Consider the following 72,089-nt stretch of genomic DNA (forward strand, 5'->3'; position numbering starts at 1 on the left):
GTGCTGCAAATCTTACTGGTTTCAGACACATCAAGCAACACCAACAGCATCATCTACAAGTGGAATATAGCCCTAGATTTAGGGGCTATTGATGCTCATTCAGCATACTTGTTTATTGGTACAGTAAAATTCAATTATTGTATGTATTTTCTTGTATGTTACTGGTCTTGGCAGAATTACAACCGCAGAGAACTGTACTTTTTACAACAGTTTTGTACTGTATCTGTTGGTACAACTCATTTATCAAACAGCCTTTCTGGTTTCCTTTCACGTTTGATATGTAGGAGGTCTCCATTTTGTCTACTGGCTCTTTGTCAGGATACTGATTGAAACATTTTAAATAAGCTTTCAGATATGATGGTAATTTGCATGAGGTTTGCATAAACGTTCGTAGTCTTCATTAGTCAGTGCCTGAAACTCAAATATTTATCGATATGATAGCACTCCTGCCTTTACCTTTGCACCCCTTTCCAGCCTGGCTTTCAGAGGTCAGTTTAGGCGCGCAGAAGCTGCGTGGGCAGCCATTAAGCGAAACTACCGTTAAACAAACTTGCTGTTCCCACAGGGTTGCTCTTATTAAAGGAGTCTGCAAATGCTGAGGAGCGATGTTGAGAGAAAGAGGGTACATGGTGACTTTGTTTTGCTGTGCCTCGTTGACCGCAGCAAGAGATGGCCAACAAAACAAGATGCCCTCTCTTGTAAGAGGAGTTTGCACTTCTCCGTGGCTCTGTTCAGACAAGGTGGTCAGAAGAGGAACTGCTCAAGCCCAGATTTTAGCGCTGCTAAACCATTTACAGCTGGCAAATGGGGGTGTGGTGGTTCTCCTGGTTACTCTTCCCAGGGAACAGGCTATCTGAAAACGTGTGTAAGGCTTATGTGTGACTAATTCCCAAGTTTCTATTGATGATTCCTTGCAGTAGCAGCAGGTTAAGCTAGACTGATCTCTGGTTTAGAGGAGGCTGTTGGGCAGCCAAATAGCAGTTGCAAAGTCTGCATAAGGCTGGACCAGGCAGGAGTTCGGGACCAGTGAGAAGCCATTAGCAGAGAGGTCTGTCGGCCGTGGTGTGGATGGCAGCAGCGGCTTGAGCAGGCTCTGGTCTGAGGACCAGCTTTGTAAGTCGATTAACAGAGGCTCCAGTCAGTGCACAATCCTGGCGTCTCTCCTGGAGAGGCGAGGGGACGGCAGGATAGTACAGCTTCCGGCGGGAAAGCAGAAGCGAACCAAACAAAACTCACCAGCCACCCCCTGCACCTCCGGGGAACGAAGGGACCAAACGAGGGCGGTGGTGGCGGCGGCGGGGCCGGGCGGGCGGGCGGGCGGAGCTGCCCCTGGGCCGCCGGGGGGCGCCATGGTCCCACCGCCCCGCCCGGCTCCGGCTATGCGGCTGCCGCGCACGGCGGCCCGACTGCTGCCGCTGCCCCTCGGCGCCGGGGCCGCCCTCCTGCCGCGCCGAGCGGCGGCCCAGGCCCCCGAGCAGGTGAGGCGGGGGCCGGGGTTGCGGCACGGTTTGGGCTCGGCAGCCGGAAGCGGGGCGGAGGGGCGCTGGGCCCCTTCCTGCGCGTCCCGGAGCGGGCGCCCTTCCGCTGGCTCGGGCCCGTACACTCGCACGGGGATAGTCCGCTCTGCCGCCGCTGGGCCCTGCCTGCGAGAGCGGCCGTAGGGCCTAGCCTCTCCTCTCCTCTGCCCGAGAGGGGCCGGCTGTTGAGAGCGAAGCTTTCGAGTTTGAAACGGCGGTTTGGGGTGTTTTAACGCTTCTGGGTGCGTTCGTAGCTGCAGAAGGCGCCCCGGCACCAGGTCGTGACCCATGCGGGGGCCCCGCTGGGCAGCGGTCAAACCCCGCTTATATCCCTTTGTCCCTTCTGTAAACAGGCGCGTGTATCCCTGGTTTCGGTGCTCCGTGCTGAACGCTCCCCGCGGCCAGCTGTGCCTTCAGCCGTGCCCCTTGGGCTGCGGTAGCTGCCTCCGTGAGGCGGGGCAGCCCTCTGACGCGGGAATCGCTTCCTCTTAGATACACAAACATGGGGCCCGCAAACGCACTGTGGTGTTTTATTAAGAAATTAAGAGACAGGAGAAGTAACTCGGAGCTTAGCACTTCTTCAGGTTCCACCTTCTGCCAAGTGTTTCTGTGCGGAGGGGACCGGTGTTTGGCAGGAAAGGGAAGCAGGAGGAAGGGTGGTTGGAGGGGAGGGCTGCTGCATCTCCTTAGAGAGGGAAACCCAGCCAAATGTAGCGTTTTCCTTCTGAATAGTACAGCTTTGCTTAGAACCCAAAAGTTCTTTCCCTCCTCCTAAATACAAAATTTTTATAGTTAGAAAAAAAAAACCCAACCCCAAACAACAAAAAAAAAAAACCACAAAAAAAAGCATAGCCGAATTTCTTTTTTTACTTACTCCTGGAATCAGGTATTGCAATGCCTTGTGGCTCAACTCAAGCTGACTTCTACAGTGATTCAAATTAATTTTTTTCTTTCACTTAAGCACATGAGTGGATCTTGGCAGAGGTGATCGTAGTGCACGATCATAATTGTGCCTTGTGTATTTTGTTCCTGGTATATTAGAGTCCCAGGAACCACTGCATTATTAGCATAGTGGATATGGAGAAAGGAGTATTATCAGCAAGCTGTGAATAATCTCTTCACAGGTAGGGAAGGAGAGAGTACACTAGGTTAACTTGTTTGTTCTTTGAAATTCTGTTATGTCTTGATCACATGTGTGATGTGACCTTGATATTTGAGCATCCTAATAGCACTAAGTTCATTTAAATTGGTAAAATGTTCTTTTAATAATTCTAGTGAGAACTGGGGAGGGTTTCATTTGTTTATTTTTACTATTATTATTTTTTCCTCCTTTCTCTGAAGGTGGAAAACAGAACAAAAGGGAAACTTCAAAAGCAGATTTGCCAAGTTGTTCTGGATCATTTTGAGAAGCAGTACACTGCAGAATTGGGAGATGCATGGACCAGTGTCAGGTCTGTTGTTTTGGGGAGATGCAGGAGGGAGGGGAGAGGTTCCGTTATTTTTTTTTAAGTGCTTCATAAAATAGTTTTGAAAAGGGTCATGTACTGTAACCATTGTTTCAGTTTATTTTCAGTTTAGAACTAGTGTAAAAGTGTGAAATAACAGAAGAATAAAATTTGGAAAATTTTAAGTTTTTCCTTGACATGATTCTTTTGGACATGATGAAGTTTCTGTTCTCTTGTATGCATATGCACAGCAAAGAGAGAGTACCGTCTTATGTGTTTGTTGACTGTTCTGTAAAAACGTGGTCCAAAAAGCATCCCATTATACCTAACAGCTGCTCTTAGGGTTTTTTCCTACAGCTATATAGTATCTTGAGAGACTGGGACAAAGATGTTAGGAGAGGAGTACTTCCCCTGATTTCTTTCATTAGAAGAAGTTGAATGTTAATGACATGTACAGAAAAGGTTATCACTTAATTTGGACCTTGATCACACAGCTGCTAAAGCACTGGCTGTTGTATTGAGAGAAGACATCTTCCCTGCTAGCTGGTGGTTGTCGCTCGCAGGGAGGCCAGCAGAAGAGCCCTTCCACAGAAGTTCACTGCTTAACTTACATACTTTTCAATAGGAATTTGAACGAAGGCAGTTGAGTTTGACCTGAAGTGTGTGAAGAGTACTCCTGTGATTGGTGCCATGCTACTTTGAAGGGAAAAGCATTTCATGTGATCAGAGTCTTAAAAAATGTGTTTCCTCTGAGTGCCCTCTGGTTTAGCCTGTTTGGATTGAAAAGTAGTTTAAAGTAAGTGTCTGCATTGTTTAAAAAACCAACCAACCAAAAAGATCAACATAGGTATACAGCATTAGTTTAGGTGAATCAACTTAAAAACTCTTTCAGGTTGGATCAATGTATTTTTCTCTTTTAGGCAGTGAATATTCCTGAGGAGTATTTTTTGAGGCTAAATGAAAAGACACTGAGAGGAATTCAAATAGAAAATGGGGGAAATACATGGAAGAAAGTGAAAAAGTAAAACTGAAATACTAACAAACATGTTCCTACCATATAAGCTCTGCTTTTTTACTGTCTTCCGGGAATATCTATTAGTTTAAGTTTTTCTGGCCCAGTGTTTGCAGAACAAAAAAGGAAATTTGGAAAAGAACACTTGGGAAAACTGGATTTTACAGTATTGGCTGGAACAACCATTGTGAAGCCAATGTGATTCCTTTTGTCGTGATATTTACAACTAATATTACAGTTGTTCTTTGCCCCTAGGGAAGTACTTTATAGTCAAGAAGAGTATTATGCTTCATAATTTATACCTAATACAGTCATTTGTTAAAGATTTAGGAAAAATAGAGAACATCTTGTATCAGAAGAAGTTAGTGTTTTACGTGCAATAATTAGAGAAAACAGTGGCTTGATTTCCTATTTAAAATTATTTTCCTGAATAATGTTCTTAATTGTATCTAATCAAAATGATTCCTTTTTGATTATACCAGAATCATCTAACAGTGAGATGTAAGAAAAGGCTTCCTACACTACAGTAAGCTCATTTTATTTGCCAAGTTATTAAATAGCTTTTCATTTTTTCAATCTAGAGCTGTACTCACAAACCCACTGTGCTGGCAGTACGCCGTCCTGCTTAACAAGTTCAGCCAGCCTGCTGAACTGGAGAACGCCTTGCATGTGAAGGGATATCATCCTGCCTTTCAAGGACCTTTGCCCTGTCTTCCGGCATCGTTGAAGTGTTACATCAGGAGAAATCCCGGGAGATTTCCTGCACAAAAACACCAGGCTGGTAAACTGAAAGAGTATTACCTGCTGAATGCTGCTTCGCTGTTGCCAGTGTTGGCGTTAGAAGTGAAAGATGGGGAAGATGTTTTGGACCTCTGTGCTGCACCAGGGGGTAAATCAGTAGCTATGCTGCAGTGTGCTTATCCAGGTAACGTATCCAGGTGCCGTTAGGAGCTGATCCCTGGCTCCGGGCCTGGGCTATTTCAGTCATGCCTGTTTTCTGTACAAGGTGTGGATTAGGAGGAAAATAACAAACAACGATTCATATTCCAAGTAGTTCCATACTGTTTAGTAAGATTTTTATGAAGTCTGTTTACCTAAAAGAGGATGAAAATGCAGCGGTTATTTAAATGCAGGTTACTGCTGATTGACAGACAAAAGTGGAGTAACCCTGGCTTTCTTCCTCCACTGGTTCCCTTACTGTTACTTCTCACGAAGTTACTTAAAATCATGTAGATTTGTTGGCACAGGAAGGTAAGTAATCTGCAGTCTTAGAATACTTGTACTTCTTTTTTTTCCTTTGCTACCTCTCTGACCAATGCTACGCAAATAGCATAAGTAAATTTAAGTGTACTTATGTAAAACAGAGCATAACAAATTAACCGTGCAAGATCTAGGCAGAGGGAGAAAACTTATGATGAGGAATGGGTCTATATCAGTTTTTAATAAGCTCTGTGTCTCCATTCACCTAGATGTTGCAGAAGGGCACTAAGATAATGACTGTTTAGAAGGCAACAGCAAGCAGTAGCTCAGTTCTTCCAGGCCAGGGAGTTAAACCAAGCTGTGATTGCTGTTTCCAAGTTTATGTGTTAGCTCCAGTGGTAACTGTCTCAAAATGTTCATGGCACCTTATGTTCTCACTGATGAGACCATTACTGTAACCACCTGCACCTGTTGATTACAGCTGGTTCTCCCTCCCTCTTCTAGAGGAATGAGGTGATGCCAGTGAGGTAAATTAAATGTGGATTGCCCTTTCAAAAGGTTTGGAAAAACACACCACTTTCATCCCGTGGCTGCTTCTGAAGGTACCAAGTTGTTGTTGAGAACATAAGATGTAAGGAAGTTGATTCTTCATGTATCTCAGCGAATACTAAGATGTACCATATTGTGTGTAGCAAACATGGTGTAGGACAACCTGTAGAGACATGAAAATAGAAATTTTATTAAATTAGAAAACAGGACTAAGAGGAAAAAATATGCTCTTTCTGGTCTGGGTACAAGCAACAGCAGCATTTCTTCTGAAGGGGTAACTACTCTGGCTACTTGTTAAAAGTGCAACCACAAGGCTTTTGTTAAAACACTTCTACCTTAAATTTCGAATAATAAAGGGTTGGACTGCTTGGCTTAGGATACATAAAACTCATGTTTTATTTATTAAAAGGCAATTAATTAGTAAGGGGGCATGTACTTCATTTAGACAATGGCTCAAGGAGCCCAGAAGGCACTCACTTAGCACTGGTCTTTGGATATGGATCATGTTTAAAGTTTGTTTTACTGTGGAAGTCTATTGCTACAGAAAGTATTTGCTAGTAAATATCTACGGGTTGATCTGTAGGAGCATGTTGAAATTTGCTCAGGTTTATAAAAATTTAGCGGAGTTACAAAATATGCAATAATATAAGCACATAAGGTGTAAACTGTATGGCAGTTGTGGCAAAACAGTAGAACTTCTGAAATCTGTGTAAGTCCTTATATTTGTAAAGAAACAAAACAGAAAAGACATAAAGACTTCTTTTAGGGTGTTTACTTCATTTTTTTAATTTTCTAAGGTCAGTTTCACTGTAACGAATATGATGATTTGAGGTTAAGATGGTTGAAAGAGACAATAGAATCCTTCATCCCGGATCCTTTGATTAACTTAATAACAGTCTCTAAACTGGATGGTAGACAGATTGGAGACCTTAAGCCTGAATTATATGACAAGGTAATGTTATTACTTACTAGCAAGTGGTATTTCTGTATGCTGCTTCTTTTTCTTCCTATGCTGCTTTTTTAAATTCTGTTTTTTGTCTGGCCCCCACAAAAACATCTGACCTATCAAGGGGAACCAAGGTCATGTACAGGATTTGCAGAGCCTCGGGAATCACTTTATGAAGCCTGTTGGGCATTTATTCATGTGTTAGATGATGTTACCCATTTTAGCCTTGGTAGGGGGGGAATAAGTGAGAGCTATTCGGGTAGAGGGTACTTTCGGAGCAGTAATTTCTTCTCTCCCCACCCCAGATAACTCCATAAAAACATCTCAAAATAGTAATTAGATAATTAATGCTCCTAAAATGGAAAATAAAAAGGGTGTTCTAAGTGTCTGCAAAAGTAAGTTGAGTAGATTTTTGGCACGCAGTGTTCAGAAAGTGAATATCTTTATTGTGAATTTTCTTATTTGCTCTTATTTATTGTATAGGTACTGATTGATGCTCCTTGTTCAAATGACAGAAGTTGGCTATTCTCTTCTGATGTTCAGCAAGCTGTGCTTAGGCTAATACAAAGGAAGGAGTTCCCGTGTCTACAAGTCCAGCTGCTAAGGTGAGAAGTGCAGAGGAGAGCTATTAAAGGAGCTTTTTGTAATTAATAAAAGTGACATGGCGGCAAGATTTGTCCTATTTAATAACCAAAACCAGGTTTCATCATGTGAAAAGAATATGAAGAATATCTTGATGCAATGCTCTTTAGAATAAACAATTGATCTAGGTTAATGTGAATGTGGAAATTTGTATGGGGTAATATAAGCAGTGAGGCGTAGGTCCTCTACCGTGCTGCTCTACAGTCTGTTATTCACATATATGTCCATTTTCAGATGACTCAGAACAGTCTGGTACTATAACAAAATATTTTTAGTGGACACAGCTAAAATGGTTTCAGATGTATTCCTCAGCTGAAGCAAAAGCACACATGTAATTTTTAATAATGGTTTGGTTTTTTTTTTTAACTATCTGTGAAAGTAGTCTATAGACCTGCCAAACTGGGCATTCTTCTCCAGACTCCTTTTGTTGTTGTTCTTTCACAGAATTAGCCTTTACGGTTCTTTATTACAGTCTTTTTGATACTCTAAGTCAGGACTTGTTACCAACCATCACTTAGGTCATTAGTTAATGCTGCCTCAGAATTTGCTTTCTGGGCTCTTTATATCAAGAGATTGAGTCCACTATTGTACACTCTTACATGCTACTTGAATTTAATACCCATCTGACTATTTGTAGCACAGAAGGATTACTGATCATAATTAATAGGGTAAAAAAGTAAAAAAAAATGTGGGATTTGGTGGGGGAGAGAGGATTGTTTGTTTATTTTTCAATAACATCCACCCAATAATCCAAATCAGGGTTACACTTGTTAATGATACCAGCCACAGACCAGCGTTTGTGAAGCATTTCAAACTCTACAGTTTTTCTCGTTGGGCAAAAAACCCCAATGACTTCCTAATAATACCGTCTAGGCTTGAGTGGGGTTTTTTTGCAAAGTAACAGTCATGCCTGAAGTCCATCTTTCAAAGCAAATTGAGGGAAAAATAACATATTATAAAAAACAAAAAGTTTTTATGGAAAGTTCCCATTGCAGCAGTTTAAGATAGTTTTGCATGACTTCCAGTTGAAAAAGGCCTGGCAGAAGCCTATGATTTATAACAGAAATATGAGTATCTTATTGCAGTAATGCATCATGTCACCCATTTCCTTTGAAGAAATCAATCACATTTAAAACACTGACCTGTTTCAGTTTTCCCTTTTCAATATTTGACATACAAAATCCAATTTGTGAACCCCTACCAAAAGAAAGCATATATCATGCAGAGAAAATTTGAGTATTTGCATAAATCACTCCAGATTGTAATCCTGAAGTGGAGAACTCATGACAGTAGGAACCTTTTTTTTTTTTTTAAAAAAAAAGGAGACACTCCTGTCAGTCCAAATCAGATTAATTGAATTATTCCTAAATCAAGATGAGAACTTTACTTCTGTTGAAAGTGTACTTTACGATAGCAACAGCAATAAGAATTGGATTTGTAAGGACAAAATACTTTTGATATGTAAGTTAAAGTAAAAGAATGGTAATTTCTATTTCATTTCTTAACATAGGTCTGAGCAATTCTGTAGATTGACCAATCTATTGTTTAGTGCATTGGATTTTTATTTTTTTTTTGTCTTTTAAAAGATTTTTGAGCATATGAAATACATGGTTAGGTTCAAGAGTTAGAAATTACAAGCATTACTGGGTAAAATATTTGACATATACTTAGTAAATGGTATAGCTGTTCACTGTATTTTTATTGTTCCTTTTATCTGATCACTTTAGAATGAATTTCCACTACTAAAGACATCTCAGATCCCATGTGAAAGGGAAAAAGGAAATGATTAAATGAGTCGGGGAAAGGCTAAATGATTCATGCAAGTGCATTAAAAGTTTGGCAAAACTAAAATTGTGAAATGCTACCCTATTCAAGCCTGTGTTTTATGGCTAGAGTGCATAATTATAAATAAAAAAAATGAGTTTGAATCCCATCTCTGATACTTCCAGTAATATTCAGAAAGGCTGAACCTACATTAATGTAGCTGTGCTGCATTTTACGTGAGCCAGCTCATGCAGAGCTACTTCTGGCTTGTCCACATTACCTGGTGCTTTATGTTCCTGGGAGATTCTCACCTTGGTTCCTGTATCTGTAAAACAAAAATAAGTATAAAGCTGGATATCAACAATTTTGTTGAGCGTAGTGTAAGAAGTATTGTGTGATTTGAAGATGAAGCTTAAAGTATAAGGGCCAAGCATTATTTCAGTTTAGCAGTAATGTTAAGTATAAGGATAACACACAAATGAGAAGAATGAAATGGAAAGGAGAGTTCTAGCTTCATTTCTGTCAAGTGACACTCAGCCCAAAATTTGGGATTCCCTCTTTCTTAATCAAGGAAACGCTTCACTTGTTCATCTTGTAAACTGGTTTTTCTGGGTTTGGTCATCTTGTGCTTTTTTGTTGTTGTTTGTTTGGGTTTTATGTGTTTTTGGTGGTTTTTTGGTTGGGGTTCTTTGAGGGGGGTTGGAGGTTTTTTTAGCAGATCAACATGGGGGAGAAGCTGGGGACATCAGAGAGGAAGTGAAGGAAGGGAAAGTATTTTTTGCAATACAGTGTAATTTATTAAGTACATAGAGGCTTCAAAGAATAAAGCTCTGAAAGAAGTGTTGAAACTGATGCAATGATCTTCCTGCTCCAGTCTGAATAAAATCTGAAATGTAAATAAGTGGCCTAAATGCTGAACAGCAAGTTTTAAAAGCAGTAAGGGCATCACTGATTTGAAAGAAATTGAGATTGTAATGATTGTTAATACCAAAAACCAAAGCATCCCTGCTGAGTGCTATAATCCAAGAACACACTGCAAATCTTGTTATTATTTGGAGTGTTCATGCAGAAAACAAATTGCAAAGTAAGGAAGGAATGTTCATTTCCTGATACTGAATGCTAGCACAAAATGCAGTGATTCCCGTAAATGAATTTACCAATGTTATCAGTTCTCAGATAGAAATTAAATTTTGAGTTAAGCTCGAGTGCATAATAATTTAGTGGTGAAACAGTTACGGATGTTGTAATTATTCCTAGACCAGTTACTGCAGCAGAAAGGAAGCGTGTTAGGGTGCAGCTGAAAATAAATCCAACAGGAAACAATTTAGAAAATGCAGTGAAGGCATTCAGACTAGTGTAACTCTTCTATACACTACATCTCTCAGTAATTAAACAGCTCTAATTGGTGTTTAATAGAGTTCTGGTCCACAGGAGCTCAGACCAACTTCAAAAGATACATATTGGCTGACTTTTTCACCTCTTTTTCTCCCTAGCAGTTAGCTACTGGGGAGGTTGTTTTGAATGCCTAAGACATGCACACACAAAGCTAAGAGATTTAGGGGAGTTCAGGGTGCATGACAAATTTGAAGGACTTTGAATACTCTGTGCTTTGGATTACTGGTGACAAAATAAGCCATACAAAATGCTCATTTTCCTAGTTGATCTCTTTCGAGTTGTATGTATTCTCATTTTTCAAAACTCAGGATGAAGTATTAAACTTGGATGGACAAATACAGAAAACTTTATTCTTCCTAGTTAATGGAATGTTTCAATCCCTCTTTTGCTTATAAGTATTTTTTAAGGAACTATGTCTGTTCTGTATAACATACATATCTCCTCTTACAAACCCTGTGCAAGTGGAGTGCAATACCAAGATAAAATGAATGTTTCCCTCTGTACAAAGAACTTTTTTCCTTTGAATATCAATCATAACATGGTATTTGATATAGCTGATCTTTTTCAAGAAAAGGTTACTGCAAGTTTTGGGGGGTTTGGGTTTTTTTTTTCTTACTGAATCGTTTGGGAGGTAGGAGAGTTGTGGACATGCCTTTACTTGAAAGATAAATAAAAAAACCTCAACCCAAATATTCTGAACCTGTTTTTCTAAATTAAAGGCTACTTGAACCATTAGTTAATGTCATATGTAAGTAACCAGGTGTTGTACAAGCGGCTTCATAAAGCTTTTGATCTGTTTGTCTTGCTGCTTTAGTCCCGGGCTTCACCAAAGCAGAGACTGCTGATCACGCAGCCCCTTGGTACGGTGGTTTACCAATCCGCACACGTGGGAAGTGAAATGAGATTGACGTTTTCCCTTAAGTCATCAGGTAGAGTTGGCAACCTAAGTCTCCAAAGGCTAATCTACGTGCCACAGGACACGCTTTATTTTCTCTAGTCCAGACCTTTGCAAATATATCTTTCTTAGAATAAATGTTAGAACTTTTGATGAAAGCATAGGACATAAATATAACAATTCTTAAGTTACAAGCTGCTCTGTTTTCTCTGGTATGTGAGAATTAGTGGCATGATTTCACAGAATACGTATATTCATAGATTTATTTGTTGAAGAAGAGTCTTTTTCACATAGTAAGTAGTAGATACTAGGATTTACTGGATTTGCTGGACTCCTGTGCAGGAGCTCCCTGGGTGATGTTCAGAGACATTTCGGAGTGACTTGAGGAAATTCTGAACTGCAGTACTGCAGGGGAGAGAGAGGTGAGCTGAGGAAGTGAAGTGGATGCCATTTTTTGTGGAGAAGGGAAAGAAGGCATATAGGAAAGTCAGGAAAACTGCACTGAGGGTTGCTTCTCCGCAGTGTTTTTCATCTCTTTCCCTGGAATTTTTCCTCTTGCTCCTCTGTAGCTGACCATTTTATCCACTCGTTGTCCATAATCATCTAGTCAATTAGCTCCACTGGGAATTTGTTAGAATTGCAACTCTTGAACCAACAAATCTGTGGGTTGTGTGGATGATTCCTTCTTTAACCGTTTTCATCTCAGAAGAGCTGAATAGGTTATGTGGAGCCCCAGGCTCCAAACTGGGCATGTTGTTCAGGGTGCCTTGCTGTGCAAACCATGTTCCCTTTCTGTGCATCCTTGCCCCTTGGGATGAAAACAGATAGCTGCTGACTGGACAGGGAGCCTTCATTTTTTTAATTCTAATTTCTTACGCTTAAATTTGTCATGTTTGTGCTATGCCATTCCTCAAAAACACTGTTGGTTATATTGCTGGAGGTATGAGTCATTTTACTGAGCTTTTTAGTCTCGTGGTTGGTTTGAATTTCTTCTCAAAGAGTGAGTGCCGTGGCCATTGCTGTGGCTCCACGTTATCCTCCATCAGAGATGTTAGAATAAATAGCTTCTGTTTTGAAGTACTGCCTGGTTCCTTAAGCCTTTGGTGGTGCCCTGTGAGTAAATTACGGATCATGTCCCTTATGATGCATTGCAAAACAAATTTTATTGAATTAATAAATAACTGCATGAATAAACAAATAAGCTACCCAGCAGCCAGGCAGTTGTTTTGGGATCACAGATTTAAATTCAGACACAAATTTTGCTTTAATTCCCCCTTCAGTTCTTTATATGTATATGTGTGTTTCATAACCTGTAAGGAAAAACACTAAAGCTGTGTGACAAAGTCTGTAGTGAGCTTCAAAGGCCTTTCATTATCCCTTCCCTAGCTGAGAAGGTTCTGCTTGGGCTATACATGTGTTTCTTCTTGTAAATAATAAGTTTAAGTTGGGAAGAGGGATGGATGGACCTCTGTGACTGTATAAGGTAAGAAGGTAATTCTGGGATAACTAAAATGACAGAAGGATTGAAGGTTTGTCACAGCAGGAGAAGTGGATTACCTCTGGCTGCTGCAGGCTGGCCAGCTAGAAACAGCCTTGCTGTTGGTGATACTGAGCGTGCGGAAACCCAGCGTGCGAGTGTGCAAGGCAGCTGCAACGCTGGGAGTGGAAGCAAAATTCTTGGGCATTGCATTGGCACTTGTGGCTCTTAAATCTGAGAATGGGAAATAAACCAATTAATAATAAATAAACCAAATAAAACAATCTGTTACCATTACTCTGCAGTTCTGGTATTGCGAAGGGTATCTCATACCCTGTCTTAACAGGATGAGTATTTCAGAAGTCACCGTGCAGTAGAGGAGAAAGCTCAGTAATGTTAAACTGAAGGTTCAGTCCTTGCTTTAGAAGAATTTAAAATTGTTTGCTATAGAAATGTTATTTATCAGAATTTTCAGGACAAATTTTAGCTAGAGCAGAGCAGGCTAGGTATTCTGGGTTTGTGCTGTTTGGTTGTTGATTTGGCGTTTTGTTGTGGGGGGTTTTTTTTTGGTTGCTGTGTCTACTTTAATTTATAGTTCAATCTAATGCTGAAAAAAAGCAGTTCATGTTTCTTCTGTTGCTGCTATGTTGAGCTGCAGTGTCTCTCCACAGTAGCAGAGCTTACGTAGAGAGGAGCAGAGGGAGCACATGCTTGGGTATGGTATGGAGAGAATACTTGAACTGGTGTCTCTGTCTCTTGTGCGCCTCTGTCACCTCCTGTCATCAAGTATTAAAAAAATCAGTATTTTGACGCAGGAGGAATTTCCTTATCATTTTGACTAGGTATGCAGAAAAGGGAAAAAAAAAAAAAAAAAAGACCTTTAACATGCAGGCCATATTACCATGATTTGTCTGGGCTCTTGTAAGAGGAAGAAAGAAATGTGTGATATCTTTAGTCAATAAAAACAATAAGGTTGAGGATAAAAGCAAGTGCATCTTGAGATGCTTTGTTTCTTGAATAGCTCATAAAAGGGGTGGCAGTTTTTATTTTCATCGAGCATTATTTTGCACATGGAGCAGAAATACATCCCAGTTGCCAAAAGATGGCACTGTTGAAGTGTTATATTATTTTAAAATTGCCCTAAAGTATATATAATCTTTTTACTTTAATACTGAAAATGGTTGAATGATTAACATAATTAATGCTGACCCTTCCAATGGCATGCAACATAAACCCAACCACAGGAGGAGCAGGCTAGACATGCAGGTGCTACCTATAGTATGAAATATATATTTATTGTCTACCTATTTTTAAAAGGATGTTTGAGACACCAAGACTTTTAGAATGAACAAAATGTCAGCCTATCATGTTTAATTTTCTCTAAGTGTGAAAAATCCGCTTTTGGGGTTCTGTTTAACTACATTTTAGTTGCATGTAAGAGTTTTTGGGGTTTAGAGTTGTTGTGTGGCTCTAGAATAGTCTTTTTTCCCTGAGATATTAAATAATAATACTGCTCTGTTTTCCCTAATTTATTGTTAGCATCTTCTCCATTGTTAGATTTAAAGTAAATCTTGAGAAATAAACTAAATAAAACTACTTTAAAATAGTGTATTTCTTTAAAGAAGATTCTTATCCAGTAGTCCTGTAATACAAGGGGTTAGGATAGATTACTCTAATGCATCTTCTGTACTTCTGACTTCCATAATACAATACATGCCATTAAACCTGTATCCAAAGACACACTCTGCAAAAATATAAAGTATTGCTAATACTTTTTATTTTTTGGTAAAACCTCATTTAGAATGAGGAGGGGAGCAATCTGCATGTGTTAAATTGTTTTAGAGTACTTCCTGAATGGGATGGACATCAACCACCCTTTTGTTTGGATTACAGGTGTGTCTTACACTTACGTGCTGGAAAGATTTAAGTGTGGATTTGTTGGCTATAAAGTGATACTGTCAGTAGTTTAAAGCAGGTGTGGAGGAGCATCAGGCAAGTTTCTACAGAATGATGTGCCAGTGAATCTCACTCTGTCCTGCAGTTTTCCAGCTATTGCAATTTCAAGCTATTGATGATTTGAAAATATCATTAAAATTTTGGACTATTTGTTATCACTACAGTTTCCTAAATTGTGATATGCTGATATGTACTACAGTTGTGTTCAGAACCCCAGAAGAGTGCTGACTATTTTCTTTTTTTTTTTAAGTTTAGCATGTATGTTGTCTTCTAACAAACATGCAATAATACTTGCAGTTCTTTTGCATACTGTTTTATATCATCTTCTGGAAGAACTAACCTTTGAGATCTTGTGTACAGGCCTTTCATGGCAAATAGGGTATGCTAATGGATTGTCGTGCATTTCACCAATTTTAGTCTTTTCTGCTATGCCTTGACTATCTTATAGCTAGTGTTCCTGCCCATGGCAGGGGGATTGGAACTTGATGATCTTTAAGGTCCCTTCCAACCCAAACCATTCTATGATTTTATGGAGCTAAACCAATAACTGCATACTTCTGCAGTGATGTAGTATGATAACAGGCAACATAAAAGCTGTAGTTACACGTCAGCCGCCAACAGTGGTGCTGCTGCTTTAGGGTCTTGATTGCAAGTACTAAGGGGTTGTCATGTTACTAAACCCAAAATGGTTGTAGGGAAAGGTGAACAAGTCATGAGGCTCCAGGAAAAACTTCCTGTGCTTTTAATGTGTATTCTTATCTTTCTCCATATGAAGCTTGAAACTTTGCAGTATTAGTGCCTGTAACATGTAAAATTCATTATTGTAAATGTATATACCTGAATTTAAAATTATGAAATTAAGTATAACTAGATCTATATTTCAATTGAAAGTTTTAGTTGTTTAATAAACATGAAGGTCATCTGTACCACTGAGAGAAAAATAACTGCAGATTAATTACCATTAGTCAATGTATTCTATTTTTAAACAATGTATTATAATAAGATGAAGTTGAAAAAATATTTGAGGGTCTTCTGCCCTAGCATCCTTTTTAATCATTCTAGATTTGGAGCCTATTTTTGGAAGTTACAAAGTACCTTATAACAGGCACCAAATTCCTTCAGCTAAGAGTCGAGCTTTAAGTAAGGATTTGGGGGATAATCAAGATGCCTAATATAAGAGGACTCTTACATTCTTAGATGGTGGAGTTGTAGTAGCTGTGGTGGCTTCTGTCAGATATCTGTAAGTTAGGCTCCATCTCTGACCTATCACTTGCATAAGCTTGTTTCCTGCCATTGATTATAGAGGAAGACTAATTTCTTAAATTTATTTGAACAGATTCTCTTGTGAATGAATTCTCTGTCATGGTGATGACGAGGGGCCCAGACTCCCTGAATCTGCTTAGCCTGGCACAGTATCACCCTGTGACTTTGAGCCCAGCGCTTCTTCACTTTGAATTTTGCAGCTCAGTGCAGGTTTATCAAAAGCTAAGCACGGCTTAATCAGGGATGGCGGCCGGTTGACTTTGAACACAGCCACTGAAACAACTGTTGCTGAACTTGACAAGATGGATAGATACATTGATTAACCTTGCAGCATAAAGTAATCCTCCTTAGATATTTTAATTCATGACTTAGGTTCAGAATAAAGATAACTGCACTGAGCAGCCTGACCTTTTTGGGTCATGGGCCAGTGAAGATTCCCAAGCCAAAGGAGGCTTAGAGTTAGGGGATTTTTGATGTGAGATTTTCAGGATTTCGCTCAGAAGCCTGTGCTGCTCTTTCCTCTGAATCACTGCCCCAGTTACTCCATTATAGGAGCGTGGTGCCTTTGAAAGTGTTGTTTTGAATGGTTGTTACTTTATATATGGTAAGAAAAGGTCACTTAGCAAGTGTCCAGGCTTTTAACCCTGTAAGCTGTAGCTTATTTACTTTTTTGGTATTTACCCTTTTCCACCTTTACATGGTAAAAATACTTTCTCACTTGTTTAAATGTTCATGTAGCATCCATCTTTTAGGTAGGAAAGCAGTTGCTGTTATCTGCTTCTATGAGTAAAGTTATCAGGTATGCTAAAAGTACATCTTGATTGTCATGCAAAAACACTTTCACGTTTCCAAGCTGCCCTCTTATGGCTTGGCACTCCAGTAAGCATGGAAAGGTGTAGCTGGAGGGGGAAATTCTATGAAAATGAGTAAAGTAGGTGGTTTCTAATAGTACTGTGAAGATCACCTCACCTTTGGGTGCCCGTTTAGACTTCAGCCCTGTTCTCTTTGAGTTCTAACGTGAAAGCTAGAAAGCAAGCAACTGTTACACGAGGTGGGGGGGGAGGAATACTCTTATGTTTTCCAGAACTGGTGTGAGGCCAAGGAGACAGCGGATCAGTGTGCGATTCTCTTGCTGGCTTGTTCATGAGAAGGGAAGGTTGTACGTTCCTGCTCCGCTTTACCATAGTTACCTTCCATACATCTGGGTGCGCTGTGGTTGCTCAAACAGGCCAGAGAGCAGCAGCATAAGCCCTGCCCTTTTAAATGCACAGCTGCAGCCACAGCAGGACGGCTGGAAACAAGGAAGGTAGCTGGAGAGGTAGTGGAGCAGCTTAGGGCCTCGGGTCCGGTACTGGTGTTTTTGTAGAGTATATCTGCGTTGGGATGCAGAGGGGTAGAAGGATGAATATCTGGAGCTGGGCAATTCAAATGCATGCTGGTAACAGCAACGTTTTAGAAAATAAGATCTGGAAGGGACATTAGGATGACACCTGCTCTGTTTTACTGTCTCAAGGTGGCGTTGTAAATGTTGCCCCGTATCAACCTGTCTCTAAAACATTCTTAAATATTTTTGCAGACTCTCAAAAGCTACTTGGAGGTCTGAGATAAGCTTGCAGTTTTGTGATAGCTTTAGCTAATTTTGGAAGTATCCTAGAATGAGTCCATTAGGCCCTGTTAAATTAAAAGTATTCAGACTACCTAAGTACTCTGTAACCTGTTCTTTACCTATAACAGGCTGAACTTGAACTGCTCACTCACTTAGGCTAAATGTGCTAGCCATCTGCTCGCTCTCCAGCTTTTTACTGAAGACCGATACAACAAAGACATTAAACACTGATTTTTCTTTGAGCATCATCAGTTGAGAGAGCTCTGTTCTTTCACGCTAACTAAAATTGGAGTAGTATAGACTCCAGTAAAATATGTACTTGGCTTCTCATTAACATAACCGAGACTCATAGAAGAGATGAGCAAGGTAATGTGTACACTCCCCAGAGAAAGAGAGTGGGTATAATTTGCAGGAATTTTCACCTGGGAAGGTGAACAGAGTTGTATTATCTATGTCTGAAACTGTCATTTGTCCTCGTGTTTCCTTATTATTTCGGAGAGGACTTTCGGAGTAGCTTTGATCTGTGATCTGCTTTGATCCTTCTTGTGATGAGGCTTTTCTTTATTGATTCTTTTCCTGAAAAGACCCAGTCTGTTAAAAAGGACTTGTCTTTTTCCCCTTGTATTTTCTTCTTTCCTTTCTCAACTGTTTTTGTTCAGGTATCGCCCTTAGCAAGTCCTCAGCTTCTGTGTTTCAATGGAATTGTCTTTGTTTATCTGGGCTTGGAATCAGGCTCACAGCATGTGGGGGCTGCTCATCTCGTCTGGTTTGAGGATATAGGGGTTTTCTTGGGGTTTTTTTGGTCATCTTTGTATTTTTACCTGTAGATTTTTTTGGAGGTGTCAATGCAGTATTGTCAGTAATATCTACCAATCTAAGATTATTCAGTGTCTTTCCATACAGCGTGACTGCACGAGTCATTATGCTCCACAACTCCATGCTTCCGGTGTCTGACCTGCCCTTGTGTACCTGCTAAATTCCCAGTGACATGCTTGGAGCCCCCTGAGCGCCTGCCTGGGTGTCTCTCTGATATTCACAAGCTGAGTAACAGCATTCATCCGTTCAGATTCTCTTGTTTTTAAAAAAAATAAGTTTTGTTTAGGGAACAATTGTATTTTAATCTGGTATTTGCTTCAGCCCAGTCCTGTCCGTTTTCCAGAAGCAGTGAGGTGATCTGTTTGAATACTAGCTTACAACTCAGTCTTTGAGCCATTATGTCCTTGAAGGCTCCAAAGTGTGTGATTAAAAGGGATTACCTTAAGAAAGCATTTTAATAGCAAATGAGCTTTTAGTATAGCTTCCTCTTTCAGTAATGTGGTGGCACCAGGTTTGAAGAATGCTCTTCTGTGGTGTGAGATTTGGGGGTTTTCTCCTTACTCTTTTAATTTGCAATAGGTGAATATAGATTGCATATCTCATTTCTATACTCTCATAGGTTATATTTTATCTGTCTGAAAAAGGACTTTGCAGATCTGCTTTAATGGAAAGCAAACGGTCTGTTTAAACTCAGTTTCAGTGGGGAAGTGAAAAAAACCTCTGTTCTGTCCATCCACCAGAAGTCATGAAGCTTTCAGGATACTTGAAATCTTAAACCACTGTTTTGCCTTTGTTTAGTCAAAATTTGTCAACAGGTTAATAGGTGAAGGACACATAAACACACCATATGATCCGATAAGTCGTATTTCCTTAGGAAATATGATTGAAAAGTAGCGGCTCAGTGAAACCCCGGAGTCCTCTTACCCGCTAAATAACTTGCAGAATTTGTAGAAATGTTTGTAAAATTACAGCCCAGTGATTAGTTGAGGCTATTACTGCAACTGTACATTCTGATATTTGTTCACGCAAGCAGCTAGGTAAGTATCTGGCTATCACTTTTGATGTGGTGTAACCCATTTTGTATGCATGGTTGCAGCATTTTCATAGTTATGCTTCACATATATATGTTTGAAGTATGTTCTGCAACTCTGGATGCTGCTTTCTACTTGCCACTGTTGTATAAAAAATACCTTCACTTAACTGAGAATGCATTAATAAATGAGAAAGTAAAAACATGTTGCAGGTAGTTTCCTGAACTGTCAATTATATACTGTTATGACATTTTCATGATATTATTTTTCTTGTATGTATGTATACCTATTTATGACTCTAGTTTTATAAGTCTTCACGTTTCCCCACCCCCAGTATGTCCCTTATGTTGAATTTTTTTTTTTTTTTTGTTATTTGCAGGTCTGGTATTAAAGCATTGCGTCCTGGTGGGTCGTTGGTCTATTCTACATGCACTCTCTCAAAGGCAGAAAACAGCGATGTAATAAATCTCATTCTAAACTCCTGCAGTAACGTTATGCCTGTAGACATAAGTGAAATGGCCAAAGCTGTTTCTCAGGAATTCACTTTTCTCAGTGGTACGCAACACCATGAACTTCTGGTTCTCCCAGAGAAAGGGAGGGCATGGGGTCCAATGTATGTAGCTAAATTAAAGAAAATGTAGTCCATGCCAGTTAGGTTTTTTTTATAAGGGATATGTGATAAATTAAATATTAATTTCTCATATAGTATGTGGACGTGAACATGTCCAAGGCAACTGAATTTAGAGCATTGCAGTTTTGTATCAGCTGCTGCCTAATAAAGAGGAAGCCAGACACCTAACTTCGTTCCGCTTAAAATACAGAATGTGTCTTCTGATGTGGACTTGTGGGCCTCCGCGAAGTCCTTGTGAAGTCAAGGGAGCTTCGTATTATTTTCAAGGTGATGATCTTAACTGGATTTGTATCCTAGTATGGTGGCATTTTGCACTGTTTGGGGTTTTTTGTTTGTTTGGGTTTTTTAATTACTAATTTGGTTTTAAATCAGTATATTTTAAAATAAATGGTTTCAGTGGTCTGAAGTCATGGAAGTCCTGCATTCTCTCTCTAACGCGTCTAGAAATCTGTTTTCCTGTAAGAACTGATTTGTATGCAGAGTCTGTCATCTTAAGTGCTGACTATTCCAAGCACTGGCGAAACAGGTTTCATATTTGTGAAGTTGTTTACTGGTTAAGAACTGTCTTTTGCTTACAGTCGCAAAGGTCAGCAGCTACATCAACATCAGCTTTTTCTTTTTTCATATTTTTGAGCTTATAAAAATATAAATCGAAAGAGTAAATTACATTGAAATGTCCTTAAAACAGCAGATTTAGATGTGTTTAGCTTTGGTACTCCGTGGCATAATGCAGTATATCCAGCAGGCTCTAGAGCACATATTTTGAACAGAAGCAGAATGATTAATAACTGCAATAATGGCACAGTGTTCAGAGAGTTTTGTTCCATAATTACAGTCATGACGAGCAAAACAGACAATCTGGAGAAGTGGCTTATCCACCGAGCTAAGAAATGTTACGTGAATTTGTGATGTCCTGTTTGTGGTGTGTAAGGAAAGAGAGTCCCAGTGAGAAACATGTACCGATGTTGGGTTTGGGTTCCCTCAATTCTGCTACACAATGCTATGGGTGAACGTATAGACATACGTGCACGTGTTCATGCGTATGCACATGCAAACTGTGTCTCCCTATGTAGTGCCTGTGGGTTAGGGGTAAAAACTGCTGATCCAGCAGTGCTTGAATTGTGCTTATGAGTGGATCATGTAACAGTGTATGTATTCAGTCGAATGCTTGTCCTGAACATGTCCCTTTCATCCCTCTCTGAGCAAAGAGGAGTCTTTCCCTGATTGAGGCTTATAATAATTGTTATTAACGAATGGTGTTTTAAAGAACAGAGGGGTTTTTTTTTCTGGTAGATGAGTTGTTCATGTGGACATGTGCGTGTGTGAGACTGTGCATTTATGTACATATTTCATATGTTGTGCATGTGCATCTCTGTGTATATATGTAATTTTAAGTTTTTTGCAATCACAAACATGGCTTCTTAATGCAGATTTGATTTTTTTTTCCCTGAATACAAAAGAATATCAACTTTTAAATACTGGAAAAACTACCAAATTGGTGATTCTGCACCTTGTTAACAAAGGCAGGAATAAAGTTGATTGCCTGAGGCCTTTTGTAAGGAGCTCCATGTAACCACGCTGGAAATTCAGTAGTTTTACATGAGATTCTTCAGCGATTCTGTTGCTGTGAGCTCAGAAATACTTGTTACAACTGTGACTGAACTGGTTTTTGTCTCTGAAAAATTCAGTTGACTTTTCACTACCTTTATTCTCTGCTCACCTTGTTCTCTGATGAGCCCTGACTCCGCTTTCATACCAGTTCTCCGTCAGTACACCCCCAGTCATGAGGCACTCAACGTTTGTCCTCGCTCCGAGTGCTGTGGCTGCTGGCAAGGTCCTGTCTGTAGTATCCAGAGCAGTGAGAGGACAGTGTTCCGAACCACAGCACCTGAGCTGAAGAAAATCCTGGTTGCCTAAAAGCAGATGCTGATCGTGAGCAGTAGCTTTGGTTCTTCAGGCTTCTGTGACTATGAGGAGGATGAGCTAGGCAGTGTGACCTCGGAACAGTGTCTCGCTGCTACGCCTGTTGCTGAAGGAAATAAATGCGTAAGGTTCTTCTGCCCCTTTGGTGCATGAGCCTCCACAGTTATCCTTTCGCCTGCTTTTGTGATGAAAAATGTTTGAGGTGCCCCTGTAGTATTAAATTGTCAGCAGTGTCTCTGAAAACTTAAGAGGATATAAAGCATATGCAACTTGAGGCACAGAAGTTACTAATGTATGCAGATGATACTGTGTTCCTATGAAAAGACCTAACAGCATCTGTCCTAGAAACATTAAATGTAATATCCAGATTTGGAGTCATCTCAGGCTACTGGATGAAATAACAATACCCTTGTCAAAATGCTTTCCATCAGTTTTATTTGCCCTGTGGAAATTGAAATGGAAAGCCAAGAATGTAATTTACTCAGGGATGGAATTAAAATCTGTGGTTAAACTGAATGGTGGGGGAGAACGTGGGCTAGGTAATCACAGAAAGAACAAAGGGATCCTTGAAAACTGAACTTCGCTCAATCTCAGCATATGGGCAAGTCCCCGCGAACTGCATTGCATTAGACCCAAATTATGCAGCAGAACCTCCTGATGTATGTAAAAGCTGCACTGAGTTCTGCATAACCCTTTGCTAATCTCCTGGAGTTTCTTTGCAACTAGTCCAAAAATGCACCAAAAAGGGAGGAAAAACCGAGGCTAATTAATAAGTGATATGTATTTTGCTTTGTAGCAGATGAATGCTAGTCCAGAGTGCTGCGGAGCTTTTTTTTTTGTGTTCTGTTCTAATCAGTTGTGGCTGGTGACAGGGATTTGGTGAGTACGTGTGGAGGGAGAGGCGGTGAGAAGGGAAAAGCAGAAAGGATGTGAGACACACCTGTAGAGGTAAGGGGCAGGGATGCACGTGTGGGGAAGCAGCTTCCACTCAGGGGTACTTTTTGAAAAGGCTTCATGTCCATTCAGGTATCCCTCAGATACTTCCAGTGTCCTAAGATGACTTGTGCTCACCTTCAGGACAAGGCTTCAATATTTTCCCTTTTTACACCTTTTTCCCAGGGAGTTGCAATTTAATTCCTCTGCTATGTCTGGCTCCTTCTTTCCCGAGCAGCACTGGTAGAAATGGGGTAGTAAACAAATCAGCCTCTCTAACTTAGAGGAAATTGCAGCCCCAGGAAAAAGACAGGTGAGCAAGATGAGGGCAAGAAAATGACCATTTTTTTTGTATTGTGGAGTAGCTAGAGAAATCTGGATGATCTCTAATGAAGGCAATTAAGAGTGTACTCGTGCAACTATCACAATCATACCGTGCATAGGACACCTTGGTGCCAATATACCCCAAAGGCAGCAGAGAGAACTGGAGTTCAAATACTATCGTGCTTTTCTGCCATTCCCTTTTCAAACATACAAAAAGTAATTTCCCTGTGAGTTTCAGGGGGGGTGGCACAATAAGAAATGAAGGCCTCATATAAAGGCAACTTCAATGTTTGCCAAATTTTATCCTTTATTCAGTGACATCTGACACAATTCAATTACGGCTTGTCAAAAGCATTCTCCACTGTGGAATAGAGTGGAAAAAGAGATTACACACAAATGGCTGTGGACTGTTTCACTCAACTAACGAACTCTTGGCTTTCTTACTAAGGTGGGCAAAGAGAAGGTGACGCACACTGAAGGAGGGGTAAAATGAAAAGATCAAGACTACACCAGTGGAAGAAAAATGTGAAATACTGGAGGAGAGATGCCATGGCTTTTAGCATGGGAGAGCAGCAATGCTGCACCCTGTACAGGATAAGGTCCGTGAGTGCCTGGGCAGTGGGGAGAGGAGAGTTTCTTTGTGGGGAGAGCCACAGTTACCTGTGCTGGGGCAGGAGGATCCCCTTAGTTTGTTTGGCTGTCTTAGGAGAAAAATGTCTTTTGAGGACAGCAGTCATGAAAACTGCAGGGGACTTGCTTTAAATTTGCAGAATATTTAAATTAGCTATAAACATTGAAGTAGAGCATGGCTACCTGTTTCCTGCAAAATGAATGGCTGTATCGGTTCAGTGTTTCTATCAGAAAAATTGATTTCGTGGGAGTAGATTTTGACAATCTGATCTGTTCTGTCATAGAATATGGCCTGCTGGTAAGCCGATTTGACTTTATGCAATATTGGCTATAAATGAGACTCTTTCTTTTAGGGGAAACTTGAACAGCACATATTGGTGTAGTCTCTTAACTTCCAGGTAAAAAACTCAGGTAAAAGTGAAACTTCCAAGTTCTCAGTTATCAGTTTGTCAAACTTAGATCAGAGAGCACAGGGCATACGCAGTCACTAGTCTTAGCTTTTAGATGGTGCTGCTGTGTCCCCACCACATGATTTTTGACTAAAGATAGGTTTTTATAAGACAGATCATAGAAATCATGAAACGTTCGTCAGAAAATGCTTTCATTGGCGGATCTGCCTGGCTGCCTCCTAACATTTGAGGACAAGGTCTAATGGCCTTGGAAGGTTTTATTTTCTTAGTAGTGGTACGTAGTTTTCAACAAGGGCAAGCATCATAGAGCTCCCATGGCTCCATTTAAAAAATGTGTTTCAGGTGGTACCGAAATAAAATGCCCTGATCAGAAAGTCACAACAACTCTTGAGAGGAAGGAATGGAACATAAACCTGGGTTTCGTGCCAGTCTTTGTATTTCACTGAAGAATTTCCACTGCTTACAGCTGTGTTTAAAGTTTCCTTGCTGTTTCACGTTGAGATGGTCCTATGGATGTGGCAGTACCGTGGTCACTTACCAATGTGTCATGGTGTGTTAACTCTTCATGGTCACAGAGGAAAAGGAAACGGGTTTGCTACCCTAAAACTGCAGGTGATAATCAATTCTCAATAAGAATTGCTCCAAAAATTGTTGCAGAACTAGGTCTTTTATTAAAGAATATAGAAGCACTAGAAGGCAGCGCAGCTACCCAAACTGGAATGGGGCTAGCGCTTCAGTTGATTAGTGACATTCTTGCCGTGTTCTTTCCAAAATGATGCTTCCCTGATGTATGGCTTTCATCTTTAATGACCATAAACATTTGGCCTGATCTGACAAGGCTAATCAAATCAGGCAGTCAAAATAGGCAAGAGGCTCGTTTACATGCAGTGTCAGAGTAGGTCTCACTGGTCCAAAAGAGACTTGGGTTAACCGTTGCTGCGTCTGGGTCACCCGTGCTCTTCTGGCGTAATACTTGTAAGGCAGCACCTGTGTGTGGAGATGGACCTTGACAACTCCTCCTGGTTCTCCCTTTGTCTCCAGTAACTTCCTTTGCTGCGAGGGACATGACTTGCTTCCGTGGGGCTCTGTGAACGAATGGCTTTCAAATCCTCTTTGGATGTACTTCGGTATGGCACAGGTTAACAAGGCAAAACTTTGGTCCCTCAATAGGTGTTCTTGTAGCATCTTAACCTGCTCAAGGTGCCTTGATTTGAAGGCACATAACACCATAGTGCACGTTTTCCCTTTTTTTAATGTACTCAGTGCTTATTAAACATCCTACCCTAAGAGAGGAAGGAGGCTGGTGCTCTCTGCCCTAACTGAAACGGGGTAAAGCCCAGAAGTGTGATAAGGCAGCAGGGAGTGGATGGGCAACGAGCAACATGAAAGTAAACAGAATGATAGCTTCACTTTTTTAATAATTTCAGCCTTACTGAGAACTGTAAGACAAGCATGTGTGTGTATTACTGAGAGTTAAATGGTGGTTTCTAGACTGAACATTTCATTAAAAATAACTGTGACCCCAAACTCCTTATTCTGTCTGGGTGACAAAATAAGGACTGCCTGTATCGAGGGGTTTGGCGTTGTGTGGGCCTTATGGAAAAGGGTGTCCCATGTCACCAGTTCTAGTTCCCTGCTTTGGTAAGTCTTCAGTGTGCCTGCCGTAAACTACTAAAATTTTATCTCAAAGATTTCAGGTTTCTTGTCTTCTCCACTGGAACACAGTTCTGGAATGACATTACTCAAAATTGAGAGAACTAAATGATCAGTTCACCTTCCTGCCTGCTTGTGGTGTTCACCATCACACCAGTAACAAATGGGCAGCTACTGCTGCCTGCATTTGGATGTGGTGGGCTATGAAAAGCAGGGAAATATGTAACTGCTAGAGTTCTTAGAAAGTATTTTTCTAATTGTCCCAAAGTGAAATAAGATAAGGGGAGATTCAGAGCGATATATCATGTTTTTTTTGCTTTGTTGATTTATTTTCTAGGAAAAATCTAGCTTGACTGAGTGCGTGATTAAGTAGCTGATGGAATAATTCTTTACAGGGAGGAGAAGATGCCAGAACACTTGAGTGGTGTAAAACTAGACTGCATAGAGGATTAGAAAAGGTACAGGGAGGAATAATTTTGTGTTGGCAGGAAGTAGACTTAATAGTACTTTTTTATCTGTAATTTTTATGATTCTATGGCTAACCAGGGAAATGTTTAATGTTCCTGATACAGCAACTGAAGGTAGAAGGAGGAAGATTGACATACCCAGCACTGTTATAATTCATTTCATTACTTCACACAGGGCTTTTATATTGTCACGCCCATAAAGCGCCAGTGTGTGCGCTTATAGCCAATTCATCTTTATATACTGCTGCTGATCCCATTGAAGTGAATGGCAAAACTCCCATCAATTTTAATGGCAGTGGGATATGGCCCATTTTGTAGATATACAATGTATATTTCCTGCACACACTACTTTTGTGTATAACGTGTCTCAGCTGAGGTTTGGAGAATGTTTTATAAAGCGGCTAAGTCACAACCATTGATGTCATCAGTCTCTAGCTAATGAGATAACGTGATCTGTCTTCAGAACAAGATTTAAAGGTTGACGCTTACCTATTTTAGGTGCAGTATGCATGTAGAAGGTCTCCATGTGTAAAGTACTGTCTTTGGAAATTTTGCCCAAATAAATTGCAAGAGGTAACTATGTTAGAAATAGATGTTACACTTGCAAGGTTAACATTATGCTTCAGCATTTGAAAAATAGGAAGCATCAAAGAAAATTGAAGGCAGCATGGATCAGTGGGTTAGTACGTTACACAGCAGTCTGCAGCACCAGAGGCTAAGAAAGGTCCCTTTTGGAAAGCATCTGTTTGGTAGCGACTCACTCAATTAGCAAAGCACAAACAAACGAAAAAAATTAATTATTGATTCTTTGGATGTTTTAGCTAGTGTTCTTATTGGGAAACATTTTAAACAGTGGTAAGGTGTCTGTTCCCTCCAGAACCCATCATCCTTGACCCTATTTAAAGAAAACGTACAATGCATGAGCCATGTTTTAGTAGCTGTAAACCCTGCTGCTTATGCATTGAAAGATCTGGATTCCTAGCAGCATTCAGCATGTGCGTACTGGAAATGGAATTGCTTGACAGACTGATGTCTTCACTTGAGAAGTTTCCTTTCTTCACAATAATGTATGCTGGAGAGCAGTCACATTCCCAGCTTAATGAGAGAACAGGGTTTGTAGAGGACTCAGACAGGAAGATTGCAGTTTAAAACTCTTGAAGTGTAGTTGTGAGTTATGTACCAGTAAAGACTAAATAATTCACCAGACTGTGCTGCAGGTGACAGATCACTGTGCCTTACTGCCTTGCTGTACAATACAGTCTTCCACTGAGTGCTTGCTGCAGTCACGGGTCCTGGAATTGGATTATGCAAAGACTTATGAACTCTTTCGTTGGCGGGATGTATACAAGAATATATCCAGCTTGTTGAAGTACACTTGCCTTTAGTGTTAGCGCCGTGACATTGAAGAGTATCTCTTTATGAACGTGTTGATTGAAGTAGCTGTGCTGTGTTGGGGTGATACAGTAACTGAACAGACACCACCGTTCTGAAAGACATTAGCATCATCTAAATGTACAAGCAGTCCACTTGCATCCAGTCCCTTGCAGCCACTCTTGGAAAACAGTAGTTACCTAAGACACATGTGAATTAACTGGTTCTGGTTGGCTGGTTTTCACCATCTTGGTATTTTCAGAGGTTTGTTTGGGTTTGTTTTGTTATTAATATGTAAGTGGTCTTTTGTTTTTTTTAATTACAGATACAAAGTTGACTTGAACTGTTAGACTGGGATTTATATTCCTATGTGGTTCTCAAGAGAACGCAGACCTTGAATTCAAGTGCTGAAAACAGTTTCATGTAGAGCTGTCTCTCGAGTGCTGAACTGTGCACCGTAACACCGTTCATTGGAAAGCACCTATAAACCCCTGCTCTGGCTTTGTGGAGAGAATGGCGTTGTGGCTGTAGCACTAGACTGAAGTTCAGGAGGTCAGAGTTCAGTTCCTAGTTTTTCTGTTGATTTCCTTTGGGCAATTTGCTTCTGATGTGATTTCTAGAAGCCCTTAGTGTAGCTCTAACTTGGCTATCAAAATCAAAAATGCCTATTCTCTGAAAACAGAGGTAAGACTTATTGAAGCACATTTGCTGTTTTGTCCTCAAAGTCTCCAGGTCTCATTTTTCCATCTGTCTACTGAGAACTGTGTGTTTTAGTCACAGAAATGATGTGAGGATAAATTCATGGACACATGCGAGCCATGCAGGTCTTAGAGCAACAAAAACCAAGCTTGACCCAGTAGCATTTGTTTACTTTGTAAAGGTCTGACTGACTCCACTGATTTCCAGAAGCTGACTAACCTGGGAGTTTATTTTTTAAATTCTGATACTACTTTTTAATGAGAGGATTCATTATTTTTGCTGAGAATGTACAATGCTTTAATAGCAGAGGGTGGGGATGAAGAAAGCTTTTTGCCACAAATTTTCTTCCTGTGTCCTCTTTTAAAAGACAGTCTTGCAACCCACAGCAGCTATCAGTAGCCTGCAAATTTTTTCTGCCCTCCCTAGCAGATGTCACGGTGGCAGTTGGCAGTATACTGTGAACTCTAGAGATGTCAAAGATTAAAATAAGTGAAAGTTGTTAAACAAGACATAAAATTGTCTGTCTTAGACAAAAACCATAAATGTCTGAGCTTCTGACAAAAGCCTGTCTCCCTTACATTTTCTTTTTGCAGAATACAAAATGCTCTAATTTCTAAACTCATCTTTGCTTTAGTCTGAGATATGCTGCTGCTTTTTTAAAAATTATTGATGCTTGACCCAAGAAACACAAAGGGCATGTTTTATTTTTCCTGAAGTTGCATCATACAAATTGGCTCCCGATGCAGAATAGAAAGTGGTATGGAAAAGCATTTACAGTTGTGGGGTTGCAGAGGCCAGGGGATGTCAAAAGGGGACATCATCAAAGATGACTCTCTGAAGGCCACTCCACTGCGTGAAGGAACACAACATTTTGTGGCTTTTGGAGTTGGTTTGCAGCAGAAGGGGGAAATGGCTTTTGGATTTGGTTTGCAGCAGAAGGGGGAAATAGTTACTAGTTCTGACGAGGGGATGTCTGAGGAGGAACAGGAGAAGACGTGTTGAGGTAAAGAGAAAGCTAAAATTATGAGACTTTGTGCTAGATTTAATTACTGTAGTCAAAGCAGCGCACAGGAGCAATGATTGGAATGAGTATTACACATACATGTAAATAGAAAAATATGCATAAGATGGATTTTGAGCCCCAAATTTCCCATGCTGGAACCAAAAGACTGTAGAGTGCACCAACTATTTGGAAGAATGCGTAAAAATAAAATAATAAGAGAATTATCGTAATGACTGGAATACCAATTTGTCAGTTATTTCCAGTGACAGAAAACTTTAATCACTGGCTTAAAGTGAGGAAAAAAGTGTCTCTGGAACAAAACAGAACTCTAAACTCCTGTGTTTGTCCCCTTTCTATGGTCTGATTTGCATAAATTTCTAGATATGGAGCTTCTCATACTATGCAAGCAGCAAAATCTTTATCATTAAAACCTGGGAAACTCCAAGTTCAGGAAGGTGAAATGCAATGCCCGCATTTCAACTGGAAGCTCATTTTCACAAGATGTTTCTGAGAATGAGGGCGTAATAAGCTGTGACTCAGAATAGACAGAATTATCGTTACTGGTGACCAATTTTGGATGAGCTGTTTTAACTTCATGCGTCGGACGGTCTCTTGGAGAGCTATATGGAAGAAGACACAGCATGGGGCAGAGTTGCTCTTTGCTGGCCCTACTGAATGGATCCATGCTTTCTGCTGAAGTGTTCGACAATGACTCAAGACAGAGATTCAAAATTGGACTAGCTTGGACTACGTAGGCTTTCTTTGATGCCAGAAAAAAATATCTGTGTTTCTGTGAAAACTGGTCCAAACAGTATTTAAAAAAAAAAAAAGTGTCCCACTATGCACACATGTACACACACATGGAGCCTTTTAGTCTAGACTTTTCTACCTGGAAGATACTTAAAGATAGCTGGAGTGTGATTAGGTTCATGGGATCACAGATGAGGAACTGAAACCTTTTGGATTATTGATTTATTTTATATGTTTTGAATAAGCAGAACATTTGGAAGGGAAAAAACCCCACACCTATGCTAGGGAGAAATGTCTTAAAAATTTAAAGCCTTCCAAAGTTTGCTTTGTGGAGATGTTTGTAGTTGTTTTTGTATTTTTTTTAAAGGAAAGGTGGCAAAATTGCTATTTCTGAAACAGGCTATAAAACAAGGAGAGTATAAAAAGCTTTCTAAGAAAGCACATCCTCTGTTGAATCCTACAGTAAAAGGAAAACAAGAACTCTCTCTTTCACTCTTTACACGATACCTTTAAGTCTGTCTGAAATGGAGTGAGGTTAACAGTGGCTAAGTGACCTATGTGTCAGTCACACTCACTTCCTTGGAGACTTAGGCTTTCAAAATCATTTCAGCACTTTGAAAATGTTAACTTAAAGCTCAAAATGGACTGAGTTTCATTTAGTTCTATAAGGCAGCTCTCCCTCCTGGTATCTTGGTTACTTCAGGCACACAACTGCTATTGCTGATGGTGAATGGGAAAGTGCGTTTGATCTGCCATAGGGGATTTTAATTAAAACATTGCGCAGGCTTGTTTTGGAAAAGAAAAGGTAAAGTTTTGTTGGAATACCTCCAACTGGTTTACTCTATTTAATTGATCATTGTTATGATGAATAAAGCAGGACCAGACGTGAATGGGTGTGAATTTTGCAGTAGCAACAGTGGCGCAAGCAGAACTTAGAAATGCCATCATACCAGCTCGTCTCTAACAGCCTGTACGTCCATGTTTAACTCAAATTATGTTGCAAAGAAGTTACTGTTAGGAAGAGAGGACAGCATGCAAATACTTGATTTTGGTGTAAAAAAAAAAGATAATTTCAGACTGCAAATTGTTGCTTGGGCTAAGTGTGTTTCAGAAAGTCCAGCTGATGTCTGCATTCAGCCTCCAAAATGTATTTGGACCCTGACAGCCCACTCCCCGAGAAGATGAAAGATTAGGCCTGCGTACAGCTGGGCCCATATAAGCGCACAAATAGGTTTCAGCTTCAAAAGAATGTAAAATCCCTAAGAAAAGCTCCATCCCTTTGGATAGCAATTTTCTCCTCGTGCTCCACTGCCGAGCAAAGTGCAGCCCAGCAGAACAATCACTCGCTCAGGCAGGGCATCTCCAGTGCTCTCCCTGGAGCAAGCGCCCAGGGAAGCTCAGCCGTCCTCAGTCACCTTGCTCCCTTTGCTGCTGCTTCTTACTGCTCTGCGGCACACTGCATTCATGCATACCCTCCATGTTTGTAAAGAGAACTGTTTCGTTTCTTTCTATCCAAAGTTTTAGGGGTAAATAAAACCTGTAAAAACTGTAGGAGAGGCAAAAGCAACTCTGGATGGAGGTGAGCAGGTTGGTTTGATTGGAGAGGGAAGAGAATGAGTGCTTAAAGTAGTTACATTAGCATCCAAAATAAATTCATTTGATCAGAAGCACTGGCGAGGATTACTTCTATGATTTTTGGGAAGCTGGAAAGCATATAAGTGGTGCTCTCATGCATTTTGTCTCCCAGCAGTTGTCATTTGCTGTCCTGGGGGAGCAAGGTATTGGACTAGCTATGTGTGTGGTCAATGACATAGAGCTGGTTTTAAGAGTTCTCACAGTGGGATGGCTCACTTTACAAGCTCCTCCCCTTAAAAAAGGCAGCATTTAAAGGAAATTAAATCATCCTTAAAAACTAGTCTTATTATTGAATTTATAGTAATATCGTGATCCCAGGCTGGTTTTGGTTTTCAAATTTCTATGGGTAGGTAGGAAATACGAAGATTTTCCTTCAAAATGGCAATGGTACTTCCAAATCAGCAAAATGCTTACCCAGTCTTTGTCGTTCTTTCTCTGGTGTACTTCCTTTTTGAAATCATTGTCTTAGAGCATTGATAAATCTGAAGAAGCCAGACCTAAGCACAGCCAGTTTGGCAGTGGCCTATCCTGGAGGAAGAAGTTAGCAAATGTAAAAAGTGATATTAGAACAGCGCTGTGTTAATGCCTTCTTACGTTGTACGCAGTATCTTTGTTCAGTGAGCCTAATGACATGGGAGTGAGATCTGATTCTTTCCCCTTTCCGTCTTTAACTCCTATTCTGTAATGGCAAGTTGATGATGACTTCTTTGAACATTTGCTCTTGTACTCAGATCAGGACGTGCAGGATGCTAACATTTTGTCTCTCAGAGGCTTCAGCTGGGAGTATTTTTCTGTTCTATAATATCTGTATATTATTCAGTTGAATAACTCATTTCCTCACCTCTCCCAAAAGGTATGATTATGCTTACACTAAAGTGCCGAGTCTATTTTGAATGCCAACCTAGTAGGTTTATCGGAGGATGGGAAAATGCTAACTAAGTGGTTGTTTTCTTTCAAGACTCCATGGCATCAGTTCATTGGCTTAATTTATATTGAATCTGAGCTATTGCAACCTCTACTGTAGAAGTGTCTTAGCTGTTATCATATTTGGATATAGAGTCAGTTCTAATCTCAGTTTCACTTCTGTATTTCCAGGAAGGATGAGTCTGTTGAGCCTTCCATACAGGCCTGTCAACTCGTTTCAACTCATAGCTATTTCCCAGGACCAATATTATAACATGTTTATCTCACAAACCTACTCCATTAAAGGATGTCAATACATATGTTAGACTTAAAGACTTCATAACTGATCTTACCTTGTAGCAGTCCCTGTTGTTCTGAGTCTACATGCTGAAAACATTCTCTCTTGTCTATGTCAGGAGGTCCTTTGCTCTGTATTCTTTCCCTACAGAGCCATTGTAGTTTGCATGCCGTATTTCCCCTATCAAGGTTGGCAGGTATGCTCGCAGGCTTATGAAGGATTTGGTAAGAAATTATCTTGAGACCCTTGTGTCTGATGCAAATATAAACAAGTCAGCTGCGGTTTTTCCATTACAAAGGAGGTGGCATAAAGGCAGTGCTTGAAAAATGGAGGAAATTACATAGCTCGTTTATATGTTAAGCGAGACAAGCCTTCCTGGGATTGTAGCCACTGTGGCCGTGACAGGGCAGCAAAACTCTGGAGCAGATCTTTAATTAGGTATAAATTCTCTCTGGGGACCGATACTCCACTGGCGTAAATTCTCACAGTTTCAGCGGAGTAGTGTTAGCCAATAATGGCTAGGAATCTGCTCCATCCTTTGAGAGGGAAAGGCTTTCTGGAAGTTTTCACTTGCAAGATCTGGGCTTTCTCATCACCTTGGCTTAGAAATTAGTTTAGGACTATAATCCCTAGAAGGCCTGGGGGTACAAGCCTAATCAAGTGTAAGTAGTGTGCTCTGAAGGTCGCTTCCCTCTCAGAGGAAAGGGAATGGTGTCCCTTGCTTTCCCCCACAAACATAAACTTTCTGAAGACATGAATGTACTTGTAGCTTCTAGGGAGCTGTCTGGCTGTTCAAAAAGTGGCTGAAGTGGTAGTATACAAAAAGTAACAACCTGGAAAACGGGGCTCAAAGAAGGGAAGAGAGAACTAAGACCATAATTAACAAGCTGCTGACTTCCTTCCCTTTTTAAACATAGAGTTCTCTCTAACTTGTATTGTAAGCATGGCCACTCCTATCCTACCTAAAATTTTCTGGCTTTGTTCTCAGAGTAGAAGAGCCTTGCATACTATCTGCTTGGTCAAAACTACTGCACATAGTTTACGCAGTGCTTGCAAAGAAAAGTGAAAAATTTTGTCTAGTCCTATTTGAATTCCTGGAGCTGTAAATGAGACTTACTCAACTTTTAGTGTCTAGAATGGTAATAAGTTGCATCTATAGATATAGACATATAGATATGTATACTGGTATGTATATTCATAGCAAGAGTGTATTAAAATGTAGTGACACAAAAATAATTTTCACTTCAATTTCAGAGAGTAAAGCAAATCCATCTTCTATTGGTCATACTTCTCCCACGTTGTCTGCCTGAGAGAATGGGATTTGAATTGTTCAAATGAAATCAGAATGTTGTGGCCTTGACCTGCGTAGAAACAAGAATAATAAAAAAAAATCTAGAAGATGCCTGTGTAATCTGTGGGGCTTGTAGGGCTGTTAATTTGTGAGCATTGTTAATTCAGTAGCAATAAACTCCTGTATTAGTGCAGCTGAGTGTCAATATTAACACACGGTATTACATGCATTAAATATGCTCCATTCGCCTTCCCCCCCCCCCCCCCCCCCCGATCAGTTTCAGGTATAATACTATAACATTTGTATTATATTCAGCCAATCCAGATCTCATTACATTAGACTAACACAGAACAGGAAGAAAGTGAATCACATAAATGCCACTAATGTTATTCATGACTTTTCCTGCTGCCGTAGGTTGGAAATATGCTGCAAATATTCTCTTACAAATGACTTTGTTTAAGTTCTGGTATTGTATTGCTGCATTTTTTTCATTGCTATTTAAGAGGTTTTGGTTCATTTCTTCAGATCAAATTCAATGCTTTACTGTTGCTGTTTGTTCTCTACCATTGATGGTAATGTTCATCTCTCTTACCTCCTTTCCACCTTCCTGCTGGTCTCTGGATGTCAATCTGTATCACAGACTGGAACTGTCTGCTGTGGCTTTTTATAGAATAGAGAGTCCTGGGGTTTTTTGTTTGATTTTTTTGATGTGGACATTGTGTTGTAAAACAGCCCAAAATATGGGAATAGAAATATATATGTTATTTAGTGCATATATATAAAATTATATATTATATAACTAAGTAAAAGCCATATATAATATTGCATGTGGCATGCATATTGATGACAACTGCAGGTAAGTCTTCTGGAGGAGTCTTACTAACGGAAAAGCTCCAGTCTTATGTTGGACCATGCATGTTTAATAAAAAAATTATCTGTGACATTAATTTCTATAGGATACTTTAACACAATTTTAAAACAAGATTCTATCTAACAAATTCCACAGTTTTTCAAAATAATTGCTGTATAAATCTGTGGCATTTCTATGGTGTTTTGTTGTTTCAATTATTTTTTTTTTTTTTTAGGATGCACAAAACCTTCCCATACTTGTGGTTTGCTGAAGTCCTAGAGCATACTGTGGTATAAAATGCAAAAGTAATATGCTCTTGACAAGAACAGATCTGTGTTTTTTGGGCATTGTTGATTACCTGAAAAGATCACTTGCACATATTAATCCAAGAAAGCTCTTCTATTGGTTATGGGATGTGTATGCTGAATGCCTTTCCTGGTCTGTTGCTAAAAACATCAAGAGGGTAATGATGTACAGCCTACTGGGGGGTTTGAACTTCCAAAAAGAAAGCATAGTGAAATGGAGCGATGGGGAAAGTCGATGAGTGCTGTGAGTTCTTTTTAGTGAGGCCACTGCAGCTAATTCACAAATCTTTTTCCTCTTCTTTCACTCTCCTGTCGGTTTATGGAGGAGCAGTGTCCAGTGGGAGAGCTGGCAGATCTCGGGGCATGGCGTTATCTCCGCTTTGTTTCACTCCATTTCTGTTCTCACTAGTCTGGGACCCTTCTGGTATGCTTCATCATTCACATGGCCACAAGGTCTTGAGGGGTTTTCCAGTGATGGTGACATTACTCACCGCATTACATCCATGAATACTGGCTCCAGAAGTTACTGGCAAGAGAGCAATTTTTCTGAATAGGTGACCTCTTGCTTGACATAAAATTTCAACACCATTTCTTGGGTTTTTTTCCTTCTACCTGCTGTGGAAGGAAAGGTGAGTAATGGGCTCTGGAGGGGACAGCAGACCAGATGACTTGCTACTGGCTCTTTTATTTGCTGACTACAAGGTTTATTTGTTGACCAGGTACATTTATTTTTTGTTATTTGTTTTTTTGTTTATTTGAAACACTTGAAATAATGTGTGATTTTGATTCACTTGGCCAAACCAAAACTCTGCAACCGACAGCGTAGTTTTAATAGATTCCTCCAGTAATGATTAGGCCAATGTAATATATGCAGTGCTTGAATTGGGATTTACACTCGCATATGAATATTCAGTGGTGGTGTATTTTTGGTGGCACGGGTTGTTTCTGGAATTAGTAGGCCTGCTTGTCAGATAATACCAATATATTGACTGGTATAAAATGACATTAATTAGAGAAATCTGAAAGGTCTAGAGGGTTAGAGATGTGCTGCTTATTGTTGGTGTTAATTTCTTTTGACTAGGTTGAGATGTGTGAACTGGATTTTTTATAACTCGGTGGTTAAGTCTTTATTTTAATACAAAATTGCTATTGGTGCTGAATTTTGTAGTGTCTTTTCTATCTTCTCGTGTTTGTGACTTATGTTCACTAAAGTTATTAAAACTCTTGTGCATTCTGGATATGAATAAAAAAATGAAAATCTTTATTAGTACATTCACTCTTTACTACCAGAAATCAACATATTTTTTTTCACAGCAGATTGCTGCGCAGAAAATTTTGAGTTATAGCTTTATTTACCTCCTAAGAATTTTGCAGGAAAGGGGCTGTTAATAAACCCAAAAGGGAAACACCAACCAAAATATGGAAGCGTGTTCAGCCTCAGACCCAGGTAAGGTCGTTTCAGGCTTAATGCAAGTGTTCTGGCATATGAATGTGTAATAGAGAAGTGGAAGAGAGTTGAAGGTGGTGAGGAAAACCCAAGCATTCAGATATGGCTATCTGCCTTATTTCCTGAGCTGTATGTCATTGCTCTCATTATCTTGCGGTGCTGACTGACCACAAAATGGCTCCATCTTCCATCCCGTCTCAGGTTTATCAGGCGAGCAGTCCAAGCAGGGTAGGGGAGGGACATTCTGTAGCCTAGATGATGGCATCGAAGACTGCACAGGATAAAGCTACAGGGCACGAAGTGAAGCCAGTGCAGCCCTTAGGAGAGTCTGGATGTGTTGCAGCGTTGAAGAAAACCATTCTGCTTTCTCCACATGAAAGGATAGCTGCCTTCACATTCCCATGGGAGGCCGTGGCACCTGGAAACCTTCATAGCTAGTAAAATCGCATACTCTGAGTATATGTGAGCAGGTTTTGAGGTCAAACCACTTACTGTGTTTACACAGAGGGCTTTCTAGGGCAATAACTCTCTTGTCCTCCTTTCTTGGTGTTTCTGCAAGGTCTAACATCATCGTGTTCTGGTCCGCAGCTACGCTTCTAAATATACATTGTGAAATATACATGGAGTGAAATACATGTAATAGATTCATGATAATGTGGAGCTAGGTGAGCATTGCTGTAATCAGCTTCATTTTTTTTTTTTTTCTTGTATCTGCACCTAAATAATTGCATAGCTCAGATGAATTTGTGGAGAAAAAAATCTTTATGCTTGTAGTTAAGAATGCAACATAACGAATCCTGATATCCAAGCCATTTGAATCAGATTTCAGTTAAACAAGGCAATTTTTCATACCATGACAACTATCAGCCTAACAGAAGATTTCTCTTTGCTTTTAAAGGTGATGCTGTTATTTTTGTTAAAGGTAAGCAGAGCCTTCCAAGATCTTAGACTCTGAATCTATGAAATAGGTTTTGAATCTCAAAGCAAAATGCGATTTCATAAAGTCATTTTTTTGATAAAGTTATTTTTTGATGTGGCTTAAAATCATGTTTTCTCCTAGGCATACCTCCGAATTCAGCACAGCCAGGAACTCAGCCTCTGTTGAACACCAGGCCCTCTATATGTATAAGCTACTGATTGATGCTCTGCTTCTTAATTAGATGGGTGAGCAGGAAACAAGCAAGAGTTTTCTGGTATATTTAAAGACCTGAGAGAGACTTCCCACACACACACAAAAAAAGGCTATTTACCAACATTTGAAGTAATACACGTTTTCATGAATATTGGATTTGTTGTTTCCATTTTAAATATTTTATCTATGTCAAGCAAGTGCAAAAGGTGTTAGAAAGGAACTTCTGCAAGGAGTAAAGAACAAGAAAATTTGGAGTCCAGCTGTTAGGATTGAGACAAGGAAGAGATGACCTTGCAGCTCAATGTTACTATGAGAGGTAGGGAAGTTTTGAGCAGCAAGAGGATAAACAAGGAAAGAGATGAGAATTTCCATTTAAAAGAGCAGAGACCAAGTAAAATTTTAATCTTGAGAGAATTATCTAATAGAGACTATGACTCCAAAAATGGAGAAATGCAGACTAAGGTGTTTAATTTTTCATGCTAAAGAAATATTTATCTGCAAGACTGTCCGTTCGGCCTTTTAAAGGATAAAGTTTCTCCCATGACCAGCTCTGCACATTTATGGCTTTGATTAAATATCCTTGTCCTTTTTACAGCTGTTAGCCACAGACCTGTTGTATAATTGGTTGACACATTGTGATTGAGTTTGTTGTTGATTATGCAAAGCTTAACAGAAATAGACAGGCTTCAAACTAGTATCTCCAGATTATTCCTAGGAACAGCATGTTTTTCTCCACCTTACCTTATGTTCCTCACCATTTTTATTCAAGTAGCCTGTCCTATCATAAGTCAAGCCCATAAGGTAAAATCTTTTTGAGAAAGGGACGCTCTTTTAGGAGAGACTCATGCAAATGGCTGCATTCTACATCCCCTTGAGGTAGGATCATGTCTTAGGCTTTTGTGGCCATAGTGCAGGACCCTTCTACAGATCTTGTGACTCAGCAAGCCGGATGGTCTCATGCTATTATATGATGTGGTGCAGCATTTCTGTGTGTCAGGGAAAAGAAAACTGGAAAGGTTCTAGGAAACTAGAGCCCTCTGCTGATGTACAGGCTTTGAACCTTTGGCCTCATAAATACAATTGGGTGGGTGGATGGATTCCAATCCACTGCGGAGCTGCAGCAGAATGCAGCAGTGTTGATTGATTGCATTAGCAACATGCTCTCACACCGAAGGGTTGAAATAGTGGTGCATGGTTGTAGTTGGAAAAGGCTTGGTCAAAAGGCATAGACCACACAAAGCACCTAGGTCTCAGTGAGGCAGGGTTCATGGTTATGTCTGTATTACCAAACAGCACTGTTTAACAGAAGCAGCTGTGTGCAGCAGAACCGTCGAGGCTGAGGACCCAGCACTGTGTGTTTCAACAGTTTACTCTGGGTCAACTGTAGCTTGGTGCTGTGAACTCGGTGGCCATCAGTGGCTGCAGAACGTTAGGTGGACTCTTTAAGTGCATTAATTGAGTTTCATCGAAAAGGAATCCAGTTTTCACACTCCAAAACCACCGCATAACGTGAACCAAAAGTGTGGCAAGACAGAGTTGCTCCAAAAGCACAATCCTGATCCAAAGCAAAATACCGAGGTACACGCATTTCGTACCTACCCCTTGAATACAAAGGGAACTGAGCAACTAAGCTATGTGTGATTCTCCTTCTATTTAATGGAAAGCCATCCCATGCCGGATGAGTTTAGCAATGCTAAACTCTGTTAGGTGGCAGGGAGACTGCCTGGTCTTCCCAAGTGCACAATCTCGCTTCACTTCTGCCTGCCCTTTGCTCCCATCCTTAGCCTCAAGCAGTCAGTATTTTGAGTTTGTTGGACTTCAAAAAGAAGAGAGTTAAGCCTTCTTACATGTTTTTAAAAAAACACTTGGATACTGGTTTCTTGGTAGATTTTCAGATCTTCAAATTTCATGTTTTCAAGCTTTACGCTGCACGTGTTCTAATACAAATTCCACTAGCATTTTCTGTAGATCTCTGATCCTTCACGTTTAAGATGATGAAAGTGATTAGCTAAATGGTTGTTCTCGAAATATAGGGAAGTCTTTACAGTAAAGGCATAGAAAGGATTAACCTTTTTTTTGCTCCCCACACACCTCCTAGAAATTTGAACAATTGATTTTACATAGGTAGCAAATTAAAGTTTAATAGCAGTATGATGAACACATTTCAGTTCTGCAGCTTATTTCACATGCTCTTGAAAAGCAATGCTTAGGCACATTATCAATAAAGGATAGGTGACATTTCTGGTAGTTGGCATAAACATGGAGTCTGTGTTTTACTCCTTTAGCTTTTTTTTTTTTTATTTTTAAAGGAGAACAGACTTAGAAACCCTAAAGGTAACTATTAAATTGAAACATACATAAATATACAGTTCCTTTAAAGAACATTTCCAGCAAGAATCCCCTCCTCTTCCTGGGGCTGCCAAGTGGCCTGAGCCACCTGAGTCTGTTGGGTTGTTATGTCTACCAGTAACCAAAGAATATGGAGGTACTGCAAAATTCATTCCAACTGCTAAACCTTATGTGTCTTGGTAGCTGATTTTGAGAGATATTTAATGCTGTGTAGTCATTAAAGTCCCTTGGCTCAGCTCACCTTTTCCACTACTTCTGCGTCAAGGTAATGCAACAATTTATAGTGCATTCATTGTTCTTGATCCACCCTGATGTAAGGGAGAAGACAAGAGGCCTCCTGGTCTATGTTTTATGACAAAAAGCATGGAAAATGGTGTTCTGTGTGATCACTTAGAACAGTTGTCACTTTTCTCTGAGGCTCCAGTTTTACAAACTGTCCACAAAAGCTTATGAACCCAGATTTTCAGTATAGTGTCCATGGCATGAAATGGGGAGAGCATGGATATGCACAGCTATTCCCCACATCAAGACCTGTTTTCATGTAATCTTCTACTGTATTCTGAGCTAAACATGAAAAAACAGATTAGGAAACAGGATAATTAATTTTGAGGAAGAGTTGCTTACAGGCTTTTAGGTATTTTTGATTTCAGTCTGCTGTACCAAAGTGTGATAATAGATAATTCATTTGCTAAACTAGAATACCTACTAAAAGTTCTTGTCAGAACATTTGTAAATGGAAGCCAAGAAGTCAAAAGACAAGGAAAGCACTCACGTATGTCTAACAAAAGATATGTGTGCACGTCCCGCTTTTAAAATTCATGAGCATAAATGTGTAAATGGAAACACTCTAAATGGTAGAAAAGTCCGTCACCGAAGGAATCACCCTTTAATACAGCAATTTGCAATACAAGTTATAGAATCTTACTTCATGAATCTTTACAACTAGTTATTCCATATAATTAACTGCATTTCGAATAAGTTGCATCAGATATACAGACAACAACTTGAGATATGATTTCCATCTGAGCTGAAGCACTTAATTTTTTTTTTATACACATACGTATATGCTTCATATACGATCTATGATTAAACATATGTGCTTTGCTTTTTGGAAAATCAAACACATAATGTGTGATCCAGAAATGGCTGAATCAAGGAAACAACTACATTGACTTTAGGCATCTACTGTGATGTATAAATATGGGGCTTTGGCACTTCTGAAAATAAAAGCTTGTTGTCTTTTGGTAATGTATGATTTTCATTCCCTTCATCAGAACAATAAGTCTTTGCTAATTTGCAGTGGTGAATGAACAAACTTGTACATTAATGAATTTTGTGCACTAGCAAGTTAACCATTTTACAAGGATGGCTACTGCTTCAGTAAACATAGTCTCTTTTTTTGTCAGCGTTAGCGTATCTTTAATTATTTATGATGCTTTATAGTCTACTAGTCAATGTTCTGTCTTATGCCTGCAGAAATAATGAAACAATAATAAGAAGAATCTTGACTGCAGCATATGCCCTATCTTTGAAAGGTGAGAACAGTGCACAAATGCTGTTTTCTTCAAATAATAAGTGGTGCTATTTAGGAAAGTGCTTATAAACAAATGTCTTACAGGACTCTTAATGCAGCATCATTTTAAAGGTTCTGCTTTTGTCAGAGAATTAAGCTAAAAACCATCTGCTTTCTGTCTTAGAAACATTGGACTAAATCCAAATCGGAATATAGTAGCCTCACTTGCACTGAACTAGATTCACTTTAATACTAATTGGAATACCAGTTGGAATACTGGAACCTGTGAGAAGGGAGCAACATGATGTCCTCCTTTCTTCCCCTGCTCTGAAAGAGACGCCCAAGGGCAGGAGCCGGGCGCAGAGGAATTACCACAGGCTTTTTGCCCCACACAGCCTCACAGCCTTCCCAGCGCTCTTCCTTCTCTTGTCTGTATCCCCCCTGCCTGCGACCTTGTTTTCTCTTATGGTCACCTGTGGAAAATTCCTCTTCTCCTCCTTCAAGCTCATGTGGCTGCATCCCTCACCAACACTTACAGTGTTCTTTCCCAAATTACTCATTGCTCCTTTCCTAAACATCATGCTCCCTGCCACTCTTATTTAACCCTTTCTTCCCATTGACGTCGACTGGTTTTCCATGCTCCTTCACTTTTCCTGTAAAAAGTCTTAGTGTAGCGTGAGACTGCACGCTGGCGCTCAAAGCAGTAACTGCAGAAAAGCTGCTTATCTCAAGCTCATAGGACAATGTCACCCCAGTGCTGACATGAGCTCCCTGTACTGTTTTCAAAGGCAGAAAGGGGAAATTGCTTCTGCAAGGAATGCAAGACAGATGGCTGTTAAGTACAGCAAGTCCTTTCTTGCTGGAGGGAAATAAAACCTGTGCCTATTGCACTCTGACAGATTGGTTTGAAAGGGTTCCATGCAGTTTATGATCTCCAACCTGGTAAAAAGTAACTTATTTGGCATCAGTGACTCTCCCCCATTTAATCCTAAGTCTTTCAGCGGGAAGAGAAGGCATAAGATTATAAGTAGTAGCTATAAGAAACTGCTTTAGGCATCTTAAATCAATGTATCTGTAGGCTATGTGGAAGTTGCAGGATGAGGAAGAACTGAGTGTGAGAGACAGTTGTACCTTTCCTTGATCAAAAAGGTCAGAAGAAAGAGCTTGTCAGCCAGGTAGCCAATAAACATAAATTTTACCTTGTGTGGATCAATATAAGGTCATGTGTTCATATCTGATTACCTTAGATGGATTAAGATATTGGAAATTATTAAGATAATAAAAGACAGTTTGGCATCATGATGGTACTTCTTTGTCCTTGAAACTCTGTGGTTGGAGAGGTTCCCATTTGCAGACGCCAGATGGTTCTTGAAACCTGGTTGCTGAAATGAGGGAAGATTTCTGCCCTAAGAGGTAATTCTCCTATTAGGATTTATTTGGATATTCTCTACTCCTGGTTTTTATATATTTTTCTTCTTTTGTATTGTTTTCATTTTCAGTCTCTATCCACTTTCCCTCTTCATGTTTTGTTAATGACCTATTTCTAGCACCGTAGAAATAAAGCTTCCCTAGCTTGGTTCTAAAATCTTTGTTTTTACTAGCCAGCACATCTGGGCATGCTCAGAGTTATTGATATTTTTGCAGTGATCTCCTTGGAATTGGGAACATAAAAGTGGGAAGACAGATTTTACTGAATGTCAGCTCTCCCCATTCACATAGCTGTTTTGTGGAAGTGAAAAAAAATCTCTAACACTCTGTTTCCTCATTAAAATTAGTCTGTAGTTTAATAGTTTTCCCACTCTTTTCACCCTTATGACAAGGGATCCATTAGGCTCTCATCCTTGCCTTTGCACTGCTCTGTTACGATGGAGAGCTTCCAAGAAATAGCACTTCCTCCTTTCTGCGGCACGTGAAAAGAAACCCTGTTCTGTAGGTCTTGGGCTTTGCCTCCATTTACAGGGTGGCAAATGCAGAACAACTGCAAAGTTGTCAGTCTTGTCACTCGCAGTCTGTACTGGTGCATGAAGCTGGTCGCTAAAGCCCAAGTTTGCCATTTAGTCTTTTGGGGTATATCCCCTGTGAAAGTTTCATTGTCAGGACATGAGTCGCCTGGATGATCTTTCTTAGCCAATTATTGCAAGCTACAGCTGTTATAACTGATCTTGCTTTATGACTTTATTGTCCCATGCTTTTTTCATCATTGCTTTGTTGTTGGGGGGATGTCTTTAGGATAAATTCTTTTCATTTCTTTTGGAGTATACCAGGTCTTGTTTTTTTCAGTCTATATGCAGTCCCTATTTTGAATAGTTTATTTATTTTTTTATTTTATTTATATGGTATCTACTAATGTCTTATAGGAATAAAGATGTTTAGTTTGAGCTTGTCCCCTTCTGACTGAACCCCTGCTGTAGTATCTAGTGGATTTCATATATCTCTTCTCGGCACTAGGCCTGCATTTTCATAATACGTATTTACCATGAAAATGTTAATATTAAATATTGATTAAAACACACTATTGTCTGAAGCGTGTATGTCCTGGCACAGCAATTTTCTAGTGCCTGTGTGCCTTCTATTTTTCTCTTTGCAGTCTTCTGCAGAGAAATCCTGATGGTCACTTATAATGAATCATTTTAATTGCAGCATGATTTGTAACACAGCATTGCTTTAAATCTCACATGCAAATTGAGATCTCTTGCTCTATGGAGTCTCTGATAGAAAGGTAGGTATTGTGCCACTGACTAATGGGGTAAGATGAAAATATCCAGCACAAATCAATATTAGATATAGTCCAATATCAACTGTAGATATGCACTGCACTAGAAAAGTCAGCATGAAATGAGTCACTCTTTCTGTGGGGCTTTATTTCCCCTTGTGTATTGGATGAGCTCTGACCTCAGAGGAGGTGGTGGTGTTTGTTTGCTTGTTTGTTTGCTTGTTTGTTTGACTTTGCGATTGTTTTATCTATGATTAATGACGAGTGGCGTTGCTCAGGGGTCGGTACTGGGACCAGCACTGTTTAACATCTTTGTCGGGGACATGGACAGCGGGATCGAGTGCATCCTCAGCAAGTTTGCTGACGACACCAAGCTGTGTGGTGTGGTCGACACGCTGGAGGGAAGGGATGCCATCCAGAGGGACCTTGACAGGCTGGAGAGGTGGGCCCATGCGAACCTCACGAAGTTCAGCAAGGCCAAGTGCAAGGTCCTGCATGTGGGTCGGCGCAATCCCAAGCACAACTACAGGCTGGGCAAGGAATGGATTGAAAGCAGCCCCGAGGAGAAGGACTTGGGGGTATTGATTGATGAGAAGCTCAACATGAGCCGGCAGTGTGCGCTTGCAGCCCAGAAAGCCACCCGTGTCCTGGGCTGCATCAAAAGAGGTGTGACCAGCAGGTCGAGGGAGGTGATCCTGCCCCTCTACTCTGCTCTTGTGAGACCCCACCTGGAGCACTGCGTCCAGCTCTGGGGGCCCCAGTACAGGAGAGACATGGAGCTGTTGGAGAGAGTCCAGAGGAGGGCCACGAAGCTGATCAGAGGGCTGGAGCACATCTCCTGTGAAGACAGGCTGAGAGAGGTGGCTCTGGGGAGACCTTATAGCAGCCTTCCAGTACCTGAAGGGGCCTACAGGAAAGCTGGTGAGGGACTGTTTATCAGGGAGTGCAGTGACAGGACAAGGGGTAATGGGTTTAAGCTGAAGGAGGGTCGATTTAGATATTAGATGTTAGGAAGAAATTCTTCACTATGAAGGCGGTGAGGCACTGGAACAGGATGCCCCAAGATGCTGTGGGTGCCTCCTCCCTTTAAGGTCCCTTCCAACCCAAACCATTCTATGATTCTATGAAGATCGAACTTACCATCATAAGCCTTAAATGTCTAAAGATGGGTAACCCCTCAGGGTAGAATTTAGCAGATTACAGTGCCTGAAGACAGGGAGGTTTGCCTTTCCAACAAAGGGATGGATGTAACAAAAGCAACCTGTAACGGCTCTTTTAGTTTGGCTCTGGCTAAGAAATGAGAAGTAGTCATATCAGTTAAATACTCAAAATGGCCTGAATCTATCTTAATGCAACTTTCATCTTGTTTTGCTGCAGCAAGAGCCTGTGAGATTGTTTCAGTTCTCAGCACCAGTGCAGGACTCATACCTGTCTCACTTTTCCTGGAAAAGAAGAGGTCAGGCTGGGATGCTGACATAAAAACTCATCTACTCTATGCCACTGCTCTCCAGACAGCAATATGATTTTCTTCTTTGGTTTTGCATATTCCACAAGGAAATATAGCTTAGGGGTTTTTTGCTTTGTGTTTCTTTGGTGTGTTTTTTTTAAATAGCCGTGCCTAGTGATTTACCTGAATCTAACTAATGCATTTGTAAGGTGATAGCTATTGTAGTAAATAGACAGAAGGCAACCAACAGTGTTGCTGTTAGGGAAGAGATGAGTCATGATATTTCTGTAAGCAACTCTCCTTTGTTACTTCAGACTATAAAATGGGTGTAGGAATTAAGGTACAAGATTGGATCAGCATTTCAGATACTCTGCCATTCTGTGTCCTTATGCTCCTTTGACCCTGGACGCTTCATAGACACTCCAAAGTGTCTATGTCGGTGATAAACTGATGTAGAAAGTGGGTGTTTTTTTTGTTTGGAGCTGGGGACAGCGGGGGGGGGGGGGGGGGGGTGGGGGGAGTTGTCATTTTTTTTTTTTCCCTCCTAACTTCAGTGATTGAGGTTCACTAATTATCTGAAAAGTGATGGTTTATGGCCCTTCAAACTTCTGGAGAATTTGCTTTTGTTTCCTTATTTTCAGCATGCTTTTGGATGTTCTTGCGAACCACACAAGGGAGATCTGCTTTTAACACCCTCATTAGGGAGGAGGAAATATTTTGCTTTCAAAAGCCTATATTCTGTTGTTTGTTACTGCAGGTTTAAAAATAACAAGCTTAGAAATATTTCAAAGGTCTCTAGAGAATGGAGCCTGGTTCTGGAGGCTGATGGCCAGATTGTGCTACTAGGTGTGATATAAATCAAGAATAACTCTGTTGATTGCAGAGCCATTACTCCAGCATAACCAGGAGCAGAATGTGACCCTCAGTTTAATTTCTGAAATGGCTCCTGAATTTATTGGAGCTATGCATCTCTGCAGGACCTTTCATGGCTTCGCTGCAGTGGTGGCCTGATGTAAATCAGGTTTCCTTGCAGCTGAGAACAGTGCTGATTATATATGAAGCTCTAATAATGTTTGCTGGAGTTTTGTGTTCCTAGGACCATCTTAGGCCTTCAAACAGCTTACCCTTCTGCCTGTGACCTGAAGAAAGAGGGAAGTGTTTTACAGTAGTAATAAAGAGATTACATTAGATGAAGTTATTTTCAGTAGCTATATCAGGAAGATTGAGAGTCAATTGTCCTGGTCAGGTTCATCTTTAGGACACAAGCAAAGAAGAGGGTTGAGACATTTATACTGTACTGGCAAAAAAAGATTTAAAGATGCTGTGTTTGCACTGAGTACTTGGGCCTTATCAGTGGGAACAACTAGTGAGATCACTGATCATATTTTGGGAGCTGGAGAGCATTGCTTCAGTCTCTTTTGGGGTGCTCTTTGACCTCTTGGACTCTTACTCAGCAGAGTAAGCAGACTGTGTGGCTTTCATCACCCATGGCAGTGAATATTTGGTAGGGAGAGTAGTGCTGAGGCTTCTGATAGTATTTCTGAGTTGTTTTGTGCGTTTCTCCTCTGTTGCAATATCTGCTGTCTGATTTCAGAAACTTTCCAATATTGTTCTCTGCTGATCCTGCCTGTACTCTTGCATTTGTATATAAGTTGTATATACTTAATTTCCCCACAATAAGATGCTAGCTGCTTTTTTTCTTTTTTTTTAAATAATACTTATAAAATGTAGAAGACTAGCTTTCCAAAAGTAGCTTTGCTATTTAAGAGCCCTGACTTTTTTTAAAGTGAAACTTAGCATCCTGTGAGACAAAAGATACTGCTGTTTCTCTGACGTTTCATCCGCAGAGGGAGATGTTGCTTGAAGAAAGGCCATATGCAATGGTAGGTCATTCTGCTACCTATTTTTAAGTATTCACGTGCCCCCCACTTCTTGGAAAGAAAGATGTCTATTCTGAGAATGTGACAGCCGAATCAGTTACCTCTGCCTCTCCCGATTACAAGAAACCAAAGATCTAGCTGGTGGATGGGACTGTGCAGCTGGGAGGTAAGACTAGTGAAGCTATGCTGACATAAATCCACTGAAGAGCTTAAGATATGCCCCAGTTACTCTGTTCGCAAGACTTTGTCTATGGTTTGGCACCCTTTAGTTATCTTGTCAAGCAGCTGCTTCCTTCTTTGCATTCATCTGTGTTTTTACTGCATTTTTTATATATTAAAATTTTGCTTATTGGAGCACTGAACTGTGTTTTCAGTCAAAATGAGGTGTTTGATTCCTGTATGACTAAATGATAGAAATACCAATTCCTTCCAGGATGCAGTGGTATCAGAGAAGCGTTGTTATGTTTTTCAACTGGTTTTGGTATGCCTGGAAAACATAAATTGTTTTGCCTTTCTAGCCCTTTTTCTTCCTTTTTGGGGACTGTCATGTACCTATGAATTTGGCTCTTTATAGCGAGGGGATTTCAGTCAGATTTCACTTCCCCTCCACTTTGAGTTAATTCTGGCAGGCGAGTGCCTTTATATAGTTACTTCTGGCACAGTTTGAAATGGTCTGATTATCCAAAGAATGAACCTAAAGAGTGTAATCATTGCTTGATCTGCCATCCTGAAGCAAGACTGTCTAGTAACAACTCACTATTTTATTTTGGTAGCATTGATTCACCAGAATTGCTTGCATTTTGGTGAGCAGTACACCTATTTCTTCTTCAGTCTCTCTCCTCAACAACCACTTCATCTTAGCAGGAGCAATTGAACTGCTAAGGTAGCTGCTGCTGAAAAATAGGGAGACATAAGGAGTGAATCTGGAGAAAAAAAACCCAATGCAACAACCCTCAAAGAATTGGCATTACTTTTCTGTGGAGCAGCACACTGGAGTATCAGTGGAATTCATCTACATCTACACTTGACAAGGAGAAGTTGTGGAGCAGAGCAGGATGTTTTTCTGTTGAGATCCAGAACCCGAGTAAGATTTATCCCTGCTTTGCTTCTGTACAGCCAAGCTGCTCTGTTAGCTGCACTTAGTGGTCTGTGGGGCATCCTGTAAATATGTTTTCCTGGTTCTGTTCCCAGCTGCTGTAAATCAGAAGCTGTTTCACTGAACTTGTTACTTGAGTTGTGTAATACTGGTGCAGATGAGGAACAAATTCTGCCTATTACACAGTCTTTTTGGCTGTCAGCAACAAATTCCTATTTCTGGATGAATTTCTGCTCCCGTACTTATAATCTATGAGAGGGTTAGATGCTGCGTTAGGTAAAGCCCAGAGAAGTATCCAGGTAAAATTACACAGGGAAACAAATCTTCTGTCGTTCCTGGAGTTCAGTCATAGAAGTTCCCAGAATCAATCTGCAACTTGAGTATGGATTTCTTTCAATAGCTTTTGTAATTAACAAGTTTTGTTGAGAAAGAGTAAAGATTGCCCCAAACTTTGGGCGTTTCCCTGAAGATATTGTGTGGGGGTGAGGGGAAAGGAACAATTTCTCCTGCCTTGGAGAGGGCTCCGGTGCACCAGGGGAAACAGGTTGCTGGTAACAGGATCACAGATCCCCACCACTCCCGGTTAATTCTGAAAACTGGGTGCCTTTGCATGCCCATTTCTGGCAAAAGTTAAATCAGTCTCATTATTCTGAATCCCTGTCCTCTTGTTCACAGCTGATTCACAAGGCTGCCCACTGCTCTTTCCAGTTTCTCCCGTTACTGAAGTATGGAATCTTGCCGAAGGAGTCTTCTCCCCTTTCTTCACCAGTGAGTTGTTTAGCTGACTCTGGGAGGGGAGGTGTTCCTCAGCTCAAGACAAATTGGACTGAAGTAAAACAACAAAATTAGGAGATGGCTGTCTGACATTCAGGTGTTGACAGAGTGCTTCAAAGTGTCTGGCACTATGCAGGGTTAAAAGACCTTACAGTTTAAAACAGCTTACACTTTAAAACAGTGGAATTTACATGCTTCAGAGGTTTCCTATCTCCTTATCTTGTCCGTGAGGAGTTAATAAGTTAAAGGCGTTCAGCTCAGAGTGGTGGCTTGGTTGCATGCCGTTTATTAAGTAGCTGAGGTGTGAGGAGACTGTAGCTTGATATATTTACATAGACTGCAGCTTATGGACATGAAGACTTTTCTTTTGATGCACTTTCTTTAATCCTCTGCACTCCAGCTCATCCAGCAGCTGATAAAATATACCTGTCTGTTGCAATAAAAATATTATGCTTTTATGTGTTGACTTATCCCCTGAGATCTCCAAACACTTTGTAAACCTTTTGACTAAGCTATTGTGAAGGGAGAGTCTTTATTCTTATTTCCTACTTAAACAAATTGAGGAAGAAAGGAATGAAGTGATTTGGTCAAGGTTAGTGTGTAAGCTGCAAGACCTGACTCTGTATCTAACATCCATTTCCAATTATATATAGCAGTAACTCTTTCAAAATGGTGGGATTTTTTTTCCCCTTAACTTAAAAGAGATTATTGCTGACTTGATTTTATCCCTTTTTTTTTTTTTTTTTTTTTTCTGGAAAGTGGTATGGACTTTTTCAAAGAACTGTTTCCTGATCTTGCAAACTTAGTCTTCCAGACAGAACAGCTTTTGTCTGATGCGAAATGTTATGCTTGTGAGCAATGACTTCATCACCATGTTTCCATAGAGTGCTTTGACTGTGTGAGATCAAGTGAAGGCTATTTTTACATTCTGAGTCCTTTATACTTAGGAACCAAGCAAGCTATTTCGATAAAACATATAACTTCAAGTGCTATTGAAAAGCATTTCTTACGACTATGGAAAGACATATAGGATTGTTAGACACAAGAGTCTGAAATTCCATTCATGGTTTTACGCAACACACTCTAATTTTTTTCTTTCTGCTTTTTGCCCTGTTCAGTTGCTCTGAGTCTCCTGGGCGCTGGGAGCAACGTGCTCTTGGACAACAAGAGAACAAGAGAATTGTTCTGCAGATACTTCTAAGGAGATATCTGATTCTTCAGGTCTTCTGAATTTTTTGGTAGGTAAGTGTATGTGTGGTAGCCCTATCAATCTTCAGGAATGTTTCAGGTTTTTCTCTGCCATTAGCTAGTGATGCAACTAATGTCATCAGCTGTTGGGGGCGGTGAGGTGGTGGTGATGGGTTCATCATGTTGCCTTTTTTCCTGGCAAAGAAAGGTCAGGAATCAATCATTAGAAATTTAGATTGTTCTATTGAAATTGCTCACTTGGGATCAAGGCAGAGGAAACCCAAAACTTTTAAGATGATGAGAATGGATACGTATGTAGTCTGCTACATTTGGAAAAATGCTTATGGAAACAATCCTTGGAAAAATTGTGGGTCCTGGGCAACTCCAGGCAAGCTGGTTGAAGGTTGTGGGTGTATAACCTGGTGAGTTTTAAGTCCTTTAAAAATATTACTGACCAGGGCCACAGCCATTGCATTATTTTTTAATATTTATGTATTTAAATATTCATCTAAGCCTACAGTACCATCCTCAGGCACTCCCCAAATAAACAGGTCTGCTACTAGTACTTTCCATCTTTTAGTAGCTTTTTGTGTGAGAGGCTCCTTTTCCATTTTTTCCCCAGTATATACATAGAAGACATGGTGTGCCTGTTTTCTGTACACAGCTCAGGAAAAGGAGTAAGGAAAGGACCATGACATTCACTTATGTTGCCATTTCATTTGGTAGATTTCTTTTTTTAATCACTAGTAAATGAGAAACTTGAAGAATTCCCTATAATATCTATAAATACAGTGATTACCAAACAGTGGCCCACTTTGGCTCATTCATGGATGTATTTTTAACAAGAATTTATAGAAACTTGGTAATTCTGTGTGCTTTCACATGTTGTCAAATTTAAAGGTGATCACTGATGGTTTGTTGTTTTTTTTTTCCTGGTGCTTTTTCTTCAGAATGATTGATCTATAATAAATGAGATAATAATACAGAAAATCTCCATGCTCTTAATAATTTCTTCATTCTTCTTAAATGATTTCTTGATTCTATTCTTACATATTTGGACTTCCCATCTTTCTCCTCTTACCCCTCAGTCTTGATTTTTGACTCCTCCTATCCAGCCTGTGTCCCGTTCCTCTGTACTTTACAGAAAGCAGAAGCAGCAGGATTGGAGGAGTAATTAGTAACTGTAATGTTTTAGTACTTGTCTTTTCTTGGCTGTCTTTGTTTTCCTCTGGGGACTACCTCGTGAGTGTGGAAAAGAGGCAGAGGCAGGGGAATAGAGCTTCCCTGCCAAGTGAGCCCAGTGACTTTGGATGCTTGGAAGCAAATTACTATGAATTCTCTTTTGGCTTGCCAAAGTGTTTTGGCTGAGTTCAAGTATGTGTATCAACTTTGCAGTCCCAAACGTGTAGCATAACAGATTTAAAGAATCAGCGCATATATATATATAAATATTCACAAGACATATACAGACAATTCATGAAGGTAATTTTAAAGTGCCACTGGCCTCTGCATTTATTGTAGTCAATTCTGTAACTGATGTTTCATGAATTTTTATTGCTGATGTGATAAATTTCAGCTGTAGAAGCAACTTCAGGATTAAACTGATATCTTAAACTACCACCAGCATACACGTTAAGTAACAAAATAAACACAATTTTGACCTGTAGAAGAGGGAAGTACTATGTTTGTCCAGGCTGGAGTAGCTACTGCTTATGGTAGAAGATTTTTTGCTGCTTGCGTCATAAGCAGAAACATAGAATCCTAAGGCAGAAATGAGCAGCACCCTCAAAATGAAGGCTGCCTACATAACATGGGCTCAGGAAACTGCCCAACTGCCCAAGGAATTTGTAGATGCGGGATATTTTATGACAGCAGTTTTGTGGCTTGCCTGCAGCGAGACATACAAACATTTTAAACTTGAAGGTAATGTTGCTTAAATAATTTGTGTGCTTCTGTATATACATGTTTGCACAGCAGCAGCAGTTACTGGAACTGATGCTAGATATTTCTGGTATTTTCATTTGGTGTAGGGTTTTGCTACTTATAATTCTGAGATGCGATGACATTAGACATTTCTTAAACATGTGCCAAAACAAGCAACCTGATAATTGCTTTTTTGCTTTTCCATTGTTCTCTGCTATGATGACTGCTTTAATGCTTTATGTGTTTGCACTGACTTATTTTTATCTGTAGTGGTTTTTAAAAGCATAAAAGATACAAACAACTGATAGAGCACACTTGCATCATCCAACAAAGCGTTGCACTAGTATTTGTTGCATAGCTTTGCTGGTTCAATCATATTTATATTGCTGTGATCATCTAAAGTAAGTTTCTGTAACTATGTATTTTTGCTTAACATGGTACTAGAACAACACTGTTGTATTCCAGAAAAAAACGAACAACTTGGCTTTCCTGGAAGTAAAATATTTATAGAGAAAAAGCAGGTGTGAAGTCCACTGGCAATTCTTAAAGCAGAGAATGAAACACAGAGCAGATGAGTTTCACTGCCATCTTGGGATGCTGTTCAAGGGTGTTGCAGACAGCAGCAATACTCGAAAAGTTCACAGCCATGTTCTGCAAGAGGGTAAGAGCTACCCGCGCTCTGCTCGCTGTGGATTCACAAGTTGTTCAAGGTCCTCAAACCTATCTCCTGGCAGAGCCCTTGTGTACAGCTGGGCTCTTCTTTGGGAATTGGGGCTTCTAGCTGCAGGGCTCAGTGCCACTGCCTGTTTCAGTCCTTTGTGGCCCGGGGCAGGGTGCTTATTTGGTCACAGGGGAGCAGACGGGCTGTCTCTGCACACAGGGAACCCTGGAAGGCAGAAGGGTGGTGGCGCCTGCTGCGCACATGAAGCACAGCGACAGGAAGGTGAGAGGTCTGGCCGGAGCACCGCTTTTCATACTTGAAGTGGCAGTCTGGAAAGAGCCTCACTTCTTGCCTCCTTAACCAGATATCTGGTAAAGGCCAGGTTTTGGTCTGGTTAAATTCAGGTCGCTTCACTGACATCGAGACATATGCAGATCTGTGCCAGAGGGGGATCTTGCATATACAGCCATATCATGTTAACATTAGACACACATTGTCTATTATATTATACTCCAAAGTTAATTCCCATCTGATTGGTGATCTAGAAGAAGACAGATTTTGAATTTTCTGTGATGGATATAATAACACTTTATCATCAAATGTCTCTCAAATGCTAATGAAGGCAGAAGAAACAGTTGAGCAAACACCTCTTCAAATTAATCTAAATCAAAAAATCTGTTCAATTAATAAAGCTGGCAAAGAATCTAGGAATGTGGGATGAATGCAGAAGAATGTCAAGTTTTTCACCTCAGCATCACTGGTTCATATGTTGCTGAAATTAGGGAGAAAGGGGTTATTAGGTGAGGTGGAGACCTTGCTAGATCTTTCCCTGCTCTTTGTTCTTTGGAAAGATGAGTGTTAGAAGAGATTAGAATCAAATCTGCTTAGGAGGGAAGAAAATTAAAATGGTGAAAATACCTAAGGCAGTCTGGGAGTGTAGCAACTAGCAGATCTTCATCGTTTCTCTCCCCTGACAACCAAAGCTAGTCCACCCAATACAGGAGAGAAGAGAGAAACAGCACGTAAGGTTCAGCTCATTAGGCGGTGAGGAGTGCCCATGCAGGAGGTTTGGAGAGCGCGCGCCAAGGCTCCAGCCTCCGCGTCGGAGAACTGAAAGGATGTGTCTCATCTGCAGGAAGCTTGAGAGTTGAGGAGGGAAGATCAGCCCCTCCAGCCTCTCTTCTTGGCACAGAGTCTTGTTGGCTACAGACTTTGCATTTATACAGGTCATTTCTGGATTTCCCCCAGAGAGAGCAGATCGATTTTAAAAATCCACTTGAGAACAGAAAATACACGGCACTGAGCTCCCATCTGCTCCCTTACACAGAAATGTTCTGCTCTGCGGTAATGTTCTGTAATGCTGTATTAACACAGCTGAAAACTGTAATGGATGGGCCAATGACTGCAGGATGGTGGTAGTTGTTTTTAATAGGCACTTACATGCTTAACACGATGTAATTGTTAACATAAGATTTCTACACAGAAATAAATCCACTTATTAATAAATCCTCTGGGAGAGCTGACCAAAAAAAAATAGTGATGATTTTCAGCAAAGCATGATTGTTGTTTTTCTGTTTTGTTGTTGTTTTTTTTTAAGGCAGAAAGTAAAAGATCTGCTGTTTAGCAGACTCGAGCCTCCTCTAAGAATAGCTTAAAATAGTAAATGTCCTCCCTGTATAAACAGAAAGAGTCTACTACAAGTCATCGACTGAACTAGTATCTGAGGGACATAAATTTGATACACATTTCTTTCTTTGTCATTTAAGAGAGTGTCTTTCTGTGTTAAATGGGATAGCTGATACAGAAATTACTCTGATCTTGTTTTCCAGCTCTATCTATCACTTAGAACATAACTAGCTAGCAGTGCTTGAAGGAAGGGAAGTACAAGATTTGAAGATCATAACCCTGTCACGTTACAGTTCATGGTGAGGTTGGCCATTTATACAAATTCATTCAGATGCTTCTTTCAAGATATATTTACTGTATCATACAAAACTGGGTTACATAGTTCTTGCTCAGAGCAAGATTAGAAGATTATGTATATTTTTCCCTGGGACACTAAAAAAAGTCCTATTGGCAAACAGGCAAACTTGGGTTTTGACTTACTGCAATATAAACAAAAAAGCTACACATAAAAAGTAAAAAGAAAAAAAATCTTTATTTGATGTAAATTTTGAAATAGTGTTAGGTAAATCAAAAGAAAATTTCACTGCTGCTTATTTCAGACCTGGTTTGGTTTTAGTTGTGATGAAAAAATCATGCATGAAAACAGACAATCAGTACTTACCATATGATCAGCAAAGCCTAACAGATTATTAAATCCCATAGTTTTTAGTTTGCTGGACTGCATGTATGCATTAAAATGTCTGTTTTCCAGCTGCAGAAGAACTGTCATCAATTAAATTTCTTCCTTTGAGCTTAAGATCAGATCTTTAATCTTGAGCCAGAATTTTAGCTTTTACAATCAATCATGTGCGATTTGTATGAAATAAAGAATTGCACCTTACTGGAAGTCATCACAATCATCCAGTTAAAGGTGCCAGTGGAATGAATCAGTATCACAGAGATGAAAGGCAATGATGGCACCGTGCCTGCATCCAGGTATAAGTGGCCTCCAGAGGAATTCAAAAGCATCTTGCTGAATATGAGTGAAATGTTGGCTGAGTCAAACAAGTTAAACATGGATTTCAAAAGCAGCCTGTCAATAGTAAACATTCTAGGAAACCCCATCCCAAAAATGTGATGACCAAGAAAGGATTGACATGGGTTTAGCAACTCCTGCTAAAATGTGTTCTTTATTCGCAGTGGTTCCCGTCTTACTGGACGGGAGTTCCAATTCTTCTCTCTCTCTTCTGGCCTAACTGAATTATTCTGAGAATTAACCTGTCCAGGATTCTGTGTTATTTATGCAAACAATTGCACTGTATTTATTAAAAACAGAGTGCAGCAGACCTTGTTATAAACCTTATTAAAATTCTGACCATTGTCATCATTTGGCAATTCATAAAATGATGTGTTAAAAAACATAACCTGTAGTCTGCTCTGTCAAGAGTGTTCCCCCGTTAGATCCATGCATTTTCAGTCCAGCTTATTCTTTTGTCTGTTTATATGCAGACATAACACTTAACAAGTGATAATGTGTAAACAAGAGGACGCATTGTGCAAATAAATAGACTCCCACTGTTGAACAAGTCCTTAGCAGTTTGCATTAAAAATAAATACAGATGTAAACTGGAATGCAATATTTATTTTAACAGCAGGACTTTATCACTGGTAGCATTCCCTGATGTTTCCAGGATTAAGTAAGTGGCTTTTAAGAGATTCACTAGTCCAAAAGTTTAAAACAGTTTAAACCTTTTGTTAATAGCACCAAAGGGAAAGATAATAACAATTAACAGTTCTTCACAATATCAAGAAATAACATTTACATTAACTGACTGAGAATTGCTGGTTCCATGCAACCACAAGTCTATTTACCCACTGACAAATGTAGTCATAAGAGGTGAAAGAAAGAAGGCACAAAGATTTCCACTGATCTCAGCATATTGAATAATACTGAAGAAGTTTTTTATTCAAGACACAAAATGGATCTGGATTCCACACTCCATTCAAAATTCAGAGGAAAGTAGTATAACTATCACTAGGCTGTTAAATATTTCCAGTATGTGCTTCTCATTAATTCCAAAGGTGCTTTAAAAGAACCTTGTCAGAAGTTCAAACTAATGGTGAAGTTTCCTTTATTTTCCTGAGAGCATCACATCACTAAGCTTGCCTTCAGCAGTTATCCTTAAATGCTGGACTCAGTCCCACTTCCCTCATCCCCCTCCCCCGTTGTTCTGGATGTGCTTTAGGTCAGAGGGGTAAATATGAGGTTCAAGGGATCAGTACTGGAGAACAAAACAGTGGTTAGCTCCAAGGTCTAGATTCAAGTCAAGCTTGGATCAGTAAGTGGCCTAGTGAAGAGCTATCAAATAGTAATGAGCAAAGCAAGAGGAGTACAGCAAGAAATGTTCACAAATATTCCTTTGAATAAAAATGTAGATTCACTTTCCTGTTTGATTCACATTTGCTTTTAAAGTGTTATAGTAAAAAGGTAAGAAAAATAAAAGCACTGGAAACACTTGGACAAGAATTAGTTTAACTGTGTCCTGTGTTCGCTATGGATGTGATTGTGCGTTTTGTCAGGCCACCTATTTAAGGATGCTTTCTCTTGCGCGCTCATCCAGTTGTCATTCCCTGATTTGGGCTACTAGTCATACAGTGAGTATATTAAATATCTGAACAAATAACTAAGAAATAGTTCTGAGGGAGGTCATGTATTGTGATGGGGTTTTGAAACAGGTGTGAACTATAATGCTGAGCAGAGTCGAAATTCGTAAAGAGTCACTCTGAACAACAGCACCATCAAAGCAGTAAATCCACTGGGTAAGTTCCCCATTGCTCATGATCCACTCCAGCATTAAGAAGCCTGAGTCCATTTCTTTGAGGATCAATATCCAAATCACATGAAATAACATTACAGTTGTGTGAAAGATAAACTTGTAAAAGCAGATACGGGATTTATGGGTTCAAAGGTCATTTTTCTCTTTATTTCTCAAAATGAATGCGTAACTTCAGGCAAGTTTTTTAAAATCTCTGGCTGTTTCACTGTCCCCCTCCATCAAAAAGAATGATAGTATCACCACTGTGTGCAATCAGTTAAATTTGTACAATGCTTTATATTTGTATGGCTTTCTTCCATCACAGTATTTTGGAGAAAAGTTTTATTCTTTTAATTGGCACAAAGAAGGAATTTGGTGGAGTAGCAAACTAATGTATCCTGTTGTGGTAGCTCTTTCAAAATAGAGCAGCAAAATTATGTGTAGGCATGATAGATAAACTAATGTTTACACTGCAAATTGTAAATGACCCTTATGAGAACCTATCTTTAATGCAAAAGTTACTCAAGTTACATATTCAAAATTTGGCCATTCTTATTTTTTGAACATTCAAAAGAGTATTTTTGAACACACAAAAGAGTATGTAAGATACAAAGGGGTATCTTACATACAAGAGACCTAATTTACTACAGAAATGAAGACTTGTCCTTGGAGACCTCCTAAAGAAGTCTCTGATGCTTCCCAGTCGAGAACTGTTCTACTACATCAAAATCCCTCCAGAAGGTTTACAGTTGAAATTTGTCAGGTAGCAGTTGTCTGGTAGAAAAGGAATGACTCAAGATAAGTCAGAATTACTGACTGAAATCCCTCTTGCTACAAATTTTCTTATTGTAATGTGAGTTCTGAAAGTGGTGACATTGGAACTAGTGGGACTTGTCACATCCCATTTGTATATAATTCTCCAAATTATTACTTTGTCATGTATATATGCTACTAAAGAATTTCATAACGTACCTGCCTCGGACTTACAAAATCTCTATGATGGTGAAGGCAGACTTCCCATCCATCTTTTTATCTCTGTTCATACTGAACATTCAGGGTAGTAGGTTCAGGCTTAACAAAAAAGTTGATTAAGCCAAGGGGCCCTCTCTCCAAAGACCTGCCCAGAAGATTTTTTCTGCTCTGAAGGGTTGATAGCTGAGCATTCTGGAGGATGTTGACCACTGAAAGGGATTATCAGGAGCCTGCTGGTTAAGAACTCTGGGCAGGCAGGGTGTGGTGCCAGCTGGCTATAAGCTCTGAGGGAACTGGAGAGAGAAACTGAGAAGTGTAATGTAGAAGAGATGTACCACAAAGCACTCCAAATCTCAGATTTGTAAGAACTGTGGGAAACCTAGGACAGGGAATGGTGTTCAGGTGTTGTGGTAGTCCTACCTGAATGTGGCTATTTCTTGAGCTTTACGAAGGGAGAGTAATTGAGCTATGCTCAGGTGCAAAGAGTTGGGAGAGAACCGAGAGGCATTGTGAGGGACCTCCTGTACCTTGCCTGGGAGCTGCATTTAACTTGGGCTCTTGCCCTTGCCTGAGCTACATTATAGGTATGTTTGTGTCCAGTCATGTACTTTACTTATCCCAACCTTGCCTTGTGGACTTGACTTTCCAGCTTCACCTTGGGCTTGCCTTATCGCTACAGACTTGCCTATTAATAACTTGACTTAGCTGATCCTCGTTACAGTCATTGGAACTACTCTGCTGCTCTTGTTTGGCTGCTGTGGGCCTGGACCCTTGCTGCTTTGGTCTTAGCACCTGACTCCACTTTCCTGGTAAAGCAGTGGCCTCAGTGCAGCCTGATGATGTAAAACACAGTGACCATGAGTTTGGGAAAGAATGTGCTCAACTTTTGAGGGGCTAGAGGCAGTTGAATCACAAAGCCATTTTGTGAATAAACAGAATTTCTGTGCCCAAGAAATTTGCTGGTGAGGATGATGAAAATTATCATATCAATGTGGAGCCTCACAGGCTAGCAGAACTTTAAAGAACGAGGATCCATGGAGTCTGAACCATTGTAATTGGGTGAGCTAAGACAGGAGACTGTGACTTGGGTCGTGACAAGTCTATGGCCACATCAGTGGAAATGTTTCCACTAACATAAGCAAGGGTAGGATCTTGCCCTGCATAACTCAGCAGATGCATATGTTGTTAGAAGGCTTAATGACAAGGCTTTCTGTTTTGTTGTCTCCGTTTCCTTAGTGAAGTGCAACATATGGTTAACTTTTCTGTTGGATTGTGGTCTGTTAATGAAGCAGACACTTGCGATAATTATACTTCCTTCTCCGAACTCCCTGATTTGGCAAGTTGATCTGTTAGTATTCTGGGGGATTGCAAAGGTTTAATTTTTGTTTCCTTAGTGCTCATACACAAAAAGCAGCATATTTTGATTGGCTGGCAGTTGAAAGTGCAATTAAACATTTCAGAATCTGGAAGAACTTTTGAAGACATTCCTTTCCCTTTTTGTTGTTTTTATTGTTCTTGGGTTTTGGTGGCTTTTTATTTATTTAATGACAGCACAAGCAAGTTTAATGTTTCATTTAGATGATGCCAGCTGTCCATTGTGAATGTAAATGATGAGCCAGTGGAACTGCATGGTTGCCTTGAACAAATACGTGAAATAGAAGTGTGTTGTTACACATCCTGCAGGTGCCTCTGCTGTGGGAATCTATTCATTCCGAGGACATTTAGCTGATATATTGTACAGCTGGTCAAAGAATGCCTTTAGGCTATCTGAAAGTTTCCACAGGAAATGGAATGCTTTGGAGTTTGCTGCAAAACATTATTTTATAAAATTAGGCTAATTTTGACATTTGTCTTTTTAGACTGCTAATTTCAGATCTCTGCCTCTTCTATTCAATTTGCCTCTTTTATTCTTTTTTATGAACTATATACAGTAAACTGCTGAGTTTTTTTTAAAAAGGGGTGGATATTTTTCTGCATCCTGGGATGCAGAAGTACAATATCTTTTCGTCTGTAGCAGGAAGCAAGAGAGATACTAGGAAAAGGCTATGCTGACTCTCTGTAGTAGAGCAGAGAGCGTGAGGGCGAAAATAGTGTTGCCAAATCTGCTTAATCCCCTGATTCAGGTGGACTTTTGACTGCTTTGCTGCAGGAAGCTTTTCAGTGTATTGCTACTGGTTATTGAAGGGTGGTTCTCTTCCTCCTCATTCTTTGTGATTACCTTTCAGTCTAGTCAATACAATTTCTTCTGAATGTACTCTCTTTGCCTAGAATGCACTGAGAATGTGCTGGAAAGCTGTGCACTTCTGAAAACTGGGCTACTAGAGGAGTGTGAGATTCTCCCCACCCTGGGCAAGGGTTGCTTGGATGTTATTCAGTTATCTTCACTTTCTACAGTTACCTTCATGTTATTTATAGTGTATGCCGTTAAAAGTCTGTATTTACAACAGCTGGATCTATTTATGCCAAAATTAAATTAAAAAATGTTTTCTTTTTTTCCATATATCTTTTTCACTTGTTATAAGTAGTATCATAATAAAGCTGGCTAAATCTCAGTACATGAGATTTTCTTATGTACTTACTTTATGGCTCGGATTGCATTCCTCAGAGAGAAGCAACACGGTATGGTAAATTTTATAGCTTTTTGGAATCTTTTGAGGGGCTCCAAACAGATTTAATGTGCCCCTCTCCCTTTCCAAAAGCAGCATCTTATCTGCTTCTAACTAATTCAGAGTTTAATCTTGATAGTTCTCTTACCAGTCCAAGGATTGTCTCACCTCTATAACATATTTCTGTTTCTGGTCTTTTGATCTGTAGGTTAAGGTTTTAGAATTCATGTGGATGCTCTGAATTCATAATGCAACATTTGGTGGATGAGGCAAAGGCTGTGGATATTGTCTACCTAGACTTTTACTAAAGCCTTTGACACCATTTCCCACAGCATTCTCCTGGAGAAACTGGCTGCTCATGGCTTGGACAGGCATACGCTTTGCTGGGTAAAAAAACTGGCTGGATGGTCGGCCCCAAAGAGTTGTGGTGAATGGAGAGTTAAACCCAGTTGGTGGCCAGTCACAAGTGGTGTTCCCCAGGGCTCAGTGCTGGCACCAGTTCTCTTTAATATCTTTATCGATGCTCTGGAAGAGGGGATCAAGTGCACCCTCAGTAAGTTTTCAGATGACACCAAGTTGTGGGGGAGTGTTGATGGGCTTGAGGGTAGGAAGGCTCTAGAGAGGGGTCTGGACAGGCTGGCTCTGTGGGCCGGGACCAAGTGCCTGAGGTTCAGCAAGGCCAAGTGCCGGGTCCTGCGCTTGGGTCACCACAACCCCGTGCAAGGCTCCGGGCTCGTGGAAGAGTGGCTGGAAAGCTGCCCGGCGGAAAACAACACCCGGGGCTGTTGGTCGCCGGCCGGCTGGCCGTGAGCCGGCAGCGTGCCCAGGTGGCCAAGAGCGCCTGGCTCGTATCAGAAGTAGCGTGGCCAGCAGGAGCGGGGAAGGGATGGTCCCGCTGTGCTGGGCGCCGTGGTGGGAGGCCGCACCTGGAGCGCCGTGTTGGGTTTTGTGGCCCTCGCGACAGGAAAGCCATGGAGGCGCTGGAGCGCGCCCGAATTGGGGCAGCGAAGCTGGCGAAGGGTCTAGAGCACGAGTCTTAGGAGGAGCGGCTGAGGGAACCAGGGTGGTTTAGCGCCCGGAGGAAGGAGGCTGAGGGGAGACCTGGTGGCTGTCTAGAACTCCCTGAAAGGAGGTTGCAGCCAGGAGGCTGTTGGTCTCTTCTCCCAAGTGACAAGCGATGGGGCGAGAGGCGACGGCCTGCAGTTGCGCCAGGGCAGGTTTAGATGGGCCATGAGGAGCAACTTGTTCTTTGTCGCAAGGGTTGTGGCCAGGCCCTGGAAGAGGCTGCCCGGGCAGGTGGTCGAGTCACCAGCGCTGGAGGTATTGCAAAGACCCGCGGACGTGGCGCGTAGGGGCCTGGTCTAGTGGTGGGCTTGGCGGCGTTAGGTTAAGGGTCGGGCTGGATGACCTGAAAGGTCTTTTCCAATGGAAATGGTTCTATGATTCTATACCTTAGTTGAAAGGACAGGAGAATATAGTCTTAAGAAAAAAGTCTAAAACAAATCAAGTAAAGCAATACCCCTTCTTTTTACCACAGCCTACCTTTGGAAATTTGTCTGTGTCCAGGCAAGTCATGATTTGTCTTCTCTCACCTTGAGCAGAGCTCCCAGCATCCCAAAGTTTTATCAGAAAACTGGTGGCTAAGACCTTCTCCCTCCTTCTTATTTCCTGTGTTTCTGTGACGCTTCTTTCTTTGTGTATGAGTGTGCATGTTTTGGTTTTAGGGAACTTTCATTTTAAACTCTTTTCTCATTGGTCTTCGAATGTTCACCTGTCAGTAATATTCCAATTTCTTGTGAAGATTTATGAAAAGAACACATGCACGTTCAAATGCCACATCTTCTATGTTCTTGTCCCCCTTTGACCAGTGAATATGTCTGGAAAGAAGTCAGACTTTGAAATTGTCTAAATGGAAAGCAAGATTAAAAGTCTCACAAACATTTCACAAAAGCATGACAGAAATTCTCTATAGTTGCAACATTTCTTTTTCAAATGCTTATTCACACAGCTAGGGAGAACCAGGATGGGCATAATCCAGAGGCCTACATGCCAACTTGGAATTATTGTTCCTGAGGCTAGGTGTGTGGGTGCGAGGTTTTTTGTTTGTTTTTTTAAGGAAAATGCAAATCATGAAGTGGTGTAACAGCAACACTTCTGTGTGACAATGCTTTGTCAGTGATGTGATTAAACTAGGGTTTGCTAGTGATCTGATAGCAGATTCCTGGATGATGATACAGCATAAAAGTACTGTAGATACTCCAGACAGCCGTCCTGGATTGGGGCTTCAGTGGGTTTGTGCAAAGACATGGGTGTTACACAACTGAGTACTTGATCGTGACAGAGGGAAAGGTACATGTACCTCGCTGCAGACCTGGTGCTGTCAGCAGTGTATTTGGTTTAGTCTAGACCAGGTGCAAGAAAGGGCAAGTTAGCTTGACGATAGCTGTCTCTGTGAACCCTGGGATATTCTTCTGGCCTGCTCCTCCCTGGAGGAAATTATATGTTTGTCTTCAGTTCTTCTGACCGAAGCTTAATGCTCTTGACCATTGCATGTGTTCTCATTTGTGCCCATAGTGCTCTTCTGCCTCCACTCTCTTCCTGGCTACCTCACTCCTGCTGGTGTCTTGACCACTGTTCTGCTTCCTAGATGCTAGTTGTCCATCTTTTCCTCTACAGCCAACTCATCGGCAGTAACTTTTTGTTGGGACACTGAAATGGTTATTTGTCACTACAAGACAATCTTACTGCCTAATACTAGCTGTCTGTCTAAAAAGAAGGTTGGCCTAGTCCACAGAGCATAGATTTGGGACTCGTCCAGTCTAGCTGCAACTTCATCTGTGGATTTTCTGTCTGAACATCAGTGCTTTAATCACCCATTGGCTGAAGAGACAGGTAAACTGTTTGTCTTTTTAAGAGTGATATTGTGAAAATAAACTGTGAATTTGGAACTATGATGTTCCAGGGGTTGGTAAGAACCCATTAAGTAGACAAAACTTGGGCCCTTGATTTTTTTTGGTACATGCAATTTTCTTCTGCCGCCAGCCCCCATCTTTCTCTGTCCTTATTCTCAAAAAGACCGGAAATAATTTTCTCAAGTTTTATGGAAATGCCAGGTTTTCAGCACAGTGTAGTCCTAGAAAGAAAACATAAATTTGCAGTAAGTTGTAAGTGACCAAGGAAGCACTTTTAATGTGGTATCACTTTGTGACTCTTGACTATAGCCATTGCCAGCACTTAAGTAATAATGAAAATGAATTGTTTGCACTCTGACCCATGGTGTCTTTACTAATGGATGCTACTTCTTGCCCTAATGTTCTGTAATCTGCAAAATACATTTTTTTTCCATTCTAAAACCATTTCTAGATTTCTATTCCATGACAATTTAAAAGACAGTATGATAACAAACGTTAAGGGGTTTTGCAGCTTTTTCTGTACCTCTCATGGAAAATGTACACCCTGCTAATTACAAATGCACTTGGAGGACTGCAGATTAAAGTAATGTAATATGTTCTTTCCAGCTCCAGTTTCATCAGAATAAGCAAACATGCCTTCAAATCCTTTTGTATTCAACAAAGTACATATGTTCTTAAGAGCCATTGAGTTTCGTGCGACTTAAGTGCATGCCCGAAGTTAAACATGTTCTTAAAAGCTTTGAATAGAAATTCCAAACAAATGCCTGAGTTCCTCACAGTCAAAGCTCTCCTGCAGCTTAATTGAGAGCAAGCTGGTTAATGAGAATAGCACAAAGCATGAACTCTTAGAGACCACACTGAAGAAAAGAATTACAAAAACAACTAGCAATGTCAAAACTTTAAATACTAGAAAACTTTCTCTCCTTTAGTCTAATCCTGGGGGCAAACCACCAAACATCCTCAGGAACTGGAAGATTAGAAAAGGCTGGTGTGAGAAAGAGGCAATGACTGCATCAGAATGCTTCGCTTCTGATGTAAGGAAGCATAAGACTGCACAGAGAGGGATTTTTTTTAACATCATCATCCAATGCGGGATGCAATGGCACATGTTTCATGTTGGTGTTCTTTGACTGAAGCCTAATGTTTCCAATCAAAATAGAGCAGTCTTCAAAAGCTCACAAAATTAATATTCAAATTAAATATGAAAAAATTGAGGAAAACAGGTGATGTACATTACTTCCCACATCACATCAAATTTGGGATACAGTATTTTTCTGTGAGTGATTTCAATAATTATGGTGAAAATAAAAATCCCTACATTTGCAGGGATCCTAAGGAACTGTAACTAAAATTAGTGAGGTAAGCTGGGGAGACAGTGAGGATTTTTGGGGAGCTGCACTTAATCCTCAGAGGTGGAAGGGAGGAGAGGAAACTTCAGTATCTTTCTCTGAAATGGTCCCAGTTCAGTAAGAAAGCCCAGCCTGACCTTGCCTAAATATGGGGACAGAAGATGGCATAAGGAAGATCTTCAGTATCTTATGAGGCACTTGGATACTTGTAGAAGGGAAAGGTTATGCAAATGAGTTCCTTTTTTTTTTTTTTTTCCCCAGACTGCTGACACACAACACTGATGAGATTTGGGGGAGATATTTTAAATTAGAAACTTGGGAAGGGTTGACAGTTGCAGAAGGGTACTGAGGTCGCCCAAAGACATCTGGTAGGACTGTCAGTCAGTAACATGAAGGCAATTTTGCCAAGTGTAGGGTAGGACAGAAAATTGAGCTGCATTGGAGAAGGAATAGATGGAGGTCAGAGTGGAATTCTCGAAAAGTAACAAGGTTACAGATGTGAATTACATCAAATTAGGCACAGGGCCAAAAGTACGTGTTAGAAATGCTGGTATGCACAAATGCGTATAAAAGTTTGTATAATTTCTTAATTTAAGCATACACCAAGTCAGCGAAATTTACAGGGGGGAAAAAAAAGGTATATATTGAGGGCTATGTTGATTAGGGGTCTCCAGCAGACAATGAATAAATTCACATCTGTTTATTGGGGCCTCTGTTCCCACCCACCCCCACCCCCCATTTTCTTTGTTTGGGGGTATTCAGTCCATGAGTATGATTTCTTTTGTTTCTATTAGTTTTGTCACCTCTTTTCCTGACTGCTAGCATAGACTTTGCTGATAGCTTGCCGGTGAATTTTAGTGATAGATATTGGGAAAAAACCTGGAGGTTGCTCATGTATTAAAAAAATACAGGGTGTATTCTTACTTTATTGCTACACTGACTTCAGTGCATGGTAGTATTTTCTTATACCAGCTAAAGACCTGCCTGTCTAAGAACAGCTGGTTTGCACAATGGGGCAGAAAGTGTTTCAAGAACAGACCTTTATGGAACAATGAATGGACAAACAAACAAACTGACCCGCTCCCTGGTACAACGTGAGACAGAAAATGAAATCCAAAGAGGTAAGAGAAAACAAAGCAATAATCTAAATGCTGGAGTATAGTCTTTGAGGAAAACTACAGGTGTTTTTGTTCTGGTGGGGTTTTTTTTGGGGTGGGTTTTTTGTTTGTTTGGGGTTTTTTTGTTTTGTTTTTTTTTATTACTCCTTGTCATGGTCCTCAAACTCTGTTTGAAATAGTCTTTAAAACTGGAACAGTGTGATCTGAAGTGCTCCTCCTGACTAATTAACCTTAGCCTGGTAATATGGTCAGTTTTTTACAGCACTGCAATTCATCACTGCAGAAGTGTATGCAGCTAGAGATGAGCCCAACCCAAAACCCAGATCTGAGCATCTGTACAATTTGGGGAAGCAAGGTATATGACACGGCCTTCAGAACTGAACGCTGTCTTTATTGTGAGCTTGAGGTAAACCTCAGATCCAAATACAAGCAGAATCTGGGCCGTTATCCCTTCCAAATGTTGTATTAGAAATGCTGGGCTGTGGCAGCAGAGGATGAATTGGGTAAGGAAACCATGCTGGCAACAAAGCACTTTGCTTTAATGCATGAACACCTTGGAATTCAATCTAGCTAAAACCTTTGACATGGCTACAATGATATTTCTACAAAAGGCTCCTTGCTGAGCAATCATGCATTGCCACGTCTTAGGGACGCAGAATTCTTGGCTACATTATGAACCTTGATACTCACAAAGATAATGCAAAAAATACAGAATATAATGTGGGTGTGGAATAGCCATAAAAGACGTGAATGAGACTGTAGGAGAGATTTCTGTCTAATATGTTCTCATTATGTCAGGACCAGTTACTTTCTGAGGGAATGGTTTTCCTCTTGGTTATATAAAAGCAAGGGTTTGGGGAATACTGGCATGTTGCTCTGGAGATGGCTGTGCTGGATGAACCAAGAACTGCTCTCGTCTCTTATTGTTTAGAATTGAGCAAATCTGCAGCAAATAAGGTACTTGGTGACAGTTTCCTATATGCAGACAGTTACCTGCCAGTCCTCCCACTCCCTGGATCTTTGCCCCTGCCCTTTTGCTGGACTACAGTTCAATAGCAGTAGCATATGAGAACATTTGCAGGCCTCGTTGTCCTGTCAGGTATCCCGTTGTAGACTGTTGCACTGGTCCTCTTGCTCTGTTCTCCAAGCCTGTCCTGCCTCCAATTTCCCTTCTGTTTCTAGTTTGAGTGAGTTCTTTGGTCAGGGTTATATGTATGCAAATGAGATGGACTGTGTTTGCACTTTCGCCATATGTATGAGTTGGGCCAGTTATTTGCTCCAATATCACTTGACAGAGTCGTATTGTGATTTCTGTCCTCATCTACAGAGCTCTCACTCCTTCTCCTTTAGGGAGCTGATAGTCAGGATTCTAAAGGTGAGTATTGCTTATACGTGATGTGGGAGTAAGTCCATGGAAGTAAGGTTATTGCAAGTGGACGGCTGGAAAATCATGAGAGAAGACATCGTCAGGCAGGTTTCTGCCTAGGTAACTGCATCCCTCTGCTTGCACTAGCATCTGCAGTGCTTGCGGCTTCTAGTCCTTTGTGCTGAGCACCGGGCTGCAGTGCTGCCTAGTAAGATTAAAAAAGTGTTTTCCTATAAACTCCAGAACATTAGTGTGTGCCACCAAGTGTGTGAATGTTAAACCTGATGGATTAGGAACACAGGTATGTGTGCCAGTAGCTGTGTATGGTATGAATATTAATACTCCTAGTTTCTACTTTTTACACAAAGTGTGTATGTGAAGGGAGGTGCAAGTTCTCTTTCCGGGTGCTGCACTAAGGTGTTGTTTTGCACACCGTGCCTGGTTACAGTGCAACTGAAAGGGCAACTGATACAAGTCACCTGGGATTTGGCATTTGTCTGGTACTCTAACATGTCAATGCTATAAAAGGTCTAAAGCATCATGAGCTGCAGGAGTGTTCAGATTTGTGAGACCAAACTTCATTAATCCTCTCTTCTGATTTGTTCCTATAGTCCCGTGATTTGTGATCCCCCAAGAAGTGTGCAGACCAAATGGCTCTATTTACAGGAAAAGGCCTATAAAAAGAAAGAAGCCTGGACCTGAAGCTGCAAGGTTGTATAGTTTAGGGAGGAAAAGGTGGGGGAGGCTGGTCCTGTTGCTGTTTTGCTCAACACAAAGGTTCAATTTCCTTGACAAATGATGGACACTGCCTCCAAAATTGGAACTCTGATCCCAAAGGGGCCCTGTGTTATTATAACATAAAGAATGGTTATTAAACTGTCAGAGGGTTAATAGTTTCATCTTAATAATCTTGATAGATGGTGCACATTTCACCAGTGCTCCAAAAGCCCACAATGAGCTTTAAAATATTTTACTATTGGCTTGCCCTTCATTTCCCAAGGAAGTCTAAGGAGAACTCTTCTTGCTAATAAATTCTTTATCATAACTTAGCTGGTTTTCCCCTTATAGAAGGGAAATATATCCTTTGCTGTGCTGTCTGATTAATCGGTCTAATTTTATCAGGAAAATTAAATTCTCTTCTTTATCTAGGAAGTTATTTAAAGAGGTCTGAGCAAAATCCCAGTCTATATGCCTGATGACTATTCTGCATAAGCGTCTCTACACTTTATTAACTTATTACTTTTTAAGTGATTTCTGTCTGAAGGATTCCCTTCAACTTTGAGGGCCATTTGTCTTCTGTTCTCAGGATTTCAGGATGACAAATGGGATGTCAGATATGACTTACTGTAAGACCTTAAGGGATTCATAGATGTTCTTACCCTTACCTCAAAATGCTCTGTATGAGGTAACCTGTAAAGCTGGCCAATTTTGATGACCAGAACAAATATCTCAACAGCATTACAACAGGCAAAGTAGCTATACTCTTAACTGAAGTAGTTCTTAAAATATCATTGATCATTCGATGAGGAAGAAAAGAACTAATAAAATATATATGTATATAAATACACATGGGAGTTGATCCCAGTCACGGAAATTGTAGTATACAACTAAGGATTAAGAGACAGGAACGTCCTAGCAATTTCAAAACAATAAAAGTCAATGCTTTGCTTCTCTTTGCTTAGACTTGTGTCAGAAAAGGAACATGTCCCCAGATATGTAGAACTGATGAAGATGCACAAGCATCTCCATTTGTATATATCTTTTGTATTTTCCAAAACTAATGCATGCTGAATCCAATAACCAGGTGGAGGGACTCTGTTAACTGACATTGTATTCTAGCCTCATCGTTGACAGAAAGGGCATCAGTTTGCAGTGTGGCAGGATTATGAAGGACATAAACACTCATGATTGAGATCATAAGCCAATTTGTAATAGCCTGTGTTTAGGTGGAAATTTTCCCACGGATGTATAATATTGTGAAACTATGTTTATTATGGAACTTCTTGTGCCTTCTGGGAGTGACTGTCTTCAGAGATGAGGTACGGGTCTGATATGGCACTTCTGCTACTAGGGCAATACTTTTGTCCTGACAGTTGTTCCTGCATGCAGCTCCTAAACAAGATGGGAGATTATAGTGACATGCCCAGTGAGGTGAGTCGAATATTGTGCTTCCTGGTTTAGCTGCAAATGGGCTTGTTGTTATCTGCCTGGATCTCTAGGCTTGTGTTGATATTATTTCAACTAGAATTTCAACATCCACACCCTGCTGATGGTTACAGGACAGTTACTAGAGTTAGCAGCTTTTATACAAAGCTTTTATACAAAATTGCCATGCCATTCTAAATAATTCATCAGAGAACATTAGCTCAGAATAGTTGAGGTTGGAAGGGACCTCTGAAGGTCATCTGGTTCAATGCCCTTGCTCAAGTAGGACTGCCTACAGCAGGCTGCCCAGGACCATGTCCAGATGGCTTTTGAATGTCTCCAAGGTGGGACATTTCACAACCTTTTGGGGCAACCTGTGCCAGTGCTTGGTCACCCTTACAGTAAAAAAGTGTTTCCTGGTGTTCAGACAGCACCTCCTGTGTTTCAGTTTGTGTTCATTGCCTCTTGGCCTGTCACTGGGTGCCACTGAAAAGAGCCTGGGTCTGTCTTCTTTATACCCTTTTTTCAGATATTTATGTACATTGATAAGATCTCCCCTGAGCCTTCTCTTCTCCAGGCTGGGCAGTCCCGTATCTGTCAGCTTTCCTTCATAATGCTCCACTCCCTTAATCACCCTAGTGGCCCTTCACTGGACTCTCTCCAGTAGCTCCATATCTCTCTTGTACTGGAGAGTCCAGAACTGGAGATAGTACTCCAGGGTACAGCCTCAGCAGTGCTGAGTAGAGGGGAAGGATCACCTCAGCCTGCTGACAACACTCTTCCTAGTGCAGCCCAGGATGCCAGTAGCCTTCTCTGCTGCAAGGGCACGTTTCCGGCTCATGTTCAATTTGGTGTCCACCAGGACCTCCAGGTCCTTTTCTGCAAAGCTGCTTTCCAGCCAGTTGGCCCCCAGCATATGCTGGTGCTATGGGGTTGTTCCTCCCCAGGTACAGGAGAGCTACTCATTGGTAGTTGATCAGTTTTTTCAATTCTTCACACAAGGCATTGAGGATAATTTGCCATCTACTAAAGGAGAGTAAGTTATGACCATAATGCAGACAACTGCACACTGTAAAGTAATACACGCTATAAAGTTTGGAGGAAGACCTTAAAACATACGTGAAAGCCTTTTATTGATTGCCTAGAAAGGGGATCTAGAGATAAAAAATAGCTACAGGAAAGGAAAACAGAAAATACAAATGCTACAAAGTTCCATTATTCGAGACTCCTCATTTATGGTTCACTGCTTTCTTTAAAGTTTTAATGCTTCACAATAAATCAGATTAAACACTCAATATTTGTACATAACAGTCTGAAATGTATGTCTTTATAAGATTAAATGTATGCTAGAGCATGGAGAAGGCTGTCCATTATTTTTATGACTAACTTTGATATAGATTCAGTGGTCAGGCATCCCTATATATGATATAAACTTGAGGGGAATATGGTGTGGGAAAGGCCATGGTGCCACCTCCTTTATCTGTAAG

The 72,089-nt window shown here is 40.5% G+C and overlaps 1 protein-coding gene across 2 annotated transcripts; it reads left to right on the top strand.

The window, feature by feature from the left end:
• Nucleotides 1-1,352: 1,352 nt before the first annotated feature.
• NSUN3 (NOP2/Sun RNA methyltransferase 3) lies at nt 1,353-36,773 on the top strand. Of its 2 annotated transcripts, none has more exons than XM_054824489.1 (6): nt 1,353-1,478; nt 2,859-2,968; nt 4,556-4,899; nt 6,521-6,675; nt 7,153-7,274; nt 35,521-36,773. In XM_054824489.1, exons 1-6 carry the CDS (start codon nt 1,380-1,382, stop codon nt 35,579-35,581), a joined length of 891 nt encoding a protein of 296 aa, XP_054680464.1. In that variant the 5' UTR covers nt 1,353-1,379; the 3' UTR covers nt 35,582-36,773. The 2 variants fall into 2 exon arrangements, with proteins under 2 accessions (XP_054680464.1, XP_054680453.1); XM_054824478.1 differs by lacking the exon at nt 35,521-36,773 and adding an exon at nt 19,894-20,551.
• The last annotated feature ends 35,316 nt before the right edge of the window (nt 36,774-72,089 follow it).

This window comes from Grus americana, chromosome 1 (genome assembly GCF_028858705.1).
Source record: "Grus americana isolate bGruAme1 chromosome 1, bGruAme1.mat, whole genome shotgun sequence".
In the NCBI taxonomy this organism is placed as follows: Eukaryota; Metazoa; Chordata; class Aves; order Gruiformes; family Gruidae; genus Grus; species Grus americana.

Excerpts from the sequence above, each read along its gene's own strand:
- NSUN3 (XM_054824478.1), top strand. The coding sequence starts at position 1,380 with ATGCGGCTGCCGCGCACGGCGGCCCGACTGCTGCCGCTGCCCCTCGGC. Across the intron at positions 2,969-4,555 it reads GATGCATGGACCAGTGTCAG|AGCTGTACTCACAAACCCAC; the intron begins GTCTGTTGTTTT and ends TTTTCAATCTAG. Across the intron at positions 6,676-7,152 it reads AGCCTGAATTATATGACAAG|GTACTGATTGATGCTCCTTG; the intron begins GTAATGTTATTA and ends TTTATTGTATAG.